This window comes from Nannobrachium achirus (genome assembly GCF_963921795.1).
Source record: "Nannobrachium achirus genome assembly, chromosome: 1".
Lineage (NCBI taxonomy): Eukaryota > Metazoa > Chordata > Actinopteri > Myctophiformes > Myctophidae > Nannobrachium > Nannobrachium achirus.
The window spans coordinates 47,415,914-47,488,002 of record NC_137810.1 but is presented as its reverse complement, the minus strand read 5'-3'; the positions used below and the strand labels follow the sequence as shown (position 1 = coordinate 47,488,002).

The 72,089-nt window shown below is 43.7% G+C and overlaps 1 protein-coding gene across 1 annotated transcript; it reads left to right on the top strand.

Annotated features, from left to right (window-relative positions):
* Positions 1 to 15,698: 15,698 nt before the first annotated feature.
* Positions 15,699 to 47,631, top strand: cpeb2 (cytoplasmic polyadenylation element binding protein 2; the record flags this gene model as incomplete). The annotated part of the gene is made up of 8 exons (XM_080724735.1): positions 15,699 to 15,801; positions 28,124 to 28,214; positions 40,722 to 40,895; positions 41,576 to 41,665; positions 42,977 to 43,095; positions 44,176 to 44,290; positions 45,704 to 45,885; positions 47,404 to 47,631. The coding sequence occupies exons 1-8, from the start codon at positions 15,757 to 15,759 to the stop codon at positions 47,629 to 47,631; spliced, it is 1,044 nt and encodes a 347-aa protein (XP_080580861.1). The 5' UTR covers positions 15,699 to 15,756.
* Between the last annotated feature and the right edge of the window lie 24,458 nt (positions 47,632 to 72,089).

The window sequence follows — 72,089 nt, the reverse complement described above, 5'->3', positions numbered from 1 at the left end:
TAGGTATTTTGGACGGTACACAATGAGTAGTGCATAAGGGGTATTATTTATGATTGTGATGTGACATTTTGGAGAGAGAGAGAGAGAGAGAGAGAGAGAGAGAGAGAGAGAGAGAGAGAGAGAGAGAGATACAGACAGAGAGACAGAGGGCCTTGTAACATTTGAATTATGGGTTTATAAAGGTGTGTGTGTGTGGGGGGGGGGGGGGTAGGCCTATCTGTTGGCATGTATCTGTTTGTATATTGTTTGCATAATTATTTTGATTATTTCTTTCATGTGGTACTGTACATTGAGTCTACCCGGTGTGTGATGAATGAAGTCGACTTGACTTGTCTTGATTAAACATGATAAGATCCTATGCACTGGAAGGTCATGTGACTTTGAATGACAGAATATAACATAAATATGCAATCTAGTGTAGATGCCTCTAAATCTGTGGAGACGGGCTACATGGTTCCTCCATCCGTTCCCTGCTGCTGCACTCAGCATGAAGCCAGGAGAAAATATGGACGTCCCTTTGTTGTATGTTTGTCCCTTTTCTATTGATAAAAAAAAAAAAGAAATGTGCATAACGATGGCCTCCAGAAATAGCTTACCCAGAATGTATACATAGCTACATCATGAATTATTGAATCAATTCATTAGTTTAATGATTCTGGGCATCAACAGTTAAGCTTTTTAACCACTTTCTAACCACCTGGTGTCCCTATTTTAGGAAAGAACTAAAACCGGGTCAAATGCACATGAATGGAGATTTTCTGATCTGGCCTGATCTAAATGATCTGCAAGCTCATAACATGTCACAAATCGATGCAACATGTTATTATGAGCTTGTAGTTCAGTGATTCGGCTATTTGTGGTAGAACCTTTTGATTAATTGAATACTTTATTAGCAGTTTTCTAGTCAAAAAGTACAGATGTAGCCTACAGTTAGCCCAGAGGGCTTGTCTCCATTGTGGTCCTGTTATTCAATTAATTAAGACATATAAAGATGTGTATACTAGTATAAATACTATACAAGAAATCATCAACACTAGGAGCAGACTAAAAGCATATTTATAGAAGAACAGCAGGGGTGATTTTCTGTACAAAGTACAGAAATGACTGTACCTTGGCTTAAATAAAGCCAAGGTAATGACTGTACCTTGGCTTAAATAAATCTCCTTGCCTGGTGCAGTGAGAGTACATCTGCCAGCCCTAGATGAGTTCATAATCAGTGTCTATGGAGGCTAATGACATGATGGAGGGCTGCTTCCGTGTCTGTCACCACTGTCCTCTCACACACACACACGTACGCACACGCACGCGCACACACACACACACACACACGCACGCTGCCTTCCCATCAGGCATCTGGAGCCCGGGGACACCTGTCATCGTTGACCTTTGACCCCGCAGCTGGAGCCCCGCTCTGGGGACACTTCAGATGCCCTCTGACAATGTATGGAAACACACACACACACACACACACACACACACACACACACACACAACACACACACCGACACGCAGGCAGAAACACACACACACGCATCACATGTGCACACACACACTCATCTAATTACGTTACTTAATAATAATTGCATTATATAATGATTCAATATAGTGTATAGCTGGGCTTTTCATGGATTGAATCTGAACACACATTCTTTGTGCGTCATCATATGCTCATGTGAGTGCATGTGTGCATGCGTGTGCCTTTTTGTGTGTGTGTGTTTGTCTGGCTAGGCAGGTATCTCCTTTGTTTGTTATTTAAACAGCTACGGGCAGCCTAAGTTTGTTGTGACTGTTGTTGCCTGGAGCTCGTGTGTGTGTGTGTGTGTGTGTGTGTGTGTGTGTGTGTGTGTGTGTGTGTGTGTGTGTGTGTGTGTGTGTGTGTGTGTGTGTGTGTGTGTGTGTGTGTGCATACATGCATGCCTGTGTATTCACACACAAGCACACTTTTGTTCGTGTATTGCCCCACCAAAGTTGTATTGTTGCATGTTAGGCTTCATCTCTGCATGCACGCATACATACATGCATGCATGCATGCGTGTGTGCATGCTTGCGAGCACAATAACCCATCTATGAGTGCTGCGCTGTAGGCCACTATCTGCTCATGTGAATGTTTGCTGTTACAACAGCTCCCTGGCTTCTGTGCTGCACGCAGAGGAAATCTACCATGACACCAAGATAAGGCCCTCTCTCTCTCTGTGTCTCTCTGTCACACACACACACACACACACACACACACACACACACACACACACACACACACACACACACACACACACACACACACACACACACACACACACACACTATGAGCCATAGCTTAGCAGGAGGACAGATGTGATGGATGGTCGGTAATCACACGGAATAGCAGGATGGGATTAGTAACAACAGTAACCTCTTGATAACAGTGAGAGAAACATAGATGGCACAGTGATGTTTATTAACAATGATGAAAGACAACCGTGGCCAGTACTGGCCAGTTGAACCTATGCTGAATGTAGAATGTACATCTACGACCACAGTCAAATTTATCCACAGTGTTAATGTTGGATACAGACACTACAAAAATGACATCTTGGAAAGAATAGCCAATTTTACCTTGTGGTACCTCTTCCGGTTAACTTCCGGTTATAATTTCACCTTCATGCACCTCAAAGTGTGCTATGATGACCTTTGTACTACTCTCTACTGCTGCTATTCTTTATAGGCTATGTATTTTTTGTTAATGTTCATTATTGCTGCCCCAATGTTCAACTTCAAACCAAATAATTTTGTATCTCGAAGAGTCTTGAAGATGTTGAAGAATCTTGAAATATGGAATCTTGAAAAATGGAATCTTCACATCTTCATAGATAACGATGAAAATATCTAAACTTGACTCTGGAAACTCAGTGAGTGCACCTACAAACGAGGAGTTTAGTGTGCACCAGCTACGGTGATGAACAGCGTTTCCCGTCCCTTCCTCTCTCTCTCTCTCTCTCTCATATGTGTGCAAAGTGTGACAGATGTGACCGTCGTCCCCTTTTACCCTGCCAGCCCCGTCAGCCTGCAACCCAATCAGTCCTCCCGAGCATTCTGCTGCGGGCCATAAAATGCAAATATGTTCCACACTGATACCAGGCCTGCTGCTGCCCCTCCAGCCCACCACCACACTGATACCAGGCCAGCCCATCACACCACCACTGATACCAGTGGCAGGGAGGAGGAACCTGAATTGATTGATTCCACGCAGCGGCGCCTGCTGCTGCCGTACAATTAGAAAGGTGTTGCTCACTGGGGGGGGTTGAGGAGGGCCGTTTGGAGTGCAGTGATAAGCTCATCAGGGTGGCTGTGTGGCAATCTGCTTGTAAGGCCACGATCTGATGTGTTTTTAACATTGTTACTGCTGCTGGCCTGCTTGTGGCGTTTGTGTGCGTGCGTGCGTGCGTGCGTGTGTGGCGGAGAGAGTCGCAGCCCCAGCCTGAAGCCTCAAAAGTCTAGTATCTGCCCTCATTACATAGGGATATCCCTTTGGAGTAATGGTTAAGATATTGGACTTTCACGCGGAGACCCGGGTTCGAAGCCGGGTGGGGAGGTTCGGATCACCTCCGTTACGCGTGCGTGCGTTAATACTTTTTTGTGTTATCCCTTTGGCCTAAATGTCTGACAGTACCTCGTGCTGTTTACATTTCTGACTAATAAAGTATTCAATCAATCAATCAATCAATCAATCAATCAATCAATCAATCAATCAAACTATAACCTACTTGCAAGGGCCAAATGTCCCCACATAGGTGTCTAGAATTTGAGAAACAGACATAGTTGTGGGAACGATTTTGCCTCCACCTCACAAGAGATCTCAACTCACTACTCAGGCTTTAGGCCATAATGGTAAAAATGTGGTATTCATAAAATTGCCCTCCTACAACGGTGATGTCCGCACAATGCGTGTGCGTGGCTTGTGTGCGTGTGTCTGTGTGCATTTGTATGTGTCTGTGTTTGTGTGTGTGGGTGAGGACTGTTTGCAGGGGCTTTATCAGTGAGCGACACAGAGAGCCATTCAGCGGTCACAACAAAGGGCTAATTTAGTGGAACAAAGACATCTCGGTCCTGGAGGCCACGCCGGCTGCAAATCACAACAATAACCTCCCGTAGCCTTCTCTACTAAACGCCCAAAAGACTCGCAACACACAAATGATACCAGATCAACTCCTCAGGTAAACACAAACACAGGGACGTGGGTTATTTGATCCCCAGGCACAGATAGGCTGACCTTTGGTACACAAGAAGAATAAATAGTATAATCTGCGTGGCACAAATATGATTTCGTTGCACTCTGTGCATTTGTGCCTGTAATGGCTGGGCCTTATGTAAGCAGCTGGCCTGTAGCGTTACTGCTCCGACAAAAGTAAATAAGTACATTTACTCAAGTACTGTACTTATTTACAATTTCAAGGTCCTTTTATTTACAATTTCAAGGTCCTTTTAGTTTACTTGAGTATTTCCATTTCTTCATACTTTATAATATACTAAGGCAAATATTGTACTTTTTTTTTACTCCACTACATTTGCATGACAGATCACTAGTTACTTTGCAGTTTTAGTTTATTAATAATTAATCAGATACCATCTAAATGTTTAGAAAATAGCAGATCTACAAGCTCACAACGCATCACGGCGTGTTTTGAGCTTGTAAACCGGCCATTTCCGAATAGCATAAGTATAAATAGATGATGCTCATGCTTTTGTACTTACAGTAAGTAAGCCAAGTACTTTTACTGAGTAGGTTACTCCCCCACGGCTCGTCTCCTCTCTCAGCTGAGTGACATCCATGAAATAAGAGCTCTGTGCTGAGTACCGTGGCTGAGAGACGCACTTCCTGTGCGGCCAGGCAGGGACAGGGGAGAGGAGAACACGCCTTATGTGGAATATACACTCGTACTAGTGCTACGAGTGACCATTTCTGATTTATGACTCGATTATGATTAATGACCGATTATTTTGTGTTTATTTTTAAATAAAAATAGCAGATCTGCAAACTAATTCAGTGCTTAAGTGGTTAGTCATTCTAATGGATAAAAGAAAATCTATTAGAATGGAATAGAACAGAATATTTGGTAGATATTTAAAATACAATCTGGTCTTCGATTATCCGATTAACCTATGAGCAAAATTAGGTGAGTTATTATTGGTTCTATGTCGGCTTCATTATTATCTTCACATACGCCCAGTCCTAAACACACCCCACTCATCACAATACACTCGTCACACTTGACAGACAGGTCTGTCAAACAGGATGGGCAGATCAATGCACAGCACACCCCCCCCCCCCCCCCCCCTTCCCCCTCCAACACTAGTACCTAGCCCTTAAAGCACACACACGGTAAATAGAGTAATCAAATAGACAAAAGGAAATGCAGATTACCTGTTGCTATGACAACGGCAGCTGCAGCGTGTCGGGCATGCTCTCAGACAGGGCTAAGTGGAGGAGGTGCAAACAGCATGAAATGTGATCTGGCTCACAAGCAGTGGGCCAGGTGCTGCAGCAGCACCACAGAACCCAGTGGGCCAGGTGCTGCAGCAGCACCACAGAACCCAGGCAGCTCAATAGCAGTGGGCCAGGTGCTGCAGCAGCACCACAGAACCCTGGCAGCTCAATAGCAGTGGGCCAGGTGCTGCAGCAGCACCACAGAACCCAGGCAGCTCAATAGCAGTGGGCCAGGTGCTGCAGCAGCACCACAGAACCCAGTGGGCCAGGTGCTGCTGCAGCACCACAGAACCCAGGCAGCTCAATAGCAGTGGGCCAGGTGCTTCCAGCAGCACCACAGAACCCAGGCAGCTCACAAGCAGTGGGCCAGGTGCTTCAGCAGCACCACAGAACCCAGGCAGCTCAATAGCGGTGGGCCAGGTGCTTCAGCAGCACCACAGAACCCAGGCAGCTCAATAGCAGTGGGCCAGGTGCTTCCAGCAGCACCACAGAACCCATGCAGCTCAATAGCAGTGGGCCAGGTGCTTCCAGCAGCACCACAGAACCCATGCAGCTCAATAGCAGTGGGCCAGGTGCTGCAGCAGCACCACAGAACCCATGCAGCTCAATAGCAGTGGGCCAGGTGCTGCAGCAGCACCACAGAACCCAGGCAGCTCAATAGCAGTGGGCCAGGTGCTTCCAGCAGCACCACAGAACCAAAGGCCCTATAATATACTGTACCTGCGTCACCTGAGCTGCTGCTGCTGACCATGGCTGCTCATTGTGAAACAGTAGGGATGGGACGATGGGCGATGTGACTACAAATCGATGTCATCATTATTTCAAACTTTCGCTTTGATTACGATTAATTGATTATAATTGATTAATTGAGTTAATTTCATCAAGCGTCCCGCAAGCCAATGGGACCCTGGGCGTACAACAAACTTTGAGCCGTTTGTGTCAAGATCTAGGCCATATCTAGGCCAGATATAGGCCACGCTTCAGTTTATTTTAATGTTTTTGGTACCGGACAAAGTTGGAGCTTAGCTTGAGCACCGCTCAAAAAATTATAAAAAAGATGATCTATTGTAGATCGGCTATTTGATCTGACTAATCGATTTAGTCGATGATTTAACAAGCGATTCGAATTTGTGTTGATTCCTTGACAATATAAAAAATATAAAATACTATATATTGCTGTACAAAGCCAAATGTGCAATAACTATGTTTTTGGACACGCTGACTTATTTATTTGTCTCAAATGTCAAATCAGCCTTCATGATTTGAGGGTTAAACAATGACCTCATGAACAGATTTACAATTAGTGCAATATCACTTACAGTATAGGCCTATACTGCATATAAACCATTTGGCTGGCCATTAGAAACACTTTGAAACCCTTTTTATCAGTTGAATGTTCAGCATTTACTGCACTTTGGCTTTGTAGGGCAGTAAAAACTGCTTCTAGATTATCTGATTAACCTACACGAGCAAGATTTTTTTATTGGGTCTAAATATGGGTTTCGATATATTTCTGGTTAATTGCCCAGCCCTATAGTGAACAGTGTTCACAATGACCAGCCGTGCAGCACGTGACTGCCTGTCTGTCTGTGAGCGTGTGTGCAATGTGCATGCATGCAGGGATGCATCCGTGTGCATATATGTGTGACCTGAAAATGACACCTTTTTCATTATCACTTCACATATGAGTCGGGAAATATAATATGCCTGTGTGCGTGTGTGCGTGTGTGCGTGTGTGTGTGTGTGTGTGTGTGTGTGTGTGTGTGTGTGTTTGTTTGGGTGTGTTGGGCGGTGGGGTGGGGTGCATTTTCCACATACATTATCATTATACCACCAGCTCAGCTCAGTAGCTTTGTGATTAGAGCGTCTGCTCTAAGATTGTGAGGTTGGGATTCAATCCCCGGGCCAAGTCATACCAGACTATAATACAATGGTACCCACTGCCTCCCTGCTTGGCAGTCAGCATCAAAGATTGGATTGGGGGTAAGTCTCTGTGACAAATAGCATATAATGTCCAGGGGATGTACTATACTTGTACCGTACATCAAGCTGCCACACGCTACGGAAACAGGAGGTAGCCGAGCTCCTCGTCACTCACTCTCTTACTCTCATCATTCTATCAGCTCTAGATTCAAGATTTTTCTATTTGTTATTGTTACATTGTACGAGTATATAAGAGCAGAATTATTAGATTTTTGGTCCCCAAACTTGTAGCAGGAAAACAAATAATCAAACTTAACAATAACAAAGAAATAATAGCTGCATAATTCAACCGTAATCGAGATTTGTTTTCCCACCGTGGATGTTGAACTATGCCCAGGTTAGATAATCAACTTTAAGTGTCACATTGTCCATGTACCTAAGCTGGGGGTGGGCTTTGGGAGTCAGAGGAAGGACACACATCCCCAGCCAGCCCAGCCACCCTCCATCCTCCCCCCTCCCCCCCTTGACACAGGCTCATCATCTGAGGCCAGCAGCTGGCAGCCTGCCTGCCCCATGTGAACTCCCCTCAGCACTCACTGCAGACCGGCTAATCACAGCCAATGATGGCTCAGCACCACCACCACCACCACCGGCCCTGGACACCACCACACCTGCCCCCTTTCCCCCCCACAACACACACACACACACACACACACACACACACACACACACACACACACACACACACACACTGGTAGGACGGTGCCATCTGGGACCTTATGATGGTGTGTGTGTGTGTGGGGGGGGGGGGGGGGGGGGGGAGTGTCCTCTTACCTCCCCTGACAGCTGAAGGTGCACTGGTGACAGAGAGAGGGGAGAGACAGTCCCCGGAACCAAAGGAAGAAGACATCAGCGGCTGGAGGTGAATCCTCTGTTGAGGGATTTGCCGCGTTGTATTAGTGTTACAAAAAATACAAGCTCACAACACGTCACACTTTTTTTTATATAAATATATATAGAAATTGAATAAATGCAAGACAACATAAGCAGAACAGATTTTAAAAAGGGACGCCATGCAGTGTTAATGTGGTTAAACACTGTGGGAGTGTTGATGACTGTACGATGTACTCACAGCCACACATTGCTTCACGCGCCCGCACGGTGCGTGGATGTGTCATTAAACTGAACACAAATTGATGACCGCTCATGTCATCCAAAAGAGAGATGTGACAGCCAGCCTACGTGGTTGGCAGCAGTCCCAGTGGTCATTAAGGTGACTTTTATTATCTTTAGCCTATAAATAGGATTACAGCTGCGTGTGGGGGTTACGGTGGGGTCTTTATAGCAATTGCATTTTTCCCCTTCTTTTTTTTTTTTTGCGTTTGTAATCCAACATTTGTGGTAAAAATTATTATTTTTTTGCGTGGGTGACTTGACGGAACAGGGCTGTGTGTGCATGTATATGCACTGAGATAAGCTGTCATCATCGTTAAGCAGGGAGCAGATGGTAGATTGATCCTGTGCACATCACTGTAGTCTGGTATGTGCAGAACCACTCTCTCTCACATGCATGCATGCACAAACGCTATCAAATACTTTATAGAAATAGAATGCACGCAAATTGACGTAATATTCATATCAGACTCCATAAGTTATCTACATTTTAGCCTAATTATCCTATAAGGAAGGATCCCCAGTTTGATATGCTTTAGGCCACAGACCCCCATTCGATGCTAATTTTCTATCTCATGGGAATCAACTAGGCCTATATAAAATCGTAACCTCTAAGAGTATGCAAATGCATTTTCCAAACAAATTTCCCAGATATTTTCCAAAAATATTAATAATGGTGAGAATAGCAGATCTACAAGCTCACCATGCGTGCCGCCGCAAAGCGTTGTGAGCTTATAGGCTACTATTTATTTTCACTATATTTGAAAGTGGTTAATTCTGTTCTCTTTCCCTTCCTAGAAATATAGTGGAGTCAAAACACGTAGGCTATAGGCTACCATAATGTGTCTTTGAAATAGCCTTTATAGTTGAGTGAAAGGCATAAGTGTCAAACTATACCAATTGGCTATACAAGTAGGCAGATACTCCAAAATGTAAGCACAAAAATGTAGCCTATATTATGTTCAGTCCACCATTGATGAAGTCTTAATGGTCTAGTAGCCTACTACTCTGTATATGTCATTGGTTCTCAAAGTGTCCAGGAGGGGTCCTTGAGGGAGTTCCAGGGGGTCCCCATCTAAATGATAGTTAGGAACCTTACCAAATGGACCCTATGGGTATGTAACTCAGAGAGTATACAAATAGAACCAAATGGACCCTGCAAGGCCGGGTTCATTTGGAGGTAACATTTGTGCAATTTCAGAGTTAAATTAATTGATTTTACCACAAAAAAAAGGGGTCTCAGAGTCAAAGATAGAAATGCCATTAAATGGGGTTCAAACTGATGGGGGTCCTTGAAATTAAAATGGTTGGGTATCACTGCTAGAGCCATAAAAATCTTCTCTTATGGGGGGTCCCTGGTATATCTTTTCAAACGAGGCCTGGGTCCGTGGGCTAGTATAAGTGTCAATTTGGGGGTCCTTGACATGAAACGGTTTGAGAACCACTGAACCACTGCTGTATGTATGTCAGCTTTGTAGTGCAAGCGACGAGGATCCAATCATCTCCTCTGACATGCGCCGTGACTGTGTGACAGATATACTGTATGCTGCTGCACACTCATAGTGCACACTGCTATATTTAGCTCCAGTGATCCGTGCGTGCGTAAAGTGACGCACGTAGCGACGCATGCACGCGCGACGATCGTGGGGTGAACGCGTCCACGCCGGTGAAAGAGCGAGGTCGTCGTGCCACACTGACACTGCCTATGTGGCACTTAGCCAGATGCAACCCCCCAGTAGGCCTACCTGTCATTCATAATAGTAGTTCTAATGAAGGCATACGCAAGGCTATGAATATAATAGCATATTATGCTCAAGAAAGTGAGGAAACCAAACAATAGCCTATGTGAGCTTTTTTTGGAACAAACGTGATCTCTCATTCTAAGACATAGAAGCTGGTCTTTGAAGCTGAAATCCAGATCCCTATTAATGAATAAAACATATAGGCCTAGGTATATTTTTATCAGGTCGCTTGCAGAGAGATGATGAAGATGCATTGTGAGCTACTAGATCTGCTAAATGGCCGAAATGTACAGGCATATACCGCTGAAGTGGTTAATGTATGTTTTGTATAGGCTAATAATAAAAATCTACAAAGTAACTATAGTAACTGAAGTTTCCAAATAATTGTAGTGGAGTTGGCTAAAAGTAGGCCTACAATATTTGTCTCTGATGTAGCCTAGTGGAGTAGAAGTAGGCCTGGCTATTAGCCCTAACCCTAATTGGAAATACTCAAGTAAAGTCAAAGTAGCCTACCTCAAAATTGTAGTTGAGTATACATTACTTGAGCAAATGTAATTAGTTAGGCTACTTTACACCACTGACAATGTAACCAAATTGACCCTTATTCTGACTGAGTGTCCAAAATGAAACACTATGAAGTAGGCCTAATAGGCCTATCATCAAATCATCAGATTTAATGCGCTACTGTGGGGCCTTTAAGCTAGCTGCACTTTATGAATAATGAAAAAAATGACGTAAACAATGCGGTGTGCTCTCTCTCTCTCTCTCTCTCTCTCTCTCTCTCTCTCTCTCTCTCTCTCTCTCTCGCTCTCTCTCTCTCTCTCTCTCTCTCTCTCTCTCTGCAGGCCGGCGTGCACCCAGGGGGGCGGGGCGTTGCGAGGCGTGACGCGGCCGTGACGTGGTCTCTCCTCCACTCGGGGATGTTTAATCCTTCTATCTGCCGCATGTATGCAGCACTGACACCGGCTGGAAGACCAGAGAGAGGAGAGGAGGCAGGGGGTCCGCACGACACTACCTACCAACCAACCCATGGAGCACGTATAGGACACCCATTATAGCCTTCCAGAAGGCACACATGAATTGGTATTTAATAATCAATAATCAAGGAGAACGAAGGGGTATTTACTCTAATCATTTACTAGAGTATCTTATTTGAATAGGTCGAACCCCTCCTCCCTCCCTCCCTCTCTCTCTCTCTCTTTCGCTCTCTCTCTCTCTCTCTCTCTCTCTCTCTCTATAAAGCCTCAAAGACTAGGCCTACTATTAATCTGTTCTATCAAGAATACTATTTTCAGACGCGTAGAGCCTGTATATAGGCTATATTATATATGTTTTTGCAACAGTAAATGGGTGATTACGGCTTGCTGGCAGAGAACATAAGCACTAAACTGGGCGGAAGGCGGACTGAGTCGCTCCTTTCAGATCCTCCTCTCCTCCTCCTCCTCCTCCGGTGCCACTCGGCCGGTTGCGGCCCGGTTCGCCCTTGACGTCCTCCTGTCATCATCATCATCCTCATCATCAGAACATGCAGGATGAGCCTGCGGGGTTGACAACCAGCACACAACAAGCAGCAGCAGCAGCCGGCCCAGCGAGGACGAGAAATTAACACAACACACACACACACGACACGACACACAGCAACGTCGACAGGAATGGGATCAAACCAAACGACTGAACCAAGACCGAACACAACAAGCTGAACCACCGCAGCGCAGCGGTCAAGCGGACTACACTACAGCCCTCTCTGAGCCACCATCACACAGTGTGTTATAGATTTACACCCGGCCCCACTTCGACAAGGGGATCGTTTTCGTCCGACGCAGTCTATCTGTGACCTTCAGCAGCAAAACAAGCGGAACGGAACACACATCAGCAGTTAGATCAGCACAGTGAGTTGAGCTCCAGCTCAGTCAGTCAGTGACAGAGTGTCGCCCCCGCCCCAGAGCAGCCCAGTCAGTCAGTCAGTCAGTCACCTGCCGCAGAGGCAGCACACAGAGCAGAGCGGAGCCCAGCGCGGAGCCTCGTCGCCCCGCCAGGGACCAGCGGCTCGACCCCCGGGGGAACAGACCGAAGCCGATGCTGCGTCGTCGTCTCCGTCGCCCGCTTCTTCCGTGAAACCCACACACACAAACCCACAGATGCAGATGGAATCCCCCATCGCCCACCATATCAATAACGGCAACGGCACCGGCGGCGCTATGCTGTCCGGGGGGCTCGGCGCCGGCTTCGCCAGCCTCCAGGCCCAGGAGATGCAGCAGAACAACGCGGGCGGCAGCAGCGCCGGCTCGGCGTCGCCTCCCCTGCCCGGGTTCGGAACGCCGTGGTCGGTTCAGACCAGCTCGTCGCCGCCGCCTCCTCCCTCCGCCCCCAGCTCCATCAACGCCATCCATCACGCGAACGCCATCAACCAGATGCCCAACAACAGCGACTCCGACAACGGGTTCTACCCGGGCATCCCCTCCTCCGTCAACCCGGCCTTCTTCCAGAGCTTCTCGCCGGTGTCCGGCATCAACGTGCAGGGCTACAACGGGCCCTTCTCGCCCCAGATCAACGTTCCCCAGCAGCCCCAGAACCACCGCAGGTCCCCGGTCAGTCCCCAGATGCACCCCCAGCAGGGCGCTTTCCTCCAGCAGAGGAACAACTACAACCACCATCAGGTGAGAACACATCAAACGGAGCTAAACAGTGAAGGGATTTTAAAATATTTATTATTCTGTTTATAGTATACTGGTTCTGAAGGTGGGTTCTGGGATCCCTTGGGAGATGGGGGGGAGGCGTCCAGGGGGTCCCCAGAAAAAAATAGCTGATCTGCTATTTTAGATGGCAAATCTTGACAAATCTTCTATTGTGGGGGTCCACTGCACAAAATGCTGTCGAATGGTTGTCTGCGCCCAAAAAATGTGGGGGTCCTTGACGTGAAAATGTTGGAGAACCACTTATTCAGTATTCACGTCACCAGGCAGAGGAGAGCGTTAAATCCTACAGGGTCGGTACCCAAACACCATCATTCCCCCGCCCTTTCATTATGTGTAGCTTATTAATCAAGGTACTGTATATCCTAGATGTTAAAGACCACCATTATGCCAAGACATAATTCTTTACGGACCGCTGGCAGGCCTAGAGGTTAGACAGCATCTTGTGACATTGCAGTTAAATCATATAGCCTCGAGAGAGAGAGAGAGAGAGAGAGAGAGAGAGAGAGAGAGAGTGTGTGTGTGTGTGTGTGTGTGTGTGTGTGTGTGTGTGTGTGTGTGTGTGTGTGTGTGTGTGTGTGTGTGTGTGTGCGCGCGTGCACGTGTCTGTACACTGTTCACGCTTTAACCAGTGTGTGTTCACTGTTCAGTCCAAACAGTTTTTTTTCTCCCCCCCATTTTTATATAATGCATTTGTCATGTCCTCCGTAAAAGGGGACTGAAGTCACTGGTCTCGGGGCAGAGCAAGGGAGGGGCAGAGGGCATGGGGGGGGGGGGAGCATCACTGAGTCTCACTGTTGTCCTCCGCTGGAGGCTGGCACTGGGGTGCATGCAGCCCAGTCACATGTCACCAACACACAGCGCACACACACCACCAACCAACCATGCCTTGTGGTTCAGGCAGGCGGTGGAGGATACAAAGGCCTCGCAGGATTCGGTGTCCTAGATGGCTGTGATGAAAACAGCCACTATCTGTGTGTGCGTCTGCGTGTGCGTGTGTGTGTGTGTGTGTGTGTGTGTGTGTGTGTGTGTGTGTGTGTGTGTGTGTGTTAGAAAGGGTGTGGTGTGGTGGGGGTGGGGGTTACGGTGGAGTCATAAACTAGTCATTACAGAAAAGACATGTGCCACTAGGAGGCCATCATTCCAAGATATACGTACATGAAGATTCATGCACTGCTATCAAGACCCATGTGTTATCAGGCCCCAGTTTCAGGCCACACGTGCAATTAATCCCAATTTGCCATCTTGTGTGTGTGAGTCTGTGTATGCGAGTGTGTGCGTGCGTGCACCGTGTATGTGTGTGTGTGTGTGTGTACAGTTACATGCATGTGCACAGCTGATGTGCACAGCTGTCTTGTGTGCATAACGTGTGCAAATGTTGTGGATGTATTATCCCAGTGTTGATACAAACGAAGAGTAAATAGCAGTCCTGTTCGTTTTCCACAGATGACGACGAGCGAGCTCTTTCGATGCCACATGTACACTGTATTGTATGCGCGCACGGCACGCGCATACACACACACACACACACACACACACACACACACACACACACACACACACACACACACACACACACACACACAAATATCCCCTCAGAGGCAGAGGCTGTTTGCTGGTCATGCAAATGAGGAACAGGAATTTTTAGACAAACCCTATACATTTGGTTCATGCCATATGTTGTGTGACTTCCCCCATCATGCGAGCGTGTCAGGGAAACAATGAGACGTTGTGTGTGGATGGGAGTGACCGGCTGCGAGGTCGAGGCACAGAGGAAGAGAGAGTGTACTAGTGTGCGTTAGTGGTGTGTCGCAGTCCATAGGATACTTAGTCTTAAAGCTCTAAATCTTCTTACCCACCAACCCACCCGTTACACCAGGAGCAGATCAGACTAGGCCGCGGCTGAGAGAGGGGGAGAGAGAGAGAGAGAGAGAGCATGACAAGATAAAAAGAGATTTTAAAAAATTGAATCACGTAGATCTCATGGGAACGACGTGGTTCTAATATGGATCTCAGACATCATGTGGCTAGCCTCTAGTAGCCTGTGACGTCAGTCATCTATGATGTCAGTCATCTATGACATATCTATGACCTATGACTCCAAATTTGGCCAAGGTTTAAGCCTGATTCGAGCCTGGTTGAATTGTAATGTGCGCAAGATAATGTGTCAGTGATCAGCCCAACAGTTAGCTATATCATGTTGTCAGCAAGGGGGAGAAGACGACAGCCACTGCATGGCCTCCCCTAAGTAACAAGAAACCTTGTGAAATAAAATGTTGCCAACCAATCATCAAGGACAATGATACACGAAAGAAGAAGTCTCCAGGAAAACACACACACACACACACACACACACACACACACACACACACACACACACACACACACACACACACACACACACACACACACACACACAGACAGCTAGCCTCCTGCAGAGCCACGCCATAAAATTCATGCGATACAAGCACTAATGTCATGCACTAACCAGTCCTTTTCCATCAACCCCTCCCCTCCTTTATGTTTGTGTGTGCAGCCCATGGTCAAGCCGTCCCCCTGGGGCAGTCACCAGGGCAGTGGCTGGAGTTCGGGGGGCATGTCCTGGGGCCGGGACCACCGCAGGGGCGGAGGAGGCATGGGCATGCCCGGCTCGGTGAGCCACGTCTCGCCCATGAAGAAGCCCTTCTCCAGCAACGTCATCGCACCTCCCAAGTTTCCGCGCTCCGTAGGATCGCTGGGGCCCAAGTCGTGGCTCGAGGAGAACATGTTTCGCACAGACGGCAACAGTAACACACTGCTGCCCCTTCAGGTACACACAGAGTATACATGTGTTTGTGTTTCTCGGTTGATTGCGTGTGTTGTTGCCGTCGCAATTCTTTGTGCTTTATGTGCGTCTGCGTGTTTCTTGTTGATGGGTGGGTGTGGGAGCATAGGTGGTGTATAGCAGTGGTTCTCAACCAGTGGTTTGGGGACCACCAGTAGTCCTTGAGAGGGTTCTAGGTGGTCCCCAGCTAAATGATGGAGAGTTGGTAACCAAATGGACCCTTATAGATCTTTAACTCTTGAGAGTGTAAAATGAAACCAAATGGACCTGTAAGGGTCCATTTTGTTTCATTTTACGCTACGGAATGTAGAAGAATTGTTATTTTGATCAACGTTGCCTGTTATCATTTATCAGTCCTATGGTACCACATGAATACAGAATGGAATTGTGGACAAAATCCTATCCAAGGATAACAAAATATTTTGGCTAAGAGGCTAAATCTCTAAACAAATGGTGGTCCGTGGCTCAAATGCCAAATAAATAATGGACCTTGACATGAAAAAGGTTGAGAACTACTGGTGTAGAGGGGGATGTTTTACATGCTGGATGGGTGAATGAAGGTTAAATGTGTGTGTTTTCACACCGTGAGAAACAATGGGCTTTAATGTTGGAACGACAGCGAGACACATAGGATTACTGAATAATTTCCTAAATGAGATGTCGGATCAAGAGAGTGTGAGATGAGATAGTGTTTTGAGAGCATGTTGATCAAGCAAGCACACACACAGATAGAGAGGATGAGCGAGTGAGAGAGAAATAGAAACATTAGAAAGACAAGATGGTTGGATTAAGGCTTTGAATGGGTGCTTCTGTTGCCATTTTGTAGCTATAGAAAGGCAGCAAACATCACGCCGGTCTCAGTAATGCAGACAGCGAGGAGATGAGAGGCTGAGAGCATTGATCCTTTAGAAACACACAGCCAATGCATCAGAGAATTACGGGTCCATTTGGTTACATTTGTACACTCTCTGACTTTCAGATGGTTAGATTAACACTGATGATTTTACTGTGCAGGACGTAATCAATTCCAACATGGTGAGGGACAATTTGCATTTCAGTGAGCTGGGAGTGGTTTGATTTTATTCCATCGTGCAGCCTTAATGAAAGGCGTCGTAAATGTGGGGTTTGAGGTGATTCTTTTTGCCTCCTTTAGACGCCCTTTCTGGGGCCAAATGTGGCCGCACCGTTGACGGGATTGTGTGAACGGTTATCATTTGTGTTTCCACTGCAGTTGACCTAGAATCACAAGTAGGACGTCGACTACATTGACGTCAACAATTTAGCCGCTAGTAAACACATTTCTTTCTTGCCGTTGCAAATTGTGGATAACTTAATGATGAAGGGATAAAATCTAAAAATGATCATACCTTGATCATCCTTAAATATATTTGACAGTGCAAATCCTAGTTTTGCACTGTAATTTACACTACATTCAGCAAAGCACCTCTATTACTAGTGAAGGTGCATGCTTTGCTTAATGCCACGCCTGTATTTTACACAAAACCATTTGTCTAGTGAGAAGATGAGCTATTCACCTGAATAGCCTGTAAACACATGCAGTTGAGGAGGGTCTATAGGTGACAACAGCTGTAGTCTTCTGTGAATAGATGTGGATTTTGGAAATGTATTGTCGTCTCTCCTCAACCGTTTGGCAGCAGTAAATACTCAGACATGCATTTGGAGCAGCTTTTTGTGTTGACTCTCGGAGAGCGTTCCCACCGCAGGGAACTAAAACAAATAACTGAATACCTACGTCATTAATAAGTCCTCCCACCCGACCGGTTGGCCATTCTGAACACCGTTATAAAACCATGCCGACGAAATGGGCACGATTCAAAGTGCTCGTCGTCAAACAAAGCCAAGCCGTGCGCGAATGGAAATGCAGTCGGTGTGGTTGACAAGACAACCGTTCCATGGTGCAGTGGTAAAAGAGGCTAATTGTCTCCACCAGCCGAAGGCTGAGGGAGAGTATGTTTTCCCCTCCGTCCGTCCGTCCGTCCGTGCGTGCGTCCGTGCGTGCGTCCGTCCGTTTGTCCGTTACCAGCTAATCTCTGGCGCCGTTGGCCCGGTCGCTGCCAAACTGTGCACACACACTCCCTCGACACCAATTCAGAACCTCTGCCCCAAATATTTCACATGGGCCTGTTCTAGCGCCACCAGGAGGCCGACTTTTGCAAAACTAACTTTTGCCAGTACTCCTACAGATTTTGTCCAAAAATCACGTAAATCAGTAGACAGTATCTCTACAGTCATGTGATCGACATGGATGTGTCAGATTTTCCATATTCCATCCTGATTGGCTAAAACTGGCTTTCAAAGTTTGCAGGATTGGTCAGTTTTGAATAAAATGCCTGAAATCCTGAACGCAGTGTGCGATTTTGGTGAAATTGTGCATGCACATTCCCAATAGGCAGAGGAATAAATGCCACTTAAGAAAAATCAAATCAGCCTCATGGTGGCGCTATAACAGGCCGATTCATGTTTTCACCTATAACTCCACCGATTAGTGTCAAACTTTGTATGCGCACTCCTTAGAGCCAAGGTAAAACCTTTTCCCTGCATTTTTTACATCAGCCTTTTATAGCGCCATCAGGAGGCCGACTTATGTAAAACACATTACATGCCTGACCTGGTGGAGACCTGTGCTCGGAAGAGCACTGCTTCTAGTTTAACACTATATTTAGCAGGTAAGCAACGTCTATTTCAGGTCTCCAGCTTGTTGAGGTGCTGTGTGACACTGGTGACCGATCGCACCTCTTTTCATTATGCAGTCAGGTGCGACCTTTCTCAGTCAGATGTTGGAGGACAGTGAACAGGCCTAATGGCAGACATTCATGACGTTTAAAGCCCCCATCTAGACCAATGGTTCTCAACCTGTGGGTCGGGACCTGTGGGGGGTCCCCAGATGATTAACTTAATGTGCAGCATTGTTTTCTCTCTCAACAGTAAACAAAGGGTATCTGCACATTTCTAAAGTGACAAATTAAGGTAGTTTTAATACCTCTAAAATGACAAATTAAACATTGGGCAAAGTGTCAAATATTAGAGGCAGAAATTTAGAAAATAGACGATCTGAGGCGTTGTGAGCAGGTAGATCTGCTATTTTCACAATAGAACCGTGTTATACAAAATGTAATGCCTCTACTCTTGGTGTTAAAATATGATTATTTTGGGGGTCACGGCCTGAAAAGGTTGAGAACCACTGATCTAGACCAATGGTTCACAACCTTTTCATATTTGAATTGGGCACCCCCAAAAATAATCATATTTGAACTGGGTAACCCCCCAAATAATCATATTTGAACTGCAGACCCCCCAAAATAATAATATTTGAGTTGAGGCATTACATTATTTGTTTGACTCGGTTCCACAGATACATATTGCCTCTTCTTTATATTATTTGACAATGCAGTAATGGTCTTTTTCATTTCTAAAGGGTCTTATAAATTCCTTAAATTATCACTTCGCTGTCAACTGGGGGGACCCCCCCTCCTCAAAATCATGCGAGGACCCCCCTGGGGGTCTCGACCTAGTTTGAAATCGTCCATCCCACAGTGCTATAAGGCGACCAGGCCAGCTACTCTAGGTTGATTCACATGAAGGCAATGTCAAATCACTTGAAAGTGAAGGAAAAAGAAAGCCAAGGACTGTACTGCTGTCAGTATGTTTCTGACCTATAAAGACCATTTCTGAAGGTGTTTACACAATGGTGGAATGATGATGAATAAACGATCGCATCATCATCGAATGTTTTGCATCATCAAACCATTCATAAAGTTTATGCCCCATTCATGCAGGTTGATGATGACGGTGAAAAAACACAACCTCGTTCCCACTTTATTACCACGTAGTATTCGACTAAACTTTACAAAAATGCTCCCGGTGTGTAGATCCTATTTTATTTATGTTTACATTTCCTCTATATTAACATTAATGTTACAGAACTTACAAGAATAATTGCACCAACGCTGACTAACCCCCTACGTTACAAAATGAATGGAATCCGATGGCGTCCTTGAAAATAAACACAGTAAATGCTTTGAGAAATGTTTTGCAGTCATGTCCAGTATACCATGAGTCATAGTCACTGGGCAGAACATGCCAGACCAGCTGCATGGAGCTTTAACAGCGCCATGGCTCAGTGACAGGCACGTGCACACATAGGAGAAAAAACAAAGTGCCCTCTCCTGACCATGAATGCAGTTTTTACTATGGTGAAAGAAATGCAAATGCCCTCTTTTCCATGCCATACCTGAAGGCAGCATTCAAGAGAATTGCCTTGTCCAAACTCTCCTGAACTTGAATGCAGCATCTTTATGTTTAAAGAATTGCCCTCTTTGTGTAGAAATCCATAGCATAGGCCACATCTACAGTATTCATTTGATTATGCTTAGTTCAGTGTGGTATCAAGCACTGAAAATAGCCGACCTACAGCTTGGAGGTCTGCTATTTTCGATATTTTCACCAAAAGGCCCTTCTAGAAATGTCAGCCCCTGCCTGTCTAACATTCTCTGCACGTCCCTGCTCAGTGATGTTCCAGATTGTCATCATTTTGGGAACGTTTTACAGCGCTCTTCTGACCATTTCTGCGCAGTCCCATACATATTTTCTTTTATGTAACTTTTAGAAGAAAAATGACTGCAGCCATTGAGATGGTGTATATTTAGTGCTTCAGCAATGAAAGAGTATGACTTCTTGTCATGCTTGCAGTCCATTCTGGAAGAGGAAGGCTGAGCTGTTCCAAGATGCTTTCCACATGCTCTCTCCTTTCTGTCCTGGGTTCTGTAAAAAAGACTTAGTTTACAACATTTCACTCTCTCTTAACAGACAAAACTAGTTAATCAAATCACATGTGTCAGTTAGTAAGGTAAACTAAGCCAGAAATACATATCAAACAAGCTTAATGGACTTAAATGGACGTGCATGTTTTTCACTTTCACACAGTTTTTTTAAAGGGCAGTAAATATCACACATAAAGCAATGTGATGACCGATCTTGCTGATGATTTGTGCCAGTAACATTAAAAGTAGTCGGGATAGTCTTGTGCTTCCAGTGACATCAGCATCAGTGTTCCACCAATCACTTAATTGCCCTTATTAGATTTTTCCAAAAACGTAATTTATTTCAAGCAACATACTGTATTTCATTGCTTACTTATCGCAGCACATTTTTTTAATTCATAAATCAATAGTTAATTTACCATAGTAGGCTTAATTACATTTTCCCTAATACACAGTATATTTCAGAGAATATTGCAGCATATTCATTTCTATATATAGTGCCATCTCTCAGCTGAAGTCATGCTGACACCAGATCATGGACATGTGCCAGCAGTGTAAAATATCAGTGGTAGCGATGGCAGTGATGCTGTAAAGATAGCCTGGAGAGCTGGTGTGTTCCTTTTCCCGGAAACTGGCCCGACTCCACAGATTGTTCATTTCCATAAACAGTGTCTGACCCAGAATTCCTCGGATTCCAGATTCTTTTCCTTCCTTCCTTTCTGTTTAATGTTGGCCGGCCAGTGACACGTCTCTCTGCTGTGTCATGTTTTACAACATCACCCAAAGACATAAATAGAGGGAGATAAAGCACCGGGATACCTTTTACATTCTGGAGACAATATTTTACCTTCAGTAAGGCGATTCATTGAAAGAATCTTAAATTAATACTTCATCACTTTAAAAGAAAAAATAAGAAAAATACTTACACTGTGTGAACCATTGAATTCGTGAAAACGTCTGTTGCATTCCAGTAAATGAAGAATACTAACCTGGTAAACCATTCTAGGTTACGGAATTCACATTACATTTTTTCAGCAGACCGAATGAATGAATGTGAATTCCGTGACCGGGATGGTTTATCAGGCTAGCAGAATACAAAAACAAAGCGTATGCCTGATAAAAATTAAGGAAATATGTGTCCAGGATTAACGACAGCAAAACTATATAAAAAAAATCTGTTGATAAACTCCAAGAATGGCTTTCTTCAGTCCCGGCGTTGGGACCAGAGGTTATGAGCTCATCAGTGGCCAATGAGACAAATCTCCCAGACCCCGAGCTCTCGCAGCTCCCACAGTATAACCCATGTGTCTTGTATCCAGCCCATGACATGTCCACATTATGGAGTTATTTTCGATTCATTATTGTGTAAGCACCTTTCTGATGTTGAGCAGTTGTATATTAAGATGTGTGCAGTCGTACCTCTGAATTTGCAGACTTGTATGATGGAATCTGAACGTGAAAAGGAAAAAAAACTCCAACCCACGCACGCTTTTCTCTTTGCAAATACGAATCCTGTCTACACGCGCTCAAATCGTACCCTGCACGGTTTTGCCAGATTTTGGAAGGGACATATCGATGATTATGTTGCAATATCACGAGCATGTAAAAATGAGGATTTGCGAGCGCGTAGAAAGGCAGTTGAGGTTGTAAAAGTAAATGTGTGCGTGAGCACGGCAGGGCACAGACGTGTATAATGGAATCTGGAAAAAAAAACACTCTCTACACTACAGATGTCAGTTTACAACCTCTCGAATCATCATGTGCAGATGCTCGGAATTTTTTCAGTGTCGCCTGCTCGCTTTTGCCAAATATTGCATCCACATATCGAGGAATATGTTTCAATTCAGAGAGCAACAGTCTCAACTAGTGTGAGCATGTGTAGAAGGGGATTTGAGGTCGCAAAAGACGATTCGCGAACGTGTACAGACTAATCTGTGCGCGAGCAGAGTGACTGTCTGTGATGCGAGGGAGGATTTAGAGATGGGATTTATGGCTCTTTGGAGTGAGCCGGATCTCTGGTATCCGTTCCTTTCAAAGAGCCGTTCAAAAGACTGTCTCATAGGTGGGACGTTCATGAACGAATCGAGTCTTTTGAACGGCTTTGAAATGAACGATAGGGTTTGGTTCATACATAGTAGGGAGCCGTTCCTTTCTAATGAAGTGGTGCATGGAAAAGTACTCAATTTCTCTACTTAAAGCTGGGTCCTGCCACGCCCCGAAATTATAATAGTATGATACAGTAGGATACAGTAGGTCACGTGGTCTTTTTTAAAACGGTCTGAAATCTCTGAATCAAATGATCCCATCCCCCGTAGCGCAGCCCCCTCCACTCGGAGGAGTAGAGAGACAGACAGGAGACAGCCTGGCCAGCACATATGGCAGAGGGGACGTTCATGAACGAATCGAGTCTTTTGAACGGCATAGTAGGGAGCCACGGTAGAGATGGGACGTTCGTGAACGAATCGAGTCTTTTGAACGGCATAGTAGGGAGCCGTTCCTTTCTAATGAACATGGGAAAAGTAGTACTCAATTTCTAAAGTAAAAATATCAATACTGCAATCAAGTAGAAGTTTGGAATGTTGTCTTGAGTAAAAGCAAAACAGTAGTCTATTTGTATCGAAATGTAGGCCTACTTACCAATATTAGAACGTACTCATTATGCAGAATGTCCTGTTTCACAGGTTTTCCAATGAGAAAAAATTTAGAAAAATCATTTGAAAATAGCCGATCTACAAGCTCACAATGCGACGCATTGTGAGCTTGTAGATCGGCTATTTTTCAAATGGCAGGTCATAACCACTTTTATAATCTATTATAGCGTATTATAATTATCATAGTAATACATTAATACTTTATATTGTATTACAATCACTGTTATAATCCATTATAGTGTATTATAATTTAGGATAGTTGTAATACAAATTTATATTGTATTATAATGATTATAATATAATCACGTTTTCCAAGCTTGTAGATCGGCTATTTTCAAATGGCAGGTATGTACCTTTATATGTCCGAAATAAATGTATATAGGTTTGAAGTTATTTGTAATTATAAAAAAACCTCGGTTCGAAGTGGAGCGGTGAATTTGAGTAGCTGTACCCTATGTGAGTGAGTGAGTGAGTGAGTGAGTAAACTGTGCCTGTGAGTGAGTGGTGAGTGTGCCTGGCCTGCACAAAACAGCGCCCCTCCTTTAACTAGTGTGTTGTGTGTGGCCACTCAAGGTATTGCCAGGCTACGGACACGGCCAGCCACCCAGCCAGCCACCCACCCACATACCCACGGACATACCTGTCTATTGGGAGCGCTTTCACCGCTCCAAAAACATCTACAGAGTAACTACTAACTAGAATGAGAATGAGTCTTTTGAACGGCTCTTTGAAAGGAACGGATCCCAGAGATCCGGCTCACTCAAAAGAGCCATAAATCCCATCTCTAAATCCCTCCCTCACATCTCACAGACACTGTGCTCTCGCTCCCTCCATCAGACCTCTGCTCGCTCAGATTCGTCTGTACACGCTCGCAAATCGCCATGTACACTTTCTCAAATCAAGATTAGAAGCGCTCGCATGTTTTCAGTGTCCCCTGCTCGCTTTGGCCAAATATTGCATCGACATATCGAGGAATATGTTTCAATTTAGAGAGCAACAGTCTCAACTAATTTGAGCAAGTGTAGAAGGGGATTTGAGGTGCAAAAGACGATTTGTGAACGTGTAGACAGGCAGTTGAGGTTGTAAAAGTAAATGTGTACGTACAGATGTCAGTTTACAACCTCTCGAATCATCATGTGCAGATGCTCGCATTTTTTCAGTGTCGCCTGCTCGCTTTTGCCAAATATTGCATCGGCATATCGAGGAATATGTTTCAATTTAGAGAGCAACAGTTTAAACTAATCTGAGCAAGTGTAGAAAAGGATTCGAGGTCGCAAAAGACGACTTGTGAACGTGTAGACAGAGATTTGTATTTTTTTTGCCTTTTCACGTTCAGATTCCATCATACAAGTCTGCAAATTCAGAGGTACGACTGCACAACTCTTAATATACAACTGCTCAACATCAGAAATCTCCTCTCACGAATAAGTTACAATAATAACTCCATACACATTTACTTCCAAAACACCACATTTTCCCAGAAACCTTTATTATTCAAAAACAATTCTAGATTCTCATGCACGAGGCACACGCGCATGGGCACCAACACCACTGAGTTCACGCACACTGCACTCGCCCTGGCATGTGCGTGCGAAAAAAAATCATTTTGGTGTGAAGTATTCCTTCCCATTCAGGCCGGGTACACATTTTAGTGTATGGGAGGGGCTTACAGTACATGTACAGTATGTATCAACATATTTGTTTTTGTAGGCTAATTTCTGATTTGGGCCTAACTATAGGTTAGGCCTAAATGGGTTAACCAGCATTCCCTCAGTGTTTAGGCATTCAGCTACCACACTCTTCTATTGCACGCTAACCTTAAAATGGAAGCGAATATCCATTTTACGTGGATATAATCCAGTTTATTTTTTCTCCTAATGTCTACAACTTCCAGTAATACAACGACTGGGCCTGTTTCCTGCTATTAGCAGCTCAGATGGGTCTGTCTGGCTCAGAGTAACTCTGGATAGCTTGTTCTATCATCATAGCTGACAGTGCAGCAGATACAATGATGAACTTGACCTTTTTGGCACCAACGCACCGTTTCTGGACCCCCAGTTTACAGTTAACATGAAGCAGCACTGAACAATATGAGGCTTGGAACACCCGTAGCAACATCTACAATGACATAATGGCACTGAAATGAGGAATGCGTTGAGAAAGGGAAAAAAAAGCGGACATCATCAATATTGAGTGGTTTACCCCGGTGGTCGAGAGCCTAACCCAGAAATCTCTCCATATATAGTAAATGCACCAGTCTGAATGTAGCTCATGCCAAGCTCTCTTCCCGGTCCTCTTCCTCCGTTATTCCCCTACTCTTCTAGTAACACATGAGAAAACAGGGGGTTAACCACTGTAAAGGGTCGTGAAACAGCTAGGCAGATTTTGTAGTTTGTTTTCCAGTTAAAACTACAGTGGGCTGAAAACATGGTAGTTAGTGTAAGGCTGACCTTATAGTACTCTTGGTACAACACAGCTGCAGCTGATCAAATTGATAAAGGGTGTGTTAGATTTAGGTGTGCCATAATGTGCACGGATACACCTGTTGACTACTGGCTATGCTCACACACTGGCACGCCCTCCATGGCTCTGTCCGGGCACACCTAAATCGAACACACCCACTATTCATTTGTATAGCTGCAGTTGCGTTGTTTGATAGCCTGCCATGTTTTTAATCTGCTGTCGTTTTTAATCGGAACAAAAAAAACGTCAAAATTAGGCGAGGGGTTCTGCCCCGTTTAAGCTCTAGGTACTTTGGTGTACGACAGATATAAAATATCGCGACACATTGTGAGCTTGTAGACCTGCTATTTTACTGTAGCTCATGTATTTATTTTTATTTTGAGATGTTTCGAAGGATTTCGCCTAAATGGAATGCCCAAAATGGGGAGGCCACGGCAAACCAGCCCAGTGTCTTTCACGCTGTTCTCCGCGTTGGCCTTTCACCTTCCGTCATGTTGTTGGGGCGTGAGGTAGATTAGGTTCCGTGGGAGTTTCCAACTCCCCAAAAACAGAACCATATGGGTCCGCGATGATGGAGGCTCCGTGAGGTTTGCCTTATTGGCCACCGATGAGCTCATAACCTCCCGTCCCAACGCTGGGCCTGAATGCCATTCTTGGATTTGGTTTCCATTCTCTGGTTCTCTGGGAACCGGTCCAGAGGTGCTGGGGAATCCGTTGAACAGGCCACTACTACTCACCCAGTGGTGGAAGAAGTACTCGGATTGGTTACTTAAGTCAAATTAACAATACCACAATGTAGGAATACATATTGTTACAAATGAAAGCCCTTTGTTCAAACATTACCAAAAGTAAATGTACTCATAGACACGTTTTGTGAAGATAATTTTGTGTTTTGAAAATAGCAGATCTATAAGCTCATAATAACACAGCACAATGTTATTTTCGAATAGCGGAATCTAGGTTTTTTTTAATAATAGAAATCAACATAGTAGCTAGCAACTAACTTTTTCAAATAGGTGTAGTGGAGTAAAAAGTTGAATATTTTCCTCTGAGATGTAGTGGAGTAGAAGTAGAAGTATTGAGAGTGAAGTAAAGTAAAAGTACCTAAAAGTTGTACCTGAGTAAATGTACTTTCCACCACTGCCACTCACGGAAATACCGATACCCCTAAAGTGAATAAAGACGGAAAGAATGTTAATCCAAACGTGTGCTTCTCGCACTCTTAAATGTTAAGCCAAATACACACAGACACACACACATATACACACAGGCTTTAGTAGCCTAAGCCAAATCACTAAAGCATGTTCAAAACGTGATGCTCAGAATAATTAATAGAAGCTTACAGAGAGAATGCGTTTGTTTTTGCAGCTCAGTTTTTGGCAGGATAGGAAATATCCGGCGACGATAGTTGGAAATGAATACAAATATTGCAACTATATTTATATAGTTACAATATTTATAAAGCCAACATTTCGTACAGACAAGCTGCCTTCGTATCTAAGGGCGGTAGTGACTCAGGGGTAGATCCCGAGTTAGTGTCGAAGTGTCCTTGAGCAAGACGCTGAGCCTTGCATGGTTTCCTCCGCCATTGGTGTATGAATGGGTGAATGTAATGCACAATCTATGTAAAGCGCCTTGGATAAAGGCGCTTTATATAAATGTACCATTATCTTCAGGGTATGCCATGCAGAAGACTGCTTGTCTGTCCATGGCTTTAGTGTTTTACCACCTAAACCCCATATGTTTGAGCCAAGGCCCTCAGGGCTCTATGCTAGTGTCTTTTCTGTTTTCTGTTATTGTGGGGAAAGCAATAGAGATTCTTCTGTGAACTCTGCGTGAACACAGTGCGGACACATGAGCCTAACCTGAACATCAACACACTGTGAACACATTACCATGAAATTCAAATGCTGGACTCACAGATTAGATATCATTCACTATGGGCTGTCAAAAGAAAGGTTGTGTTCCTCAGAAAAAGGCTTTAACAACTGTTTAACTGAAACATCACAACATTGTTATTAGATGTTTTATTGATTGGTCAACACGGATACCATTAATAAGTCACTGGAATCAAATCTATATGGATTATTACGCTATTGGATGATAGCGATAGCAGACCGATTTATCTGTGCCCTTCCTAAAGACTATTATGCCTGATTTGTACTTCATCCGGCGATGCAATGCCGGCTTGTGAGCTTGTAGATCTGCTGTTTTCGGCACACGATGCCAGTATATGACCGCATAGAAACTAAGCTTTTTACGACCTTCAATGGGAACAAGAACTTTTTTGTGTTATCCTTTTAGCTTAGTGTCTTGCTGTCTTACTGTACCATGTGCTGTTTACATTTCTGACTAAAGTATTCAATCAATTAATCAATCAATTAATCAATCAATCAATCTTTTCGTTCTCAGGATCGTTCCAGAATGTACGACAGTCTGAACATGCACTCACTGGAGAGCTCCCTGATCGACATCATGCGGGCCGAACAGGATCCCATGAAAGGTGAGACTCTCCTCTTCTCTGTCTTCACCGTCCTCTGTTTTCAGGCAAGAGAGAGGCCACACTGATACGTGAGAGCAGCCTAGGGGCAGTTGTTCTCAAAGTGGGGTCCAGGGACTCACACGGTTCCTAGAGGGGGTTCTAAATTGACCATTACAAGTCTGTAAACTCTTGACAGCGTACAATTGGAACCAAATGGACTGGGGTCCATTTGGTTCCATTTGTATACTGTCAAGAGTTAAGGTGGGAGTCTGTGAAATGTAAATGTTTGCGAGCCACTGGTCTAAGGCTCTCTCTAGGTCGTCCTCAGACGAGCCCTCCATCGTCGCTTCCAGTCATCCCGGTTCTCCATACATCCGGCCAGCTCGTTGGTGGTTTGTGCTCCTGCGTCTTTCTTGAGTACATCTACATGTTAGTTTGGGACGTCCTCGTAACCGTTGCCCATGTGTTGGTTCCCACAGCACCAGTTTTCTGGCTGGCAACTCCTGGTGTCTTTGGCAGTGTCCTGCAAGTCTCATTCTCCTGGCAGCTATTTTATCGCTCTTAATATTCAGCATACAGATTCTTGTTGGTAACATGTGTACTACTGTATGTGTACACAGGGCAATGGTTCCCAAATACTGAGTCGGGACCCATTTGTAGGTCGCAAAACATTTTCAAAAAACATTCACAAAAAAGATCTACAAGCTAGCAGAAAATAAAAAAAATCATCTGCTATTTTCAGTAGTTTGGGTCTCGGGAAAACGTCTAATTTGTCTTTTGGGTCTCGAGCTAAATCGTTTGGGAACCACTGGTCTAGGGCAGTGGTTCTCAAAGTGGATTTCAGGGACTCTCTAGATTCCTTTTATGGGGGTCTAAATTGACCTGTACAAGTCTGTAACTTTGACAGCGTGCAAATGGAACCAAATGGACCCTCACGGGTCCATTTGGTTCCATTTGTACACTGTCAAAGTTAAGGAGAGACCTTCAAATTTCAAAGTTTGAGAACCACTGGTCTAGGGGCCGACTATGGTAGGAAGCACTGCGACTGGACAACACAGGGCACCGACATGGGCCTGCAGGTCTGTGGAAGTATGTTTGTTATTCCACAGAGCGGCTTACGTCCCTCCCTGCTGAGAGCGTATTAATGCTGCCACCGCCTGCGTCTGTACATGACCTTCCCACGCTGATCCTGCCTGGCTGCTGCTGCTTAACCTGGGCGGCACGCGGAGCAAAGAGGCCCCGAGTCCTCTCACACACAGGATAACCACCCAGCAGCTTTAAATCAATCAATCAGCACATGTATATGGATGTCAACACACCATACTTTACTGAGAACTAGGGCAGCGGCCTCCGATGTATTTTCTCTGTGAATATGCTGTCGATTACTTTATTTTTATTTTTATAGAATGATCTAATCGATTAAATACAAAAGTAGCCGATCTACAAGCTCACAGTGTGTTGCATCACAACACGTGAGCTCGTAGATCTGCCATTTGTGCTATTTTAAAGAAATCTAGAAATAACCCCTTTTCCACCAAAATCGATCATGTTTTATTAACCCTTTGCCGTCCGAAATAGAATGGTGGTTGGTAGATTAGCCGTGAAATTTCTATTATTGTATTGTGATCTGAGACATAATATTATGTTTATAAACATGAGCCCGCCGCCCCTCCTTCTTGGACAGCGCCGTTGTTTTTTCTTGGCTGCTGTAGAAGCACTAGGGTACAGACAGTAACCGAATGGGGGAATATGCCTTGGAAAAGGAAAGGCCAATGACATCACTTCTGCTTCATGTCAGCCCAGCCATGAGCTATCGATGCACGAGTGGTGACTAGGGAAGGTTAGACGATCGCCGATTTTCGGATGAAAATCATTTATTTCGGTAAATACGGGAAAGTACGGGAAAAGACGATTGGCTGCCCCTCCCCCCCTAGGAAGTTCGATATAGTACGGTTTTAACATTAAGGGGCTCCCCGTGGCTTACAAAGTGTTAAAATTGATTATTTTGTATAATCGATTAATTTGTTTGATTCTCTGTTGCACGCCGATATAACATAGTACCCGTTTTTAATGGTTCATTATGCACCCAAACACCTCCCTGAGAATACCTCCAGTTTTTGGAGCTGTGTGAAGCACAGGCTCCCTATACGTGGCCGTGTGGGTCTGTGTGTGTGTGTGTGTGTGTGTCTGTATGTAGCCTGAACTTCCTAAACTTCGGCACGCTACTAGTCCCACAGTTTTGCCACCACACACTCGCGCCATATGTCAAATCGACCGGCTTACTCGGGAATCGTGGGCTAGTAACTTGCTAAGAGAAAGGTTCAATAGTTTAATTGATATTAATTTATTAGTGAATTAATTTTCCCCATTGACTTATAATGGGAATCGCAAAAACTCACATTCAATTATTTGTCTCTCGCAAACCATAGGGGCTAGAGTTTCAAGACTTGGAGAGGAGGTTCATAATGGTTTCAAGGATTAAATAAAAAATAATTGTGTCATTTGGCCGCATGGTGGCGCCATAACACCCCACTTTACGTTTTGGCCCGTAACTCTTGAACCGTAGGTCGGAAAATTAAAAATATTTTTTCCCTGGATTCCTTGGGTCATGACGCATCTCCCCATATAGGCCACGCCCATTTGCGCCATGATAGATTTTCCGCCATCTTGAATTTTCTCCAAAACACACTTTTTGCTCCTTTTCCTACATATTTTCTTCAAATGTCACAAAAATCGGTACACATGATCCACACACACACACACACACATGATCACACACACACACACACACACACACACACACACACACACACACACACACACACACACACACACACACACACACACACACACACACACACAGCTCCACTTCACACGGGTGTGATTTTTTATTTATTGATTCAATACTTTATTAGTCAGAAATGTAAACAGACAGACATTAAGGCTAAAAGGATAACACAAAAATGTCCTGGGGACAACATAGCATAAAAAACTAACACAAAAATACATGTCATCAACAAATACAAAACACTATATACAGTATGTACAAAGGAGAGAAAGGAAAAAAGGCAGCAGCAAATGACACCTCCTTTCAGTGGGAATTTACATTTACAGTACTTCCCCTTGCGGTATCCTGACAGATGTTTTTTCAGGCCAATTTCTAAAGAAACCAGTGTTAACGCATCCTTTAATTGATGGCGTCACCCAGGGCATTCCACATTTTGGTCGGCAGAGCAGTAGAAAGACAATTTTCCCATGTTTGTTCTAAATTTGGGTGATACCAGATCATGGTCCCTAACTTCCTTCCACTTATGTTTAACGGCAGATAAGATGCCTGAATCCTTTTTATACGTGTTTCCTCACATACGATGCTTAGTCTTGCGACGTGACCGTCCAAACGAGAACCTCTCTCCCCGATGAAATATGCAAGACTCTTAATGGTTTTCCAGCGGGGGGCCGGTGGCTCTGTGTGGCCGTCGGAACCAAACAAGGCGTATAAGGTGACAGCAACAGGCTCAGCTGCTAGACTAGCAGAGGAGAGGTGTCGGGTGACACCGGCAGGGGTGTCACACCAAATTCTGGGCCCTGGGTAGGGTACAAGGATTCACTCACATTTTGTGTGCTTTAACTATTGAAAAATAGCAGATATACTGCGAGCCTGTAGATCTGCTATTTTTGAAAAATTGTGAACATTTTGAAAAAACCTATGTTTCTATGTCAGTGGTGCTCAAACCTTTTCGTGTGAAGGACCCCCAAAATGATACGTATTTGGCCACGGAATATTTCGTTCCAGGGCGACCCCCCCCCCCCCCCTCCCAGAAGCAAATATTTGAGTTACAAATGTTCGCTTTAAAAATACATATATTCAAAGATTTGCACACATTTTCACGACTTTTAAAAAATAGCAGATCTACAAGCTCGCAGGTGCCGCGCTGTGAGCTTGTGGATCTGCTATTTTTCAATAGCTAAAGTATATAAAATAATTCCAGGCCCCTCCACCTTGGGCCCTAGTAACTCAGTCCCACTTTTCCCCCCCTTTGTGACGCCCCTGTCGGGTGACACCGGCGTCACCACCGGCCTCCTTTAACTGACATGCTACCTGGTTGGAGGATGGGCGCATTTCAATTGTGTTTCTGACGGATTAACAGTTTATTAGTTTGGGACAGGGCCTATAAATACCTCAATGATGCATGTTCAGCTGTCTGTGGAAGTGCCCGCAGGCTTTACTCGCCTACATTATGCATGTAAACAATCCTCCATTTGTTTCAGGGCTGCGGCTATTGATTGCCGTCTCAACGGGTCAATTAGTTTATGCGCCAATCAGCAAATAAAGTAATCTTGATTAACCACTTATGCCATGATAATGCTATTCTTTCTCATACAACGGTACGTACAACAAAAGTTTTTGAAAATAGCTGATCTCCAAGATCAAAAGGAGGCAGTCATTGTGACGCGTGTGAGCTTGTAGATCTGCTATTGTCTGTTTTTGAAAATAGATTACTTTATTAAAATCATTTTAGTTTTCAGCGGTCAAATCGAATAATTTGATGAACCGTTGGCAGGACCGTTTAGATTGTCCTATTACTATATCTGTAGACATAAATGAAGGCCTGCTTCCTATCCTTACTGCTTTAATGAGTGGCCGATTATTATTATTTGTAATTATTATGATGAGGTTGTGGGAGTGTGTCAGCTGCTGCTATTCCTCTCTCTCTCTCTCTAGGTAGAGTTGGTTGTTTTTATTGCCGGAGCAGATGGAGAGGACATGGCTCAGTGTGCACACGAGCAGAGAGAGTGGGGGGAACCAGACTAAATTTAGAGGCGATCACACGTCCGCACTCTGCGTGTGACAGCCAGGGGAGCCCAGCCTGGGAGGGTGGGCTCTTCCATTTATAGCCCTGGGTCTGGGCTAAAGCTAACAGTGCACACACACACACACACACACCCAGGCTATCAGCTCTATAAGCTAACAGGGCGTTAATAAACCGAGCTAAACCAGCGCATAAGAAATATATTAGCCAGGTTTGGCTAATGGGAAGAAGAAAAAAAATGGCCTGGCGCGTTTTCAAGCGGCAAATGTGCGATTTGCGCATTTGAGGCACATGCCTGACCTTTATGGAGCTGCCAGATGGTTGTGTTGTTTCATCAGCACGGCCAGACTGTGTTTCTGCAAAGCTCCTGTGCTTTATTAAAATGTAAGAGCAGCACAACGTTGTGCCGTGTGTGTGTGTGTGTGTGTGTGTGTGTGTGTGTGTGTGTGTGTGTGTGTGTGTGTGTGTGTGTGTGTGTGTGTGTGTGTGTGTGTGTGTGTGTCTTGCCAACCGGCTTCTGAGAGCAGGAGAGCAAACGGTTTGGGTTCATGCCTGGAGCTCGTCTTGCAGGAGGAGGCTGCCTCTGTCTGCAGTGTTGCCTTATGCTTAGCTTCAACTGTGTGTGTGAGCTGTGTGTGTGTGTGTGTGTGTGTGTGTGTGTGTGTGTGTGTGTGTGTGTGTGTGTGTGTGTGTGTGCGGGTGCGGGTGCGTGTGAGTGTGTGTTCCCTGGATGTGTTTGTGTGTCCAGGGTGGTCACATGACCCCAAACACACACTCACACAGACACACACATATACACGCGCGCACACACACACACAGGCAGCAAACAACGGTGTTAGGTTTGTGCTGTGTGAGGGCGCATAAGGGCCTCGCCCTGTCTATCCCATCTGCTCTGTGTCTCATCCTGTTTGTGTGTTTGCGTGTATGTGTGTGTGTGTGTGTGTGTGTGTGTGTGTGTGTGTTCCTTCCCTCGCATCAGGCCGTGTGGGATGTCCTCACCCCGGGGCCGACGGTCTGCTCATGCTCAATGGTAATTATCTCTCAGCACCGTGATGACTGTTCCTCATTAGATACACACACACACACGCACGCACACTGTCCGACCACATGAACCCCTAGCGTCCCTATTCTGGAATGAACGTTGGCTGAAAATAGCCGATGTACAAGCTCACAACGCAGAAACTTGGTACATCGGCTATTTTCGCCGAACAGATTTGGCGTAGAGCGGAAAAAAGGATAGTATACAGTAGATATAGACCCCTGGGGGACCCCGTTTAACGATGTACACGTGGATTCATGTTCTCAGTCGCCACAACTGATTTCAGTCATTTTTATACGATTAAATGGGTCAAACACTTGCTGTTTCATTCCTTAAATTGTACATTGATGTTCAGAAGGATCATCCGTTAAAACCCCAATGGTCTCAGACATTTCATAAAAACAAAGGTTAAAGCCTCAATCTGCGATTTCTTTCAACTGGACGGCTGCATGTAAAACAGCAAGAACATTGTGAGAACATTGTGCTAATTGTTCAGGATACACAGGTCTAGTGGAGGCACACGCTGCATTACAAATCACAGAATGGGACTTGGGCCTAACAAAAATAGATTTGTTTTTGCTTTAATTTGTGTTTATTTAATTTAGTTTATTTAGCACATTGTTATAAAAATAAATCAAGGTACTTGGTTAATATTGGAACCCTTATTTGGAATCCTTTCCTTCATTAAGGTCATTAAATAACATTGATTAAAAGTTCAATAAGAACGATACAATAGACTACAATTTACAAGGGGAGCAGCTGTGCAATAAAAAAACAAAAACTGCAGAAAAGAAGAAAAAGACAAAAAGACGTGGACTGAAGTGTGGAAGAAATTAGATATTGTTTTAGATGCTTCTTAAATATTGGTATGGATAGTGATGACCTTAATGCATCTAGATTCTAGAGAGCTCCACAACTGAGGGAATTTGATGAAAGATTGATGCTTAGAAGTACAACTAATGCTTAGAAGTATGACTAATCCCTGGATGGTTGTGATGTACAGTATGGGATGGGAATATTATGTTTCATGTTTGAACAGCCCGTTGTTGTGAATCCTCAATGAGAAGCTGCATTATGTCACGCAGGATGTTATGTATTTACCGCCTGCGAAAAGCAGATTGTCATTGTCCTTCAGCTCACCTTCACAGGGGCTGAAGCCCAACAGCCCGTTTAGAATTCTGCTGTTGTAGTGCAGAACCCTTCCTTCACGCGCCACCGTCATGTCGCCGACAATAATCACGTTATATAACAATTTCACAAGGGCAGGGATGATATTCGGAAATTATTCTTAGCTTTTTATTTGACATGATTGGAGTGGAGCATTTTATGACATCCAGGTGGTATTCAACCGCTATGATTGGTTTAGTTTATTATTGTTTGGACCAGTGGTTCTCATAATGTTTTTGCTTCAATGCCTCCATTTACCTGATTTTTGAATCCAAGCACTCCCTTTACCAGCTAGCATGATACTATGAATGAATAATAACCCAACGTTACAAGTAAGAAATGGACTGAAAGTGTATACATCTTCCTCAGTGCCTCCTGAGCAGATGTATTTTAAACTGACATTTCAGTAAGTCCAGGGTTTTTTTTTATGTCAAAATAAAACGGCACAACAAGCAAATAAGTATTGTTCAATAATTGTTCAATAATAGTAGTGCTAGTCAAGTTTTTGAATACATTTGGATCAACGCTTCGCAGATCAGCAGTTTCATGCAAAGTGTATCAATGTTTTATTAAACAGACGAGTAGGATAACATTGTCCTCCTTCTCTCACTGTAGTAAACCTCCATACTCGGTTTACGGGTCTGAGTCTACGGTTTAGACTCAGACCATAATGTCAGTTAAACCACTTAAACCCTATATGGTTGACCGGAGTCCCTCAGGGCTCTATATAGTGTCTCTTCTGTTTTCTGTAAAGCTTTTGCTGAAAATAGCCGATCGACAAGCTTGGGACGCGCTTGGGAAGCTTGTTGATCTGCTATTTTTTGTCTAAAACCTTTCCCCACAATACGGATGCAGGGGTTTAAGTGGCTAACCTACAATGTAGGCAATTTAAGGTACAATTTCCATGTGACATAACATTGTGACGACGTGGTTGTCAACATAGTGGCAGGTTCAGAGCTGCCTGTGAAGTACATACAGTTACAGTATATCTGCACAGGGGTTGAGTCTACTGTAGTTTGTTCTATATACACAGTAAACTCCTGAGTGTTCTATTTGAAGCTGTAGTCCATAATGTTTGTCCCGCCCCGGGATTCGAACCCAAGTGTCCCTTCATGAAAGAGACCACATTTCTCGTCCAGCAGGGGCAGTCACCACTTGGTCACGGGAGATATGTGATCGATCGATTGAATACTTTATCGGTCAAAATTGTACACAGCACGTGGTACAGACAGACATTAAGGTTTCCATTGTGGTCCTTTGTATTCAATTCATAAACGTGACAACAACACATAATACAGTACATGTCATCAACAGATCCAAAACGTTATGCACAGAGGATAAAAACATTTCAAAGAAAGATAGGATTATGAGCTTCATGCAGTACTACTTGTCAACCAGTAGGCGTCCTACCAGAAACCAGGGTCTAAATGTCTCAATGAAAGAGTAGGGAGACCACCTCCATCCACTGTGTACAATGTACTAGCAGTTAATATTATGAAATAACATGTTATTTAACTACCGGTAAATAAGTTCTGTGTTGTAGCCTTAACTCTGAGAGTGTACAAATGGAACCAAATGCACCCTCACGGGTGCATTTGGTTCCATTTGTACACTCTCAGAGTTAAATTAACACTGTGCTGACAAAAAAAAAACACTCTCCACAGACACAGCTTAAACTTGTGTTGTTTTGTTCACATGCAGCCAGGAGCTATGGGCGACGCAGAGGTAAATGCAGCTCTCTATGACGTTGTGTTGTTGTCTTCTCCTGGCTTGTGTTCTTATCTCGCATGCAGTGGTGGACAGTACCCAAGTACATGTACTGTATATTTGGATACATGTCTTTAACTAAATAACTCTCACTCTGCTACATTTAAAATAGAAATATTGCACATTTGACTCTACTAAGAGTTGGGTCCAAACTTGAAAAAGAATATATGATGTAATACCCAGTCAAGCCCTATTTGGAATATAGTGAAATTTGCTGATATATGTTTTTTTTTCTTTACCTTTTTAATGAAACTACCACAAAAATGTACTTTGTAATATGTACTTTTGAATTCTTGAGTATTACTATTTACTTGATACACTTTGTCCACCACTGTGTCCCTGCTATGCTTTATTAGTGCTTTGACTGCTACCCAACCTTAAACTACTCTGTTCTGCACTTTAATTACACTTTATGGGACTGTTGCATTATGGTATAATATCCTAATCTTATATGCACCCAATGGGAAATCTCAAAATTGGTGAACATAATCATTGCATTCTACTACACCTGGGGTGGAAAGTAATTACACTTTACCTTAATAGAGGCTTTTCATGGAATGCTTAGAATGCCCATGTATCAATATTTCTATGGTATGCAATGTGTTTATTTATCCAATATATTAATAACATAACATGGAACAGTAATTCCATGCTTTTCCAATGCTTTACCTGCTCTGCCATGCTGGAGAAAGAGAACTATACTATGCAATATTTCCATGCAAAGTCTCTGTTGAGCTTGTTCGTGTACTTTAAAATCAGTAATTCTACTTTTTTATATTTGACCATCGCATAATGGTGCCATTGTAAAAATAACCGTTCTACTTGTGAGATTGTAGATTTGCTCTTTTCAATATTTTTTAAAGTTTCGGTAAACCTTTTGCCAATAATGAAATGCCCAAAATAGGGATAGATTATTTATCGACTATTTCTTGAATATTATTTATCGATAATTGTTTTATAATCGATTATTAACTTTTGCGCCCCTAATGCACGTCCACTCTGGTGATCAGGTGCAGGACAAATAGAACATTAGCATACAAATACAAATAGAATCCACACACACTGTTGTGTTGTTAGCTGTTTATTGCAGCGATTCTATCCCTAAAGGATTTTCATCAGGACACGCTGGTGTGTATAAATATCCTGATCCACATCCTTCAGGGATCCAAAGTTGATCTGCAATAAACGGCAGGAGCTAAAACCAGCGCGCCGACTCCCCAGCCTGACTTAGTCGTGCGGCTGTGTCACGCCTAGAAAATAGCAGACCCACAAGCTCACAACGGGCCATGGAGTGGCATCAAGTGTGTACGCCTAGACCACGCCTACCTAAGAACACCAGCGCTCTTCTGGTTGGCTGCCGCTCTTTGTCACTCCAGTGCTGCAGCGGCAATGTTGAACTTTTCTCAACTTTGCTGCACAAACATTTTGCTTGGTTCAACCTCGCGGTGGCCTCATTCATTCCTCACGGTGGGGAAAACCATGAGGATCCATAGATCCTCGCCTTCTTTCTCAGAACGCAGAAACAGAAATTATAAAGAGAATTATAAAGAAAAGATGTGAACTGCAGAGAGAGACTGGTTCGTAGGATGTATTCATCTAAATATAGACCGTACCATCGCTGTCTGGCACAAACCACTTCTCCGTATTCTTTAACCTTTTGTGTTTTTTTTATAAATTAACGCCCTACTCGATCATACTACAGCGTCACACAAAAGTAGCTGATCCACAAGCTTGAAACGCGGTGTGAAATGTGCGGGCAAAGCAACGCTTTTTTACCTTGTCGATCTTTTGCTAACAGTTTTGGAAACAGTTTCCAACCTTATGTGGAGACGATATGAAACTAAGTGACTGTTACTCACAATAGTCTTCCATTGAGCTACATTTGTACGTTTACTTGAGTGCAAGTAATCTCTACCTCCACCCGAGTAAAGATACTTGAGTGGGATACTCTAGCACTCTTTTTTCCACCCATGATTATGTGCAGCCGTGCTCGAGGCTTCGGTTTACCTCATGGTCGTCATGCCAACCACACCTCGGCTTCTATGCGAACACACCTCAGCCCAGCCCCCTCTGTGGTTTCATCAACAGCATTGATTTGTGTCTCTATATAGATGCCACCCCCAACATGTGAGCCGCTGCCTTATTGAGAGTTTGCCCCCGCGTAATTGTCAAAATCTGTCAAAAGATTTTTATGATAAAACAACATTAATATATAAAAGAAATACATGTTATTGATACATGGTATCTTTTCCTTAAAACACTGAAAAAAGTGTTTTCATTGTGATAATGAACACAGTCGTTTGGGACCACTTAACTTGTTAAGTGGTCAGATGGGTGGGCCGCAAACGCTTTGGGGATTTTCTTTTTTCAAGTGGGCCCTGATCCTCTATTATAGTGGTTCTCAACCTGTGGGTCAGGACCACCAGGGGGGTCCCCAGATGATTAACTTAATGTCCAACATTGTTTTCTCACTCAACAGTAAACAAACCAGCATAACGTATATAGAGGGTGTCTGCACATTTCTAAAGGACTTTTAAATACCTCTAAAATGACAAATGAAACATTGGCCAAATTGTCAAATATTAGAGGCAGAAATTGTGAAAATAGCCGATCTACATGCTCACAACGCCTCGCGTTGCGAGGCGTTGTGAGCATGTACGGTAGATTTGTATACTACGTGCACCTGCTCTATCACTGTTCTTTTCTCGGTGCATACATGATTGTGTGCCCGCAGACTCGGACCGTTAAACATGTGATTGGACTTAATCTTTCCGTCGCTTCTAAGCTCGCTGCTGCTAGTGCTTTTATCTCACCACCAGCGAAACGCAGTGCCGCAGTGAACGCCGGAGACGCACATGCTCTTATATGCACGGCCTGCCCTCTGCACTGCTGTTCCTGCATCGTTCCTTTAACAGCGGGACTTGTGATTGTTTCACCACGTTCTGTTTTAACGCCTCCTCAGGGTGGAAATCATGTACAGTATGTCTAAAGGGCCATTCACACTAAGCACTATAACTATAAAAAGTATAGTTTTCAAAATTGTTCTATAGTCAAGGGCACTGTTCACACAGACTATGAAAATATGTATACAATGGTGAACGATATAGTTATAGTTATACTGTGCCTGGTGGAAATGGTGCTTTAAGGTGACACTTTTTCAGGAAATGGGAAAAAAATAACCTGTGTTCCTATGATGGATCCAATGCATTTATTATTCAGTCACAAGCTCTTGTTAACGCTTTTCATTGGTTCACTCTTTATAAAAAGTTATTCATCTAATCATCTTTTTAATCAATTTCACTTTCAAACTCTTTCCAAAATGGTGACAATAGCAGCTCTACGAGCTCACGATGTGTCGCATCATGACGTGTCTTGAGCTAGTAGCTTGGCTGTTATGTTAACTCTTGTGTAACAGACATATAGATAGATACCTTTATTATGCCCAGAGGCAGCACAGCAGTTTAAGGTTACAAAGTTACAGAGAAGTATGAAAAGAAAAAAAGTACTGTTGTGTACAGTGAAAAGAGCAAGGCACAAAAAAGAGGAATATATACATAAAACATTGGTGTCACAGTGTCACACAAGTAGGGCTTGCATTGCTTTACTAGGGTGGGAAAAAACAGAACTATGGAGATCCAAGGATTCTGCCAGACAGCAACAATGTGTGAGGTGAATGGATGTGTTCGTAGTTTGATCCTTGTTGCCTTGTCTCACCACGCGTCTCCTTTTTTCCCATCCAATCAGGACGCTCCTCTCTCTTCCCTATTGACGACAATCTCCTTGACGACGGCCACGGCAACCAGGGCGTTCCCGGGGTGCTGGGCTCCGCCAACTGCTACCCGCACCAGAACGGAGAGCGCATCGAGCGCTTCTCGCGCAAGGTGTTTGTGGGCGGCCTGCCCCCGGACATAGATGAAGGTGAGAGGAGACGGTCTGATTAGGATGATTATGATCATTGAAATTAAAAGTTTAAGCATAATGAAATGCAATGTTTCTCACCTGAATAAACATATTAAAACTTTTCAAGATGTCTGTATCTAACTTGTGATTAGCTTTTACTATAATTCTACTAGTAAGACGCCTCAGGGCGACATGCAACCTCGCCCTAAAGGTCCCTTTTATGCCCATACATGGAGATCCCTCCATGTCTTGGCCATCTGGCCAGTGATGTATATCGATGACATCAGGGATCTTCATATATGGGCATAAAAGGGATTCTGGGGAATACCCATATATGGACTTTTACATACGTAGGTGATATCACCTGTGATGTCACAGTGAACCACAGTTTCAGGTGTGACTTACAGACAGAGATACGTGGACAAGATGTGCCGGTTCTCATAGTATACTTGCGACCTATGGTCACAATTAAATTAATTGTCCTTGTAGATTTATCCAATAATTTATCCATATGAATTGGTTAAGAAGAGAATTGTTGCTTGTAGCCTTCATTCTGATTGTAATGAGATTCTCAATTTAGGTACTCTTATTAGCTTGTCTGACTCACACACTCTCTCTCTCTCTCTCTCTCTCTCTCTCTCTCTCTCTCTCTCTCTCTCTCCCTCTCTCTGTTGTTCCTGTCTTCCATCGTCATAAAGATGAGATCACCTCAAGTTTCCGTCGTTTCGGTCACCTGGTGGTGGACTGGCCTCACAAAGCAGAGAGCAAGTCCTACTTCCCCCCTAAAGGTACGTTTGTCTCTAGAGCCTTTGTGACGCCGAGCACAGTCCAATGCTGTCTGGCCACCTCATTATATCACCAACTCAAAAAATATAGCAAAAATTGGCCAGAAGTTTCAAAGCTCTCAAAACCCACCTCTTCAATATGGCTTTCCCCAGCTAACTGCACACAGCCCCCTGTCTCACTGATCCACGTTTTTATAGATTTTAACGTTTCCTTAGCCTTTTCTTAGTATAGTGTTTTTCCTAATGTAAAGGGTCTTACTTAGAAAAGCGCTGTATACATTTTTGTTATAACTTGTTTATATAACTAGGACAATTTCTGCTCTAAACAATTGATGTTCAATAACTGTTACATGATCATTGCGGTCGGGCAGAAACCTCTTATCTCAGTATTCTAACTTTTTGTGTTTTTTCTTTTGTAAATTAATGCCCTTCTTGATCATACAAAAGCACACAAAAAAAAAGACACTCAAAAGTAGCAGCTCCGCAAACTCGAAACGTGCGTGAAGTGACTGACGCGTTTTGAGCTTGTCGATTCTTTTTTATTATATTTATTATTATATTATATATATTGTTTTGGACATATGAGGTTTCCAGAAACGTTCCACCCCACAGAGACGATATGCAATATACAACAGTGTAACAGACTGAAACCAACTGGATTTTAAATAAGTTAACTTTTTAGACATGAAGAAATGTATTATCTTATTAATAAATAAATATTAATACATAATCACCCAGCACTATGCAGCTGCTCACCTCCTGTAATAATAAATTACATATTATATGTATTGTCTCGTTGCACCTGCTCCTGTGATGTAGAAAACATATGCCAGGAAATGTACAGACATGTGTGATACAGTACATTGGCCACAGGCAGTACAGTATATAGGAACCAGGTATTTGGGATATATTTTTGGCACCAAAATACATACCAAACAAAATTACTTACCTGCATGGTTACAGCACATATCATGGCTGCAGAAACCTAATCTTAACACTATCGCCATATTTCACTAATTTCTTTTTTCTATTCTTCTTTTGTTCTTTTTCATAAATGATTGCATACCTGTGTGTGGTATAAATATTTAGCCAATGAAAAGTAATTGGAAAATACTTTGTGACTAAATTATAACTAAAGTTTTTTGGACATACAAGTTTTCAGCGATGATATACTGCAAACAAATGCATCATTCCTTGAATATGTGGACTGTAGCACAATAAAGGGTCATACAATTGACCTATTTCAGTTGTTAATTTAGCTTGACTCCATGTAACCGCATGGTTGTAAAGGCTGTGTGTCCATGTGTTTTCCAGGCTATGCCTTCCTACTGTTCCAGGAGGAGAGCTCAGTGCAGGCTCTGATCGAGGCCTGTATGGAGGAGGATGGCAAGCTGTACCTGTGTGTCTCCAGCCCTACCATCAAGGACAAACCTGTGAGTTCATCCCTGTGCTGATTAGGACCTTATATTTACATGTGTATGTTTATTTTTGATCGGTGGTAAACCGCTCCATAGAGTGGCTGTGCGTGTGTCTGTAGCCACTTTTCCTCAGCGTTTTGCCATAGCAATGTGTTTTCCTCAGCGTTTTGCCATAGCAATGTACAGATAGGTCTAGGATGTAATTGGTGATGTAATACAGGCTACACACAGTAGCCTGTATTACATCACCAATTACATCCTAGACCTATCTGTAGCCACTTTTCCTCAGCATTTTGCCATAGCAATGTGTTTTCCTCAGCGTTTTGCCATAGCAATGTGTGTGTGTGTGTGTGTGTAGCCTGTATTACATCACCAATTACATCCTAGACCTATCTGTAGCCACTTTTCCTCAGCATTTTGCCATAGCAATGTGTTTTCCTCAGCGTTTTGCCATAGCAATGTGTGTGTGTGTGTAGCCTGTATTACATCACCAATTACATCCTAGACCTATCTGTAGCCACTTTTTCCTCAGCATTTTGCCATAGCAATGTGTGTGTGTGTGTGTGTGTGTAGCCTGTATTACATCACCAATTACATCCTAGACCTATATCCTAGTCTGAAGACGTTATGCAAGCATGACCACCGCTCACTTCACATTGGGTGTGATTTTTTACTTAAACCTTTTGTTACCACCGGGCTCTGACTCCTCTGATGTCCTCTTAAAACAAACACATTTGGCAAGTGATGGGTCACACTCACACCAAACTAAACATTTGTTCTTTTAAGCCGGCATATGGAGAAATAAAACCTCACTGATCTGCCCATAAAAGCTTTTCTAAATAGAATAATGCTAATCTAAAAGGAACTAATCGGAATAACCTAATCACCTGATTGCAATTATTTTAATTAATCACAATTATTTTTGCATGATCTTCAGTATCTTTTCTATTCATCTGTATGTTGTGAAAAATATTGAAAATAGCCTTTATACAAGCTAGAAGCTATTTTCACTTAATTCATTCATTCATTCGTTGATAGTGTTGTTTGAAGAGAGTGGTAACTGAATTTATCATGTCTTACGGTATGTGTCTGCAGGTCCAGATCCGCCCCTGGAACCTGAGTGACAGTGACTTTGTGATGGACGGCTCCCAGCCCCTCGACCCCCGCAAGACCATCTTTGTGGGAGGAGTGCCCCGCCCCCTGAGAGCAAGTAAATACACCTGGTTTAAAAAATAAACTACTTAATTAATAATTCTGGGTGAGAACGGCTAGAGCAGTGGTTCTCAAAACAAAACGAATGTCAAGGACCCTCAGTTTGATATGCCCAGATTGATTTGCCAAGATACCCCCATGTGATACCATTTCTAATTCTGGGAGACCAATCTAAGCTATGGAATCCTGTACAAATGGTCCATTTGGTTCCATTTGTACACCCCCAGAGTTACAGACCCATAACCCCTCAAGGACACCCAGACCTCACTTTGAGAACCACTGAGGTGGAGAATATCCTAATAATTTTACAGTTAAAATGTGTTTTGCATAGTTAACACATTCTGTTTTAAATGTCAACGTGGTTGTCTGTGTGATATTTACAAATGTCACCACTTAAGCTGGAGATGCTGACTCATCCTGACTCACTCTGAGTATTCTAGTCTCAAGTCCTGATTGGTCCTGACCTAAAACCTGATTCACTTTCAGGACTCTAAAAGGTCTCAGGTCTCCGGCTCTAGCGAACACCATAATTGAATGTCCCCAGCACTTTGGCAGCTAGTGACTGTCCACCCAGCCAGTTACCAAGGTTACGCTAAGCATTAAGCAAACACTACAGAAAGGCAGAACTGGGCTCAAAGTAGCCTGCGATCGATACCATTTTCGGGTTTCTTTTCCGGTCGGAGCAGATATAACTTTACGTCACCAGGTAGTCGAACGGAACCTCCGGTGAACCTCCAAAATGATTCCCCTAGTTTAACATTTGTTTAACTAGGTTTAATCGTTGCATTTCTTTTGGTACAATAATCGTTTGGTATGTCCATCTTCTATTCTGACTCGTGGGGCAACTACTGTAGCGAGACTAAACAAATTGATTCGCATTATGTGGGGAACAAAAACCATGCAAACCGGAACACAATTGTTGTTGTTTTTTTCCCCCTTTTTTCTACAAACGGTCACACACATTCGTTCCAGTTTGGAAAGAATACCATGCTTTCCTTCGTGGGGGAAAGCCTGGTGTCGCGAGGTTATGCACAAAGTAGAACACTGGGCCTGTGATAATGATATACTGTACGTAAAGTTGGGCATTGGTCTTTGAATAATCTATTATTCCTGTTATATTTAGTTTTTTATCTGGATAAATGTGAGTGAGTTTTTGCTATCGAGTGTCTTTAAATCTTAAAGCACTTGCAGTAAGTCTCATAGCAGAAGTCTCATAGCAGAGGAGTCCAAGTGAAGTCGCGTCACGTGTCCCTTCCACCAATGCAATTAAATATTGACAGCCTCTTCTTGTTTCTCTACCTCACCTCCCCCGCTCCCCTCTTCCTCCTTTTCTCCTCCTCTTTGGTCCTCTCTCTCTCTCTCTCTCTCTCTCTCTCTCTCTCTCTCTCTCTCTCTCTCTCTCTCTCTCTAGTTGAGCTGGCCATGATAATGGACCGTCTCTACGGAGGCGTGTGCTATGCCGGCATCGACACGGACCCGGAGCTCAAGTACCCCAAGGGGGCGGGGCGCGTGGCCTTCTCCAATCAGCAGAGCTACATCGCCGCCATCAGCGCCAGATTTGTCCAACTGCAACACGGAGACATTGACAAGAGGGTACGTCCCCCTTCCCTCCTCCCTCCCTCTTGTAGATCGACTGTTTTCATCGAAGACATTTGGGAAACTCTAGGGGACCTAGTATAGAGCCACTGGTATGTCGTCACTGTCGGGCAGAAACCTCTCATCTCTGTATTTATTTTCTTCAGTAAATTAACCCTATTTGATCATACTGCAGCGTCCCATAAAAAGCATCAAAATTAGCAGATCTACAAGCTCAAAACGCGGCGCAAAGTGATCCTGCTACTTTTGCTATTTTTTTTTTTATCCTGAAAAGTAACAGTTTTGGACTGTTCGGTTTCCACCCGACAGAGTCGTTATAGTGGTTAAGTCGAGCTGAAATTAATTTTTATTTTTAACCTTTTTTTTTCTCGAACCCACAACCTCTGTGGTGGTGGGCATGGACTTTAACCCTTTTATAGCACAATGCTCGGCTAACATAGCTTTGTGCCATTATGGTAAAATAATTCATATGTTTTGAAAGTTAATCTTGATTACTTTCTGTAAAACTATATATTTGTGTTATATCTGCCAGAACCAACCAACCCTTTTCAACCAGTAGGCTAATATCATAACATCCACCCATCAACCAGTCTTCACTCACACACACACACACACACACACACACACACACACACACACACACACACACACACACACACACACACACACACACACACACAGAGAGAGAGAGAGAGAGCTAGGATTTATTATGCGGCAGACACTAGAGGGAGCTGCTGGATGCTGGATGCAGACAGTGTCATAATCAAGATGGTGGCCGTGTTGCAAACAATGAATTATACAACTAAACCGTACACTACAATGTGATTATGAAAACATAAAATGAGGAGAGCAAAGGGCAATGCAGTAAAAAATATTTTGAATTATTATCTGAATTGTAGTCCAGGGAGACCTCCAGGGCAGGCAGGTCCTGGTAGCTGGCATGCCCAGGTTGAGCACTCATAGCTGGGTATAGGCAGTGAGGTGAGGTGCCGTGGTTGTTGTGGTCCCAAAAGCTCCATGCAGTGTTATGTTAGGCCTCCCTGACCCCTGAGATGACTGATATCAATGATATGTCTGGATTCTCCAACATTACTTCTGAGACTCCTTCATTCAGTCCCTTGTATACTGTGCACATAACCCGACATGCACATACTTCGGAGCACATAAGTTTGAACAGGCAAGGACTAGAACAGTGTTTCTCAAGAACAAGTGGATTCTAGGTACTTTGTAGGTTCTTTTATGGGGGTCTAAATTGACCCAAGTCTGTAACTCTGACAGTGTACAAATGGAACCAATAACGGGTTCATTTGGTTCCATTTGTACACTGTCAGAGTTAAGGGGAGACCTTGAAATTTGAAGGTTTGAGAAACACTGGACTAGAATATACTATATATGTACATGAGCTGTTTGAACTTGATGTGTGTCATTGATTGATTCCCAAAAATAAGGAAACAAAGTGTGCCCTTTATCAGTTGGACTAACGCCTTGTGTCTCGCTGCCTCTCTTCTCCATCAGGTGGAGGTCAAGCCGTACGTCCTGGACGACCAGCTGTGTGACGAGTGCCAGGGCGCGCGCTGCGGCGGCAAGTTTGCGCCCTTCTTCTGCGCCAACGTCACCTGCCTGCAGTACTACTGCGAGTTCTGCTGGGCCAACATCCACTCTCGCGCCGGCAGGGAGTTCCACAAGCCGCTGGTCAAAGAGGGCGCCGACCGTCCCCGCCAGATTCACTTCCGCTGGAATTAAGCTCACGCCCACGGTTGGACGGATACGGCGGTCAGACGAAAAGGAAATGAAAAAATGAAGAAACCCCTGGTTAACAGGAAAAAGAGCATCGCTCTGCCTCTTTACCCTAAGCTATCAGTATAATTGAGTATGTAACCCTTAAACAGTATGTATATACGTATATCTCTATATCTTTTGTAGCAGCCAAAACACCACAAGCCTCAGTTTTTTTCACCAAAACCTCCCCTATCACATCTCAGGCTCTGACAACTCCACGACTCTTTTTTGTGGTACTTTAATGTTTTGTAAAAGAGGAGATTTGAAGAAAAACAACAAACTAGAAGAACGAATCTTAGAGGAAAAAAAACAACAACGAAGAGATTGATTTTTGTAGGTTTTTTAATTATTATTATTATTTTTGTAAGTGAGATTTGAAGTAGATACGAGAATGTTTTTTGCATGGGGGCAGCCTGTCTGTCTGTCTGTCTGTCTGTCTGGCTGTCTGTCTGTCTGTCTGTCTGTCTGTCTGTCCGTTCGTCCGTCTATCTGTCTGTCTGCTGCTAGCCGCCCCGCAGTGTGTGTTTGCGCACTCATGTCTGGGAAAATCTTGATTCTCTAATCTCGCCTGCTCCGGGACATTAACCAAAGGTAGCAAAGATGGTAGGAAGCATTAAACCGATAAACTCTTCTGCCACAAAAAAAACAAACTCTTATTTTCTAACGTTGCTCTGTGCTCTTTCTCCTTGTTAGGGAGTTTATTGAGAGAAAAAAATAAATAAACATAAGATGCTAGGGTTACTTCTGCGCGCATACTGAGTACTGACCCGTAAAATGTTACCTCAAAAATATAGAATCTGGTTTGTTTTAACTGTACATTTATAATTCCAAGCTATATTAGAAAGCTTTGCTGCTGAATTTATCGTATGTCGTCGCTGTCGGGCAGAAACCTTGTATCTCTGTGTGTCATATTTCTGGTGGTTTTATGAAAATTACTATTATTTATTTATTTCCCTTTGTCGTATTTTTGTATTTATATTTAAAGTCGGTGAAAATAGCTCTTCTATAAGCTCACAACACAGATTTGTTGCCACATCGCCACCTGTAATGCCCAAGATGCCAGGTTGAAAGTGGGTTGAGGCTGGGTTTCATAAATATTTAACCAATGAAAAGCACTAACAAGAGCTTGTGGCTGAATAATTTAACCACGTTGGATCCATTGAAACACAAGTTCCCTTTTTCCATTTCCTGGAAATACAAGTTTCCCACCAGACAGCGATGACATATAGATATATAATATGAATATCTGAGTATATATGAGTAGACGTATAGGTGTTCTATTAATGCCATCTATAAGCAAGGATCGTGGAAAAAAATGAACTGCAGTCTGCACTCGATAACTTATGGCCCCCAATGCCATGAAAGCGTAAAATGTGAAAAGTGCATGTTAGTTACATCCATAGAATTAGTTACACCATTTTGCATGACATATAGGGTAAATGTTGACTAAATCACTTTGAGAATACTAAGAAAAAAAGAAACGAGAAAAAAAACCACTGAATTCATTTATTTAAGACAACACATAAAATCCTACAGAGTCGCATGACCGACCATTAACAGATGCCTAAGAGAGAAAAAATATATAATAACTGAATAAGTGAAACGAATAAGTAAAAACAAACTTATTTAAACTTGCATGCATTGGTGTTTATCTGTCGTTTACAACAACAAGCGATACTGGTTCTACTGTAGACTAGTGGAGGCCACCGTTTCGTGGCTCTTATGTCGGGAGGGAAAAAAAAAACTATGTGGAATTGTGTGGAGAAGTGGAGTGGTGTGGAGTGGTTCTGTGTCTTGTGTCGTCTCTGTGCCGTGTGAACCCTTGTTATCGTGGACCGAGGTTCTAGTTTAGTTACAAACAGATCGTCTAGAGGAGAAATTAAACGAAACGGGGAAAAACAATAACCGTCAAAATATTCCTTCACCTGCCTTCGCCCTTCCCCATCCCTTCTCCTGTGTTGTTAAGGGTGTTTGTTCTAATGTAGCGTAGCCTGTGGCAGACCAAATTCGAACAACGAAAGACTTGATTGGCTTAAAAGATCAGGACTGGGAGACACTAACGCTTGATTCATACTACATCATACTATGACGGTGTCGGTCACCGAAAATATCCGAACCTAGATCGGCTAGATCGTTATATCAGCTGTTTCCGGGGACCGACACCGCCGTATGACGAAGTCTGAATCAGGCTCAATATGTGCAATGTAGTATAGTGTGACGAGTGACGCTAGTTGGCCAATCAAACAGAGCTATTCCAATACTGTTGTGGAGACGGACTTGTGAAGGACCTTCGTAGCGTGATTGTTCCTCTTGTCTCCTGACAGTTCACTTCTTTTCAGTTACATGTCAGAACAATCAGGCGTTAGCCCTGTGTGATGGCGGCTCCAGGGAATCCAGAGACGTTCTGGTCTTGGTTCTACGCCCAGAGAGCGTGAAGGTGAGAGGCAAAAGGAAAAACCTCTCGTAACGTTGAAAAGAGTAACGGATCTATTGGTATGCTCAATATGAATGACGCTTCTCTATTTTTCAAATGTATTTGTACACAGTTAAATCTAACTCTGAGAGTGTAAAGATCGCAAGGGTCCATTTCTACACTTTGGCAGTTAGACAGGCACTCCAGTTTTGACTGTGTCGGTTTGTTCTTGGGCTGTGTGGCCCCTGTGAAGTTGTCGCTCTTAAATAAGTACTCCTTGGGGACAATCTCTCTTTGAGTAGTGGATGCTGCTGGTTGGCCCCGGCACTCCGTTCGGTACTGTACATGTGTGTAACTCTGCAGTATATTATCCCTAGTGTCTTTTGGCTCTTTTCCACTACAACAATAAGTGAACCGTGTCGTGCCGTGTAACGCTCTTCACGGGTTCTGGATGTTGTTTCCACACGTTATGGCTCAGTTTCAGATGAGGTTCTTCTCAGAACCTAATTTGGGCCCTGCTCAGGCAGGAGCGACTAAACCTGAATTCTGAGAAGCATGTTTCCAAACAAAGCAGGGGGAAAAAAGCGTGTTCGTACCTCCCCCTTCTAGGAGTGGTTCTGGCTATAATGGAAAAAATAAACCAAAACACAGAACCTCACGGGTTCTGGAAAGTTCCAGCTTATTGAAGGTTTCCGGGGTCGTTGTCTTTTTGTAGTCGAAAAGAACCATTTGTGATGGTGAGTCCCAAGCCATGCCTCGTGGGCCAACTCGGTCCGGGCATCAAGCGTCTTGTATACTGTTACAAAACCTTAGGTTACTTAGCGTAACCCTGGTTTCTCCGGAGTAGCATGAGGAAGTGTCTCGCTATAAAACGAATGCTACGAAAGAGAACCTTGGTGGAGATAAGACTTTTATCTATTTATTCACCTATTTAATTTATTTATAAAACATTTTTCTGTCAACATTTATACCCATCACTGGCCCCTTCACTATCACCAGTGTCTCTAAAGATATTCTAATGACACGTTATGCACTACGTTTCCTATATAATAATTTATATTCCCCCTTGATTTGTTCGTTTTTAATTGCTGTTCACTTCCACCCCAGCGGTTTGTTGAGTTCAATGCTGAGTTGTGTCGTGAGTGACCCACTTTTTCCTCCGTGAGAAAATCACGGACTCCTACCTATAAGTTATACGTATTTATATAATTCTACAAATGATTTATTGACATTTTGTTTATTTTTCCATGGTTTCTTTATTTAAGATATGTAGCGTGAAGCAGTGGTCTTAAGTTAAGTCCGTGTTCTCTGTGAATGGCGCACTTGTCTGGTGTTTTCTAATATATTATTCGGAGGTAGTCGAGGCGTCGTAGGGACTGAATCCTGCTTTATACTTCGCCGCGTGGCGGTGCCGTGCGCTAAAAAATAGCCGACCTACAAGCTCAACATCTTCGGTGTACGACAGACACTGTCGTACGCCGGAGATATACATTTTGAACTTGTCGGGCTTTGTCGCCGTGTTGATTCCACAGCGTGACGTTACCAAACGAAAGCAAGCTTGTGACAAACGTTCATGTGACGCGTGTCCCCTGAGGCCCCGCCTCCCCTGAGGCTCCGCCTCCCCATGTCCTGTGCTCAGAAGAGAACTCGTTTTGAATATTATCGTCACCTGTTAACACTTGACTCGTGCTGTTTTTTTTTTTCTCGTGAGGGTTGTGTTCCGTTTTATATGTTTGAACACTGTTACTTTGTACTGTACTGTGTCTTTGTTTTTGTAAAAAACAAACAAAAAAAATAATCATATTTATTTCACTATTTTTGTAGACAAATAACTATTTGATTTTGATTGTATTTTTCTATTTAAATATTATATGTTCCCCCCCCCCCCCCCCCCCCCCACCCAACCCAACCCAAACCCCTACCCCGCTACATTTTGTCCAAAAAAAGCTAATGGTTCTGTTCAAAAACAAAGAATCATATCATTCATATTTTAGTAATATATGGAAGCATTTTATTTATCTGTACAATTTGGTCAAACCGTTTTGGTTTTAGTACAATTACACATTTAACCACTTAAGCCCTATTTCGCAACGAGCTAAGATAGCCCCATGTACAAGCGCACGCAACACGTCACGATGGGACACGTCACGTGTGCTTGTATATGAGATATTTGAGCTTGTTTTGACCATTTCTTCGCCTATAACGGCTCGCCCCAAAAGTAGGGACGCCAGGTTGAAAGTGGTTAATTTGAAGGAAGGAAAAACATTGAAGGTTCTAGTATTTTTCATGGAAGACACTTGAGATCCCCCCACCCCCAGTCGCATCAAAGGCCCCTCGCTGGCCTACCCTCAATGATGCTCTGAAAACTTGAATATAATAACACATTTTGAAAGGCTGTCTAACCTCGAATCTGTGTTGTGACGTGCAATACTGTTTCTAATGTTTGTATAATAATTAAAAAAAGAAGAAGTTAAGAATTACAGTGTAAACCTTTTTAAATGCAGATTTTATTTTTTTCATTGCATATTTTGCAGATTTCTGATCCCACGGTGTCATTTTTTACTGTCAGAAAAAAGAAACCCCTTTTTTTCATTGCAACTATTTTTAAATCCAGATATCTTTGTACTGATGTAAATGATTGTAGTTATTTTGAATAGTGTTTTGCTAACAAAAGGAGAGACTTTTTCATGCATATTTCTATTTCATTTCACTTTGTTTTATCCTGTATTTTTATTTCGTTTACTAGTAGCAGAGTTCTTGGAATATTTTTTTCATATTAAATGTCATTGGTATTATTTTGTATTTTTATGTGGAAATACAGTATATATAGTTTTAAGATGCTAATTGCTAAGATATTATTTTGAGTTGGAATTATTTTTAAAGCTAAATATTTGTAATATTATTGTTAAAGTAACTAATTTCTAAATCAGAGTTTGTGTATAGATTCACAAAAGCGGTTTATGAGGTGTTCAGATTGTAATTATTACTGAATGGTTCTTTGATATGCAAAATTAATATCATTGTTGATTTTTATTTTTGTTGGTTTTGTATTTAAATGGGGTGTTGATTACAAACTTTTTGTTTTTCCTTTCACTTCCTGAATAAAGACCCATTCTGTTTGGACACAACATGGCTGCCGCCTGGCTTTCCTGTTCTGGTGCTGTGAGAGTTGAAAAATGTTTTACTTAAGTTACTTTACACCACTGTAAAGTAACTTAAGGCATTTTAAAACATTTCTGGGATCATTCTAACAACTACTCTGGCAGCTTCTGTGTGCACCTTAGACAGTTTTTAAGTTTCTCATTTCAATATTTAGAGATTTGATATTCATTTCATCAGACCTTCCTATAAAAACCCATTGTAACTTCCAACTCCATTTTAACCAGACTGGAGTTTAGACTCAATGAAAACACACATCCCTGGTTCTTGTGACTGATATTGTCCTTTTAATGCTTGAAAGGACTGTGTTTATTATATTATTATTATCATTATAGGTTAAGCTATCCAGCAGCATAAGGTACCAGTAAAATAAATCAACCTCACTTTCACCAGCTAAAACTTTAAAGTGAAGAAAACATTAGTGTATAACTAATTACCGTCCAATAGAGTGTGTCACTTCCAAGCATGTTTTGTGTTTCACATAAAGTCAAAGGTCACAAATAAAATAAATAATCATTCTCAAATGTCTGGCCAAGATCTGAGTGAAAAGAGAGGAGGGTCAGAGTTACAGACGTCATGACAATAAACAGACCACCCAACGACAAACAAAATGGTTCTCACTTAGAGTTGTGTGTGAAAGCAAAACAATTAGGTCTGTCCTCCAAACCCCACAACCAAACATAATGTTAGGTTTGTCCCCATCTAGGGAACAATTGTCAGAATTACAAGTGAAATCACTTTGATACAACCACTACAGTGAGTCCATTTTGAATGTGAAACCAGACAGTATTAAGATATAAGCTACTAGCTGCAGTCTGGGAACTTATTTGAATCAATAACACCCTATTTCAAACAACATGTGTACAGTATGATAGACTCGAAGGGTTTCCACCGTGCCTCAAGCCAGGTTTAGGCCAATCTCTCGAGACAGAGTCAATGATGGCTATGCCATTGATCAAGGTTCAAGGTTGTACTTTATTGTTACGTCTTTTGTACAGGTACATAAGAGTAAAATTTGTTTTTGTTTGGCATCCTTCAGTCAATGCAGTCGTATATCAAAAAAACTATATAAAAACAGCAGACCACATCTAAAAATAATAATAATAATAATCTAAAAAGGAGTGCAAAGGCAAAAAGAGCAACAGTAAAAGAAAAGAGCATCCTCAGATGTACATGTGCAAAAAGTTTGGCATATTCTATACGCCAACAGCATATTTTTCCAGTAGTTGCTACTGTACTGTACTTAACTTTTGTAAACATCTTCACAGAGTGTTCTATGTGCAACAGATTAATATATTCAACTTCACAGTATGCATTTATGTACAGTAGGTGCAATTCAACTTCACAAGGAGGGAACGTAAGGGGTATGTACAGTAGGTGCAATTCAACTTCACAAGGAGGGAACGTAAGGGGTTGGGGGCTGGGGCGCTAGCGATTCCTTTTTCCCTGGATCTTTCTCGTTTTTGACAGTTCGTTCATGTGCCTGACTGTTCGTGGAAAGAAGCTCTTTTGCAGTCTGTTGCTGGTAGCTTTGAGACTGCGTAGACGTTTTCCATGAGGCAGCATCTTGAACAGACTGTGGTTGGGATGGTGAGAATCTTTCATGATTCCACAGGCTTTGTTGACACAGCGCTCGTCGTACAATGCTTGGATTGGGGGGAGATCGCATCCACTGATGCGTTCGGCTGTCCGCACAACCCTCTGCAGGGCCTTGCGATTGAGGTCAGTGCAGCTGCCATACCAGGCAGTGAAGCAGCCAGTCAAGATGCTCTCCGTGGTGCCCCTGTAGAAAGCCCGTAGGACTTTGGGACCCATCCCAGCTTTCTTCAGTTTCCTGAGGAAGTAGAGGCGCTGTTGGGCTTTCTTGACCACCTTTTCTGTCTGCGCTGCCCAGGTCAGATCCTCAGTAATGTGTACCCCCAGGAATTTGAACTCTTTGACTCTCTCCACTGCAGCACCCCCGATCTGGAGGGGTGAGTGGACTTTAGGAGGCCTCCTGTAGTCAAAGATTACACATTGAAGAGAGATAGACCGAGTGGGCGTCGCCCTTTCTTTGATGATGGGTTCCCAGATTGGGTTTAGGCTGGTCCGGTCCATCTCAGTTCACTAGTTGGGTTTCTTTGTCATGCCTGCACCTAGCTCTGGTCCAGAGGTCAGTCAGTGCAGCTGACACTCTGGACCAGAGCTAGCCTGCACGCTTTGGATAAAAAAAGGCTTAAACAGTAAGTTTGCTCCAGTGCCTTCCAGTATGTTACTATATAGCTACTATAGCTATAGCCTGAGGTTCTCAAAGCAACACTATGTAACTTCCCTCTTCTACGCTGGATTTGAACCTGGTTTCCTGCTTAATTAAGTGCTGACATTTTTACCATTGAGCTCCCATCAGGTTAGTATTCGTGTCAGATAGTGTCTAGGTGAGACATCAAAGTCTCAATAGAAGAGCAGGGAAACAAAATACAACCACCCCAATTGTATAAAATATATTGTATTTATAATCTACAATACAGATTGGATAAAATTACATTTTATTTATTTAAAAAAATACATTGTGCTTTACACTCACCCCAGCATCCTTACTGTGGTGAACGCTTTATCAAAAAATAGCAGATCGACAAGGGTTAGGGACCGGGTTAGCTCACAACGCTGCAACGCATCACAATGCTTTCCCCACAATAACAGAAACAGACACTAGATTAGAGCCCTGAGGGACACCAAGGGGTCAACCTTAGGGTTAAGTGCCATCTCCCCTGGCCTGGTCAAGCAGGATTGTATCTTGTCTGAGTCGGTGGAAATGTGATCTCTCTCTCATGGGAGACTGGGGTTCCAATGCCAGGTAGGACATAAAAGCTATGGATGGCAGCTTTGATGTAATTGAATTTTCAATTAAATTGCTAATCTAATTTAAAACAATTAAAGTGAATACATGATATTACAGCCACTGTTAGACTTTGTCTAGTTGTCTGGCCTTTCAGCGGGTGACTCACACAGTAAGCATCTTGATGCAATAATATCAGCTGGTCTCACTGACCGCACAGTAGAATCCTGAGTGTTAATTTAACTCTTCACAGTGTACAAATGGAAGTATGGAACCAAATGGACCCGTTCCATTTGTACACTCTCAGAGTAGAGTGAATAAAGGATTTTGGGCATACACATTTGCTTCGTGAATAGAATGCAAACCTTGTGCAATATCATTTATACAATTATACACAGATAACACATCTGGTTGGCCAGTTGAATCACTTTAAACTTTTTTAATGAGCCTTTTTTAATCAGTTTGATTCTTTTCATGCTGCACTTTGCCTGTGTAGGGCAGTGTACTCGCCTAAGAAATCTGAATCCTTCTTCCACCTCTGGAGGGAGGGATGGAGAGGGAGGGAGGGATGGATAGATGGAGGGACTCCAGAGAAACTGCTGTTACATTACAAGACCACTGACAGCGGCACAGCAGCTGAAGGCTCTGCAGGCAGTGTGAGCACATACACACTCACTCACACAGATGTTTGTGGAGGACACACACACGGCGAGGAGAGCAGAAGAAGGAGAATTGGAAGAACACAAGACAAAGAGCATGTTAGCCAAGGACCTGGCCTCACCAGCAGGACATACGGAAGACCTGGAGGACACCTTCTGCTCTGACAGCTGTGGGCCATAATTCACACCAACCTCTCTGCCAAGCCCAGTGTTGGGTAAGAGGATTATGGGCCTCTCACTGTGCATGTGCTGTCTTTTTCTTTTTTTACTGTAATAAGTGCATTATTAGCTTGTTTATTATGAAGAATAATTGCTGTGATAAGTGCACATGTGTGCAATGCCCACATTGTTTAGCAGGTGAATGGCTTGTATACACAGTAGAATCATTGGTGTTTATTTATCTGTTTCTAATTTTACATTTGGTTACGGGTCCATGTGGTTATATTTGTACACTCCCAGAGTTAGATTAAACCTCAGGATTCTACTGTGCATTATGTGTATATCATATGTATGTTTGTTGTTTTTAGTGAACAAACCAATAGACAGAAGAAATTGATTAAACAGCATGAAACAAAAGGAAAGGAGCAAATATGAATATCAAAGTCCTTTTTCAACTTTTCATTTTTGGTTTAAATGTTATTCTAATTGGTAAAAGCAAATGCAAACCTGCTCCAAACTACAGCAACATGTACAGTAGTTACATTGAGTGTGCATGTGTGTGTGCGCGGTGCGTGCGTGTGTGCGCGGTGCGTGGGTGCGTGTGTCTGTGTGTCTCCTCCATGGTGAGATGTTTGATGATAGCTCTTTACCCATGATGACATCATGCCTGCAAGGGAAAGGGTGGGCGGGGATTCTCTCTCTCTCCCTCTCTGTCAGTCTCCATGGTCAGGTCATCACCCTCACATGGAAAACATGTTCCACCATATGAACACTTGTCCTTCTATAGTTCTATAACCCCTCATTGACAAGGTCTGTTTCACCCCAAGGCCTCCGCTTGTTCCCAACAGCATAATGAATGTGAGTATGTGTGTGTGTGTGTGTGTGTGTGTGTGTGTGTGTGTGTGTGTGTGTGTGTGTGTGCGTGTGCGTGTGCGTGTGCGTGCAAGCGTGTCTTCATGTCTGTGTATTGCTTCAAGCTCATATTTTTCCTGCCTGCCTACTTATTAGGCTACAGAATCTCTCTAATATTTCAAAGGGGGAGATTATTTCACCAACCGCTCAGTGCCAAATTTTGTGTGGAAACTGCCAGTAGGCCAGGATGTACAGTACATCCATTTTTGTTATATTGTTTAATGTAGTCAATGGCAGTGGGATGCGGCTGAAAAGCCTTGCCCAAATATGGAGTGATATGTCATACTGGAGGTATGTGATAGATGACTGACATCAAAGACATTAGTTGGGGGAGATGCAGCGTGCAATCCACTGAGTGCATGAACCTCTCTAGTCTGTGTATAGCGTATGTTTGTTATCAGAGTGCAAACATACTATTGTGATGAGCACTGACTCCCTCATTTAGGCCTAGAATTATTGACTGCTTTAACCAGTGAAAAATAGCAGATCTACAAGCTCACAGCGCGGCACCGAGTGCCGCGCTGCAAGCTTGTAGATCTGCTATTTTTGAAAAAGTCGTGAAAATGTGTGCAAATCTTTGAATATATGAGTTTTCAAAGCGAACGTTTGTAACTCAAATGTTGCTTCTGGGTGGTCCCTGGAACTAGATATTTTGAGATGGGGGTCCGTGGTCAAATAAATATCATTTTGGGGGTCCTTCACATGAAAAGGTTTGAGCACCACTGACATAGTAGTGTCTCAAGAACAGACTGACTGAGCTCCAGTTAAGTGAAAAGGACCTTTTCTTTGACGATGGCTGGCCAGATTGCTGACATATAGGAACATAGGGTTTTTCCAAAAATCTTAGAAGGATTCAAAAGACACTTATAGAATCGGGTCAAAAAATGTTATCAGAGTGCAAACATACTATTGTGATGAGCACTGACTCCCTTAATGGAGCAGAGCTGACTGAAAGATGACTGTGTGTGTCAGTATTATGGGGTTTATGGTGAACGTATAGCAGAGTAACATATGTTATATGTACGACATCATGGTTGCAGGAAAGAGAAAGGCATGGCCCCTTCTCACTGACACACATATTCCTACACCCACTCACACTAAGGGCAGATGTACGAACAGATGTTTAAAGCCAACATTCACACGCCCACATATGTACAAAAGTCCCACAGCGAAATCCAGATTGTTAATTTAATGTCTTTTAATTTAACTCTTATGCTGAATTCACACTGAGAAAAGCCAAGCTAATCATAAATCAAATCAAATCAAATTTATTTATATAGCACATTTAAAAACAATTCTCATTGTACCAAAGTGCTTCACAGGTTAAAAATGCATCATTACAAACAATCAAAAAATGTAAATAAAAATAGAAATGACAACGTAACCATAGTAGTTTACATTAAAAACATTAAAAATAGTAAGGGAAAAAAAAGAAAAGAAAAGGCCTCTAATCGAAAAAGTTCATCATGGGGATTCAAAGGCTTGTGAAAATAAAAGTGTTTTAAGCCTAGTTTTAAAAACTTCAACAGAAGGGGCAAACCTAACAGAGGCGGGAATGCTGTTCCACAAGGTGGGGCCAGCGACTGCAAAGGCGCGGTCCCCCCTGTGTACCTTGTTGGAGAACGGGACCTCAAGTGTCCCCCTATCTGCTGACCTGAGGGTCCTGGTGGTGGGGGGATAAGACAGGAGTTCAGAGATGTATGGGGGTGCCAGTCCATTTAAGCCTTTATATACAAACAGTAGGATCTTGAAATGTATTCTGTACCGCACAGGTAGCCAGTGGAGAGATGCCAATATGGGTGTAATGTGCTCTCTCCTCCTGGTGCCAGTCAGGAGTCTGGCCGCAGAATTTTGGACCAGTTGGAGACGGGAAAGGGATGATTGGCTGATTCCGGTATAGAGGGAGTTGCAGTAATCTAACCGGGAGGATATAAGTGCATGAACTATTTCTAGGTGATGTGGAGTGAGAAATGACTTGATTTTAGAAATGGAGCGAAGATGGAAGAAACTGGTTTTAACTATGGCATTGACTTGTTTATCTAATTTGAAAGCGGAGTCAAATAACACCCCCAGGTTTTTGGCATGGGGTTTGACAAAGGCGGAGAGGTTGCCAAGATCACTCTTGATCTGTGTGATGGACTGAGGTGGACCGAATAATACCATTTCAAATTTACTGTCGTTTAATTGGAGGAAGTTCTGTGCCATCCAACATCTGATGTCAGCAAGGCAGTTATTGAGATTGACTAATGTGGAATGGTCATTGGGTTTCAGGGGGAGGTATATTTGCGTGTCGTCTGCGTAACAGTGAAATGAGATATTGTGTTGTCTGATGATTTGGCCAAGGGGAAGCATATAGAGCGAGAACAGAATGGGGCCTAGGATGGAACCTTGAGGCACACCACAGGAGAGATGAGCAAGGGAGGAGGAGGAATTAGCAATGTTGACTGAGAAGGTTCTGTCCTTAAGGTAGGATTCAAACCAGTCCAGGGCTGTGTTTTGGATCCCAGCATGGGATTGGAGACGGTGAAGTAGAATGGGGTAGTCCACGGTATCAAATGCCGCACTCATGTCCAGCAGCAGTAGGATAGAGCAGTTCCCACTGTCAGCGGACATGAGTAGGTCATTTTGAACCTTCAACAGGGCTGATTCTGTGCTATGCTGGGTTTTGAAGCCTGATTGAAATGTTTCCATTATGTTATTTTGGTGAAGATATGGCATTAGTTGGGTGAGAATAACTTTTTCCAGGATTTTTGACATAAACGGTAATTTTGAGATGGGTCTGTAGTTATTGGGTAGGGAGGGGTCTAAGTTGGGTTTTTTCAGAAGTGGCTGGACTATTGCGTGCTTAAAGCAGGTCGGGACTGTGCCAGTAACCAAGGAACTGTTTATTATGGCGAGGATGCTGGGGCCCGCACTGTCAGCTACCTCTTTCAGGAGGTGGGAGGGGACGGTGTCAAGTTGACAGGTGGCCGGTTTCATGGTGGAAATGATCTTGGTGAGGGTGAGAAGTGTGATGGGATGGAAGCTATCCAGTGTGGAGGTGCAAACTGATGCGGCTGGTAGGTCGCATGTGGGTGGGGATATACTAAGTCTAATATTATTGATTTTGTTGATAAAAAATGTAAGAAATTCTTCACATTTTGAATTGGAGCTGTCCATGTTTGTGCTTGGGGCGGGGTGAATGACAGAGTTTATGGTGTTGAATAGGATAGGAGAATGGTTTGCTTGGTAATTCAATGTATTCTCTATGCAAACCAGCTTTGAAAATGTCGAAGTTTTTTTTCCAGCTTGGAAATTTTAAAAGCTGGTTTGCACAGACAATACATTGAATTACCAAGCAAACCATTAGCTTAGATTTTCTGTATGTGAATGAGGCATAAGAGTATAAATTGACCCACTTTCAATATAGATATTTAGGTGTTTCTGCTTTATTTTGACCACTCAGCTTTTGGGTCTTATTCCCAAATTTAATCTGGAAACCCATTACTTTGCCCCACAGCAGAATCTGTCTTGAGAGATTACCCCAACATTGACCCATTTGACTGTGCAAGAGATAAACATTGAAGAGGGTTTATTAGTGTATTTTATTTTGTTTTTGTTTATTTATTTATTCTTCAAATATCTAACCGCCTCACTCTCGCTGAGCCTTGAGCATCTGGCTTTGAACATGTATTACTGGCTGTTCACATCAAGCTATAACGATAACTACATATCGTGCAACCTTGTATTTGTTATAGTTGTGAACTCTGACATCCAATTCAGTCAGAATCTAGATCTTTATAGTTATAGTTATAGTGCTTGCTGTTAAACATGCATGGGAAACAACTTATTGGTATTTTTTCTCTGTATTATTTTGTCTTTAGGAGATTACCGTCATAAGGAACCATTACACATTTTTTAGCACCCTCACACAGTAATTATTAATATTGATGGTGCTGTAATTAGTTAACAAACCTTCCTGGGTCATATCTGAGGGTAATAACATTTCCCTTTTGATAGATTTTATTACCGTCTAGTTTGACCTGGTGTCTCCAATACATATGTGTAGTTCAGATTATCTGCAGCTTCTCTAAACCCTATTATACCTATATAATGGTCACACATAAAAATAGATTTAGAATCGCACTACGACATGCTGTGAGCTTGTATATCAGCTATTTTCAATGAGTGACAACCTAGTATACATTGGTGTCACTCGTTGTCTCATCTCTGGCCTATCTTTGGCATCATATAAAACAGTGGTTCTCAATATTTTGTGGACCAGGGCCCACTTGAAAATCTGAAAAGCATTCGCAGCCCATATGACATTTTAGCCTGGCTTGGCCAGACTCTATACTAATGCAGCTAACTAACTGCAGTATAGATCCCCTCCTTGTTTTAACATGGGTGGGTGGTATAGCTGAGCTAGGCTAATGACATTTAGGCCTATATAAAGAAAAAGGATATATCATGGTATTTCTTGTGTAAAATCTTGAGAAACATTATGGTACATACTGCTAAATAGAAGTACAATTGATTGTTTGATTTTAGCGCGTGCACTGAATGAGCGACACCCAAGGGGTGCATCTAAAGTTTAAACCAGGCTCAGGGAGTTGTCTTGTCCCTTCACAGCCAATTTGAGCCAAACCTTTATCCTCACATCTCTGGCCAATCTTTCAGCGAGTATCAGCCCCAAGGAGAAGGTTTTTATGGGTCAGATACAGTAGTGAACGTGAGCTCGTCTCACTGTGTTTATCTATCTGTCTGCAGAACAACGCTAGGCTGGTTCCTGATTAAAGTTCCCCTGACATGACTGTGCTGGCTGTGATGTCACAGCTCAGGAATGCGTTGGCAGAACAAGACTTGGAAGAGAAGCGAAATGTTTCATCTGAGTGAGGCCTCTTGACTTCTGAGGAACGTGTGTGTGTGTGTGTGTGTGTCTGTGTGTCTGTGTGTCTGTGCGTGTGTGTGTGCGTGCGTGCGTGTGTGTGTGTGCGTGCGCGTGCGTGCGTGCGTGTGTGTGTGTACTTGTGATGACCACATGTCCCCACAAAAATAAAATGTGAGAAATAGACATTGGGACCATTTTCCTCATCCTCACAAGTGAAATTGATTATGACGTGCGTCTCATGATTGAGAGGCACTTCTTGTTTCGTTCTGCTTTCTATCAAGTCAGACGCAGTGGGATTCACACTTTTCTGTTTGAGATAAGAATCGTGTTTTGTGGGCCAATGAAAAGTCATATTAAAGCTGCAGTCTGTAACTTAATGTGGTCTCCACTGCTTTGGGGTATTTCATATGTGACTATCACTATACGGTACATGTGATATCTGTCCTTTGCATTGAACCCATAGGACCAGTGGGGAAGTGTACCATTAATACATCACCCAGGGTGCAGTTCCATCCAGGATACTAGACTGGGGCCGGGGGATGAACCAGGGCCCTTCTATTTGCAAGTCGACCTCTCTACAACAATGGTTCTCAAATGATATGTATTTGGCCGGGGACCCCCGTTTGAAGAGGTTTAGCCAGAGACCCCAGAAGAGAAGATTTATGTTAAAAGATTAGGAATTCAAAAATAACAGATGTACAGTACAAGCTTGCAGTGTGGCACAAAGTGATGCGCTATGAGCTTGTAGAGCTGCTATTTATGATTGTGTTGCTGTATTAACTTTTGCTCAGGACACCCTGGAACCCCCCAAGGACCCCTGGGGGTCCCCGGACCCCACTTTGAGAACTAATTGCTCTACACATTCAGCTATGGCCGCCCCATGTAGGAGTTTGAACCCTGGTCCTCCGTGCAAGCTTAAAAATATTTATTGTTGAGCTAATAGCAGGAACGGTAACGCGCGCCTCCAAGGGTTTGGTGCTGACCTTTCAGGAACAAAGAAGAGAAGTCGCACACTCTGGCTCCATATCGTCGTTGTCAGGTGAAAACCTTGTATGTCCAAAACCGTTTGTTTTGTATTTATAATTTTATTTATAATATTGAAAACAGTGAAAACAGCCGATCTACAAGCACACAATGCGTTGTGTGCTTGTAGATCTGCTGTTTTCACTACTTTTGTGCGACGGCCTTGCCCTATGAAGCAGGGCTTTACTTTGAAAAAACGTACAAATTTGAAACTTGGAGATACAAGGTTTTTGCCCGACAGTGACGATATGTAATAGTGATTTATTTGATTCACATTTTGGCCTGTTGGCCTTCATAACATTTTATTCACAAAAAAAGTTTTATGATCTTGTTTGTATAAACTCATTCATAGTGCGACGATTCGTAAGGATCAAAGCTAGTTCAGGGGGCGGTCCCAAGGGAGCGCGCGCGCGGAGGGGGGTGGGTCACTAGGTCCTGCCCCCCCCCTTACCCATAGTTCTTAGGGAAGTCAGATGGTGGGACTCAGTCTTGTTGCATAGCACTGCTGCTGCTACCACGCTGCAGTACACACACAAGTGCCACACTTGTTGCTTGCAGGTAGCTGTGCTGTTGCCCACCGCTTGGAGAGGGTGCCTAACTTGGCTGAGTATTTCTGGCTGTTTCTGCTATTTTACTATCGCTCAATTCATGTTCTTAGCTGCCAAACTAAGAAGCTGTGTTCTTGGCCAGGTTGTATGGGAAGTTTGAGATTGTTATTCTGGTAATCGCTGAATTCTAAACTGCTGTTTCAAGGTTCAGATTTCTTGCTATCGTTGCTGGTGCCTAGCTGATTTCTGTACTTTCAGTTGTTTGTTGCTAAAGCTATTTCAAAGGTGCTACAGGCTTGCTAAAGTTGCTAAAGGTAAACTCAGTATCATAGAAGTTGGCTGTGGCTACGGGCTAAATGCTAACTTATTTCGTGCCCTGGTGGGCCTTTACTGGGCTACCATGAGTTAAAGTAATCTCAGTTGTTGGGTTGTCGATAACAATGTCAGTACTTTGCAACGGCGCGGGCCGTATCGGCTAGCGCGGAACAACAGGGTTAATGTACAGTCAGCTAGGAGCTAGGTGGCTATTGCTAGCCGGCTATTTCGGTAAGGATGCTGTCAGCTGGTAAATCAATGTGCTAGCCATGTCAAGGCATAGGCGGCGGCCCGCGTGAAAACATGGCCCCGTAGCAAGTAATGAATCACGCTAGGAGGATTCAGTTTGTAGGTTGCAGGTGTCTGTAAACGGCAGCGTTCACCTAGCTCTGAGCTAGCCGAGTCACGTCAAGCGGTGATTTACGGCATGACGTTCGGCAGCGAATACTAAGCGCTGCGTGTGGGAAATGTAGTTCTCTATCAGGCCAAGCCTTGGCGTCGTGCTAGTAGCAAGAGTCGTATGAATTACTAGTCACGTCAGGCCAGGAGGAAGCTTTCGATTCAAGCTTCGCTCGCAGCATGCTTAATCTAGTTAGTATGGGGCTATATTGCTTCTGCCTCGCCTCGGGTTATGTGTCTGTCCTGACGTCACCAGTTGAACTCGCTAGTGCATGCAGGGAATCGTAGTCTTCTCTATATGCTCGGTAGCTCCAGCTAATTATTCTCTTCTGCTACGGTAGGAGCCATCGTTCATTCCAGCCACGAGCTGTCTGTTGATGGTCGGCTAGCTTGCAACTCAGAACTCATGTAGCTAAAGAGGTTTGCTAACGTTCCGTAATGACTCTTCAAGCTGCCTATTCCATGGGGGTTGCGTGTGTCCGTGGTCAGCAGCTACCTAGCATACAGGCTAGCAGAGGGTAACGTCACAAAGCGAAGGGTGGCGCACGGTCTGCGCATTCTGAGCACATGGGTAATGTGGCTCTCTAGCATTTAAACCTTCATGTCACCTGGTCCGTTACGATTCTTTTTCGTTATTATATTATTTTATGTGCACGCGCAGTTCAATAGGGCAGGGATGCGCATGTATTATCAATGTCTATGCTTCGCTTGTGCCCACTGTACAAGCTTAGCATACAGGCTTCGTTTGCTGTTCATGAGGATTTTGCCTGGTCTCGGTTAATGCTAGCTTTGCCCAAGCTGCGGCTGCCTGCTGGCATAGCAGCTGATGATGGTTGCCGATGCTACTCTGGTGAAAACGCTAACATCTGTTTATGTTTGCAGCTCGGGCCAGAAACTGCCGCGTGTCTGTTGGCATCAGGGCGGCGTCGAGTGTGGCAGCGTTGAAGTCATTGGATACTATCCTCTATCGAGCTGCCGTATTGTTTCAATCTAAGGTTATAGTTCTGGGTCACTGCGTATCGCACTGTATGCCCTTGTGGTGTTTCCGTAGCTGCGGCACTCGAGCTAATAATTACAGCTAAGGCTACTGCTAGTGAAAAATGACGAGTTGTTTATCTTTACAATCACATTAAAGCGGCTACAGGACTGTTGCATCATGTTCACCATTGCAGCTCCAGGATAAAGGCTGCTAACGCCATGCTTTCTTTTCAGCTCAGGCTAAAGTGCTACATGTCTGTTGCTGCAGCTCACGCCAAAGCGAATACTTGTTGGTTGCTAACATTCTGTTTATTATTTCAGCTCCAAGCTGGAGTGGCTGCAGGCCCACTGCTACGTCATCAGGTTATCATGGCAGCTTTAGGCTAAAGCGGCTACATGTTCCACTAATCGTGTTTTACTTTTTAGCTTCTTGCTGCGGCTGCTACATGTCTAAATGCTAACATAATTTCTATCCTTTCAGCTCATGCTGGAGCTGCTGCATAGCTGCTAATACAGCAGGTCGCCATAGCAGCATGGCGCTGCAGCTGCTGAGGTTTTCTGCTAACAGATTTATCATTACAGCTCCAGGCCGGAGCTGCGGCATGCCCCTGCCACGGCATCAGGTTAGCATGGCAGCTTTATGCTAAAGCTGCTACATGTTCCACTAAATCGCGTTTTTCTTTATAGCTTCGGGCCACGGCTGCTACATGTTGCTGCTAACATCATGTTTGTCCTTTCAGCTTCTTGCCGGAGCCGCTGCATAGCGGCTGCTACAGCATGCCATCATTGCAGCGTCGCGCTGCAGCGGCTGAGTGTTTTCTGCTAACATGTTTATCTTTATAGTTTTGTCCACTACTGCATAATTCCATGAGACCAGTCAGGAGTCGGTTAGCACTGGAGAGGGCATTGCTACTACAGCTTCCGCTACTTCTGCCGCTACCATGAGCTGCCAGCCTGCCCGCCCGCCCTCCCGCCCGCATGCCTGCCCGCCTGCACGCGCCATATTCAGCAGACGGAAGTGGCCTACCGCCAGCCCGCCGCCGCCTGCCTTCCCGCCCGCCTGCCTTCCCACCTGCCTGTCGGCCCTCCAGTCCGGCTGCCCGCTCGCCCGCTACAGCATCAGTTAATGCTATTACTGCTGCTACCATGAGCATGATCCAGCGCTGCGTCGTGCTGGAAGCCTGTGGTGCCGGCCCATCTTCCGGAGGCGCTGTCAGGCTGCGACCGTCGTCGCCACCGCCAGGTCGCAAGGGAACATGGGAAGCTGCAGTTCCAGCACCAGCGGTGGGAACTCCATTCCTCTCGCCAGCTGCAGCTTTCCCAGATGCCCTGAGGAGCCACACTCTAGCAGGTAAATAGCAACGCATTTGCTTGTTCGATTCTGTGAGCGTTCAGCCGCTCTCTAAGCTTGCTAATAATAGGCAACCATAGTTACATAGCAGCGACTTACTTGTACTGAATGTTGGGCTTTAGCCGCTCTCTAGGCTTGCATAGCTTGCCTTTAAAGGTCAAGACGGGTATCTCGTGGAGATTCTCATATGTGCAGCAGCAGACTCTGCAGCAGAGCTCTCCGTGGGCTGCGAAAATGTTCTCTGTGATCCTAAAAGTCAGCGACCTTAGGCGTGGTTTCCTTGTTATGGTCAGCTAAAGCTAAGATGGTAATTTCTGCGGCAAGCACATGCGGTCACCAAGGCCAGGCTTAAGATGCGACTAGCTCATGGCCTCTGAAGATTGCAGCTCGCAGTTTAAGCAGGGAAGGTACACCAGTGTCAGTCGCAGAACTAACTCTCCCTTCTGTCCTTTCATGTCCATGCTGAACACCGGGCTGTCTGCCCGACGTCCTCGTCTCACAACCCCCGGAGAGAGCTGCCAGATTTGCGGCCCGCCCCTCTTCACTCTGCATTCTCTCCGGATCGGAGCAGCCACACCACCAGCACTTCTGGTGCCCTCAGCTAACTCAAGATCCTGCACGCCAAGCTATCAAGCACACACAACACAGGACTGACCGAAGCGTAATGGTTCCAAGCTGGAGTTGGACGCGTTTCAGTTAACGCTTCTGCTGCTGATGCTAATAGTGCTGCAGGCACTATTAACAGGGTTGTTCCATAGGGTTCATTTTGCTGCTTCTGCTGCGTTACTCGGGGCACGCGCCCCTGATAGGTTGCATGTTTTATTTGCTGCTTCTGGTGCGTTACTCGGGGCACGCGCCCCTATCATGCAAAAGCTAGGTGGTTGCTGGGGTGCTAGTTAGGTAGGATGTGAAGCTGTATGGCGCTGTAGTTATATGAATTAAAGGTTCATCGCTGCTTCTGGTTCTGCTGTCTATATAGATATATACGTCCATGTTGCTGCTCCCGCTTTTCTCTAGGGTGTTTTAGTATGGCTTCAGTCAGATTGCAGTATATCGTTATAGTCAGCAGTACCACCTTCCTCACCGTTGGTTCGGTCTGCCAGCTGCTAACATTCTTAATTATTAAATTGCTTTAGCAGTACTTATAGCGTTTTTGGCAAGCTGCCAATATCATTGCTTAGTATTTTGCCTTAGTAATATTCGCTCTGCCAGATGCTAATATGCTTAATTATTATTTTGCGTTAGCAGGAAAGGCAGTTCATAGTTTGCCCCGCAGTAATGATAACTTAATCGCTAGAGTCACAGCAGAGCTGCTTCCTCGCAGTTGGCTAGCACTGGCATGGGATTCTGAGATTTTGGCGTGCTTTGGGGGTTTGTAGTTTTGGGGGGTATCGGGCCAGGGCTCGCTGTAATTAGATTATGCCCTCGATGCTCATGGTAACATGAGGATCGTGGGTTCAGCGAGCCATGGCCCGAGGCAGAACCCCATGCCAAACCATGCTAACTTAGGCTATAGATTCTATGCTGTCTTATAGTAGAGCTAAGGTAGGCTGCCAATACTATGCGCTTAGATATAGGCTTAGATTCTATGCTGTCTCTATAGTAGGGTGCTCAATATGCCATGCTGTGTGATGCTTGCTTTCTGCCTTCATTCTGGTCAATAAAGTATATCTTAACCCAAGTGATCGTCTCCTGAAATAGTGCGACGATTCGTAAGGATCAAAGCTAGTTCAGGGGGCGGTCCCAAGGGAGCGCGCGCGCGGAGGGGGGTGGGTCACTAGGTCCTGCCCCCCCCCTTACCCATAGTTCTTAGGGAAGTCAGATGGTGGGACTCAGTCTTGTTGCATAGCACTGCCCCGCCACCACCCCAGCGCCACCTTCAGGTTCTGCCTTAGATCCCCCTCGGGGGTATCGGGCCAGGGCTCGCTGTAATTAGATTATGCCCTCGATGCTCATGGTAACATGAGGATCGTGGGTTCAGCGAGCCATGGCCCGAGGCAGAACCCCATGCCAAACCATGCTAACTTAGGCTATAGATTCTATGCTGTCTTATAGTAGAGCTAAGGTAGGCTGCCAATACTATGCGCTTAGATATAGGCTTAGATTCTATGCTGTCTCTATAGTAGGGTGCTCAATATGCCATGCTGTGTGATGCTTGCTTTCTGCCTTCATTCTGGTCAATAAAGTATATCTTAACCCAAGTGATCGTCTCCTGAACTCACTTTCTGGCTCCGCAGAGAGTTTGTCTGACGTCTGGAGGACATGGGGTTAGTCTTCCTCTCTAATCTGATTTCAGGAATATAAACTGGGCTCTCGCTCAAATCAAACTTTCTTGTTGTGAAGAAAGCTTCCTGATCTGTGAAACCTACGTCTAAACACGTCATCTATTTTCTTAAAAGCATACATGTCAGTTGTTGTCAACCACTTAAGCCCTCGTTTATCCTTTGGGCTGTATTCTAAAAAAGACGATCTGCAAGCCAGTGTTGTTTTTGACAGCACATTTTGATTTAGTTTCAGCCTTTTGAATAAAATGTCATTTAGTTTTAGTCATAATTTAGTCACCTGAAAAGTTTTAGGCGACTAAATCTACAGTTGATTTAGTCAACTAAAATGTGTTTTGGCAGGCCTTGATAGCATCGTAATGACTGAATTTACACTCGGTTGCGTGCTGACAATAGCCGATCTACAAGCTCACAACGTGTCGCAGCGCAACGCGTTATGAGCTTGTAGATCTGCTATTTTCAGCATGCAACACCTGAGAGCAACCAAACATAAAATTACTCTTCTCCACTAGTCCCTCTCAGGGCCGGATCTCCCCATAGGCAAGGGGGGGCATTGCCCCCCTAAATGCCCTGTCTGCCCCACCAAACAAGATGGCATGAAAAAATAAAAATATATATATTTCGTTTTTTTTTTTTTTTTGTTTTTTTAATATTATGCTACAGCTGTCGCACCACCAAAACCAACACCATTTCATTATATATACATTTTAAAAACTCCGATCGCCAATGCCATCTCTCTCCATCTCTGCACCTCAAAAGAAGTAAAACAAATAATAATGTTCTAGCCAGGCCAGCAGCTCCGCCCCCGATATGCGTTGAATGCGTAGGAGGGAACAGCAGTCAGTCTCGTCTCGACACAGACAAGTACACGCACCACTTCTGGTTGCCAACTAACTTCAGTTTTGTCCAGTGCATTAAGGAACTAATCGAGAGAAGGAACAGTTTGTTTTTTAGTTGTGCTTGCAGCTTGTTTCACTTTAACTTCTGTTCTCTTTCTCTGGCTCTTTCGGTCAATATGCGTCGATTTCTGGTTTCTAAACCTCGCGACGCGAGTAGCACTGCTGCTACGGCTCCAGTCAGTCCAGAGGCAGGCTCCGAGCCGTCGTCGACTCGGGGTACAGCTGCTCCTCGACCCGACCCAAACCCTAACCCCCAATTGAGTTCCACAAGCACGGCAACAAGCTGAAAGCGTCGCCGTTCGCAACGCAGCAGCGGCCGCCGACAACAGCACACAGGGAGCAGGAGGTAGAGCTGCTGCTCCTCGACCCGACCCAAACCCTAACCCCCAATTGAGTTCCACAAGCACGGCAACACAAGCTGAAAGCTTCGCCGTACACGACGCAGCAGTGGCTTAAGCACAACAGCACCATCACAGCCCGCTAATCTTGTGTTTCCAAAACGTCATTTTGGCAAGACAGCACGCGCATTCAGCCCGGTGGGCTGGTACCGTGGAGGAAGACCATGGCTGGAATATTCAGTGAAGCTAGATGCGTGCTTTTGTTTTCCTTGTCGCAAATTTGGAGGAAATATAATGTCATTGTCTGTCTAGTGTCATGTCTGTCTGTCTGTCTGTCTGTCTGTATATCTATCTATCTATCTATCTATCTATCTATCTATCTATCTATCTATCTATCTATCTATCTATCTATCTAGTGTCATATCAGTGTATCAATCTATCCATCCAGTATCATATCTATCATCCATCTAGTGTCATCTCAGTGTCTCAATCTATCCAGTATCATATCTATCATCCATCTAGTCTCATATCAGTGTATCAATCAATCTATATCTATCAGTTTATAGTATCATTTGCATTCATCTTTGTCAATCACATCAGTTTATATAGCTATCACACCAGTAACATGTCTGTCTTTTGTCATCACATTATTTATCATTTCTTTAACCTTTTGTTGTTTTTTTTGTGTTTTTTTTGAGCGGTGGTCACAACGCTCCTATACGTGGCCGTGTGTGTGGGTCTGTCTGTCTCCGTCCGTGTCTGTATGTAGCCTAAACTTCGGCGCGTAACTAGTGCCGCACCATTTACGCCACTCGCGCAATATATACATCAAAATGTGCGGCTCGGCCGGGAATGGTGTGCTATTACCTTTCGTTCCGATCCGCCTTACCATGCCGACGTAATCGGCAAAAAACGACACTTAATTGTCCCCATTGACTTATAATGGGACAATGCAAGAAATCACTTTCAAGTATTTTTCTCTCGTAAACCATTGGAGCTACAGTTTCAAACCTCGGAGAGGAGATTCATAATGATTTTAAGAATGAATCGAAAAATAATTACATCACTCGGCCTCATGGTGGCGCTATAACGGCCCACTTTACGTTTTGCCCCGTAACTCTTGAACCGTAGATCGGAAAATTAAAATTCTTTTTTCCCTGGATTCCTTGGGTCAAGACGCATCTCCCCATATAGGCCACGCCCATTTGCGCCAGGATAGATTTTCCGCCATCTTGAATTTTCTCCAAAACACACTTTTTGCTCCTTTTCCTACATATTTTCTTCAAATGTCACAAAAATCGG